Source organism: Juglans regia, chromosome 1, assembly GCF_001411555.2.
Source record: "Juglans regia cultivar Chandler chromosome 1, Walnut 2.0, whole genome shotgun sequence".
Classification (NCBI taxonomy): Eukaryota; Viridiplantae; Streptophyta; class Magnoliopsida; order Fagales; family Juglandaceae; genus Juglans; species Juglans regia.
This window is the reverse complement of record NC_049901.1, coordinates 39,342,015-39,414,103: the sequence shown is the minus strand read 5'-3', so window position 1 is coordinate 39,414,103 and position 72,089 is coordinate 39,342,015. Positions and strand designations below refer to the sequence as shown.

Below are 72,089 nucleotides of genomic sequence, written 5' to 3'. Positions count from 1 at the left end.
AGTCTGAGAGAGGATAGAGGTGTTGGTCGTGACACAGTCGTCGTGGGACGTGGGGGTCCTCGACAATGAGAGAGGAGAGAGTCTAAGTGAGAGAAGACAATGTCACGAGAGGGATAGGGAGAAAGAATTGTGAAAAGTGAAATGTTGAAGGGGGAAATGGGGCAGAATCAAACGATTTTTAACCCTAGCCAAAAATCAATGCCGTTGTTTGGTGAGGTTTCATTTAATTATTTTTTACAAGATTAAAAATAAAAATATTTGAAACGGCGTTGTATTGTATAAAAAATATATATTATATCAGTTAGTTAAGCAGTTTGAATCGAGACCAAACCAACCGACGTCGATTTTATTAATTTTTTCCCGCCGGCCGTCCAGTTCTCCACCGATTTTGGCCGATTCTTAAATTTGGCAGCTTGTCTCCATTGGTGATGGTCGGTCCGACTGATTCTTGTAAACTCCTAATTTCTACCGTTAATATTAATAACTCCTGATTTTTTTCATTTCGGTTAGTGATCAAACTAGTGGAAACTGGAAATTCAACACACGTCAAAGATGCTTTGGCTGCCATTTCCCTTTTCCCAAATTTACAAATTCAGGTTAAAAAATAAAATCTTATCGGATGTTGATACTTACAGACTCTACTTATAAATGCCATGCGATCCATATGAGCTCTTTAGCTCATGCCACAAGCAAAACAGCGTATCAAAAGCATCACTGTCGTCAAAATTACAATCTCCGGTTTGAGAAACACCCATCAGCATCTTCAACCACTCTTCATGTAGGGTCGAGAACTCTGATCTCCGCTCACATGACCTGAAACTTTCGCCAAGTGATTTTCTCATCACTTGGCCAGCCTTTGATGCAGCTTCAACCACCTGTTCCGGAATTCCAGCCATCGTTGCCACTTGCAATCCATAGCTCTCTGGGCATGCTCCAGAGGTTAGCCGGTACAGAAAAACCAACTCCTGGTCACCTTTAGAATTGCAGTCCGATTTTGACTTGAAAGTGCAGGCCATGTGTTGCAGGGTGACATGAGGATGAGAAGCAAATTCCTTTGTAAGTGGGTGGTAATGTGTAGCAAATAGCAGTCGACAGTTAACCTTTTCGATCAAATTGCGAAATACCTGGACGATATTCATGGTTGGTTTCATTGAAATGGACAACACGTGTTAAAAATAAAACATAGTGAACAATGGCACATACAATACTTCTGAACAAAAAGGTTAATAACTTGATAGTATGTAATTACCCTAAATTATAAGTGGCCTAGATCATTCTTTTGTGCATTTTTTTTTTTTTGGTTTATTCTTTCAGATCATTCTCAATGCTGCCTCCAAAAGTACCATATTCCTTATGCGGGATATAAGAGTATACGTGTGCTATTGTCCATGCCTATTTCAAAAGAAACAGCTACGTGACAGTAGTGATCAATTCACCCGAATACATGCTCGCCAATCATCAATGTGCAACATGTTTTTAAGCACTAAACTGGCTATTATCTACAAAGCAAAAAGTTTAATTATATCAATAATGCAAAATTTTAGTACTTAAAAATTGTTTTTCTTTCAAAGTAGGTCATATTTATGTTTTTTTTTTCCAGAGTAGCCACCACTAGTTTAGAATAAACCAGTACAGAAAGATTTTACATGTCAATATGTCCAATGCGTTGGACCCCATGGATCAGGAAGTACACAATCAAAGTGTGACAGTACATGTGAGGTGAGCAGATAGATATATATATATATAAATATATATACATACTGCTGCAGTGCAATATCTATAAAATAGGATAAAAAATAAATATGAGAATATCGTTATTAGAATTTTGAAATTTATACACTAGCTGCAGTGAGCGGATGAAAGGAAGAACAAAGGCAGCAAAAACTAGTTAAAAAGCAAAAGCCTCACCGCATATGCAATGGCGTATCCATCAAAAGTGCTTGTTCCTCGACCCAGTTCATCAAGAATAACCAAAGAATCTTGAGTGGCATTTTGAAGAACTGATGCTGTTTCCATGCACTCAACGAAGAAGGTACCTACAAAAGATTGACATTCAAAGTCCATCACATGCAAACTAAGTAGATGTGTCTGAGACTGAGTTTCAATCCATGTCAGATTGTGTTTGCTAGAAAACGAGATTTAGCTTTAACATCCAATACTGTAATTAGTAATACAGTAAAAGGAAGCAAGCATACATTTTACTTGGTGTAAGAAGACTGTCAAGTGATGGCCCATTTATATGTACAAGCCACTTCACTTGAGTTCAGCAATTGAATAAGTTTTCCAGCATGAATTATTGTGAAGCACAAATATCAAATTAGCCAGTAGAAGTTATCTTCTTATTTTAATAGTGTTGGATGGTCATACTAGAAAGGGTCATTCAAAATATTACTGAGAGTAATTAATTAAGCTTCCATCAGTTTTTTCAATTAAACCTAGCAAAAACCACCACTGTAACACCACCGCATACAACTACTGAAGGACATGACAGGATCTACTGGAACACCTACCACCATGACTGCAGTGGCTTTATGACCACTGTACCATCAAAACCCACATCCCCTCGCATTCCACTGGTGGCATTACTATATTATGAAGTACTGCATGCACTTTTTTCATTTCCCCTTTTATTTTCTAATTCTGAATTTGCATAGATATGCAGAACTAACACTGTTTTCTTTGTTCTCTCATTTTATTTTTTTCTTCCGTTATTACTTGGCTGTTAAATGGTTCAGCATGCCAACTTCTCAGTTCTCGCACAAAACAAGGGGGATTCAGATAACAGAGAGTGAAGCAACCAGTAAATTAAATTATTTTTTAAAAAAAAAAAAACAAAAATTGATGGGTACTTTGTTACCATTAAATTTTCCTTTTTGGTGCTAGAGAAAACTTACTCTCCCCGGTCATGATTCGATCAGTAGCACCAAGCCGTGTGAAGATAATATCCACGAGTGAGAGAACACACAACTCACAGGGCACATAGCAGCCCAGCTGTAAGTCATTGCAGATTAACAAATGTAAATAAGATGAACGCAAACAGAACATCAAGGGGTTTAAAATATAAGAGGTTAATTCATTTGTAGGCCTTAAACAACAAAATAAATTACCCAGAGGGAGAAAAAGAACCTGTGCCAGTATGACAGCTAGACATGTTGCACGCAAGAGAGTTGATTTCCCACCCATATTAGGTCCGGTCAATAGCAAAGTTCGAGCATGATAACCATCTATATCCTTACCAAGGATAATGTCATTTGGGACAGGCAATCCTCCATTCTCTCCAAGGGCAAATGGATGCCATAGCCCTTTAACTTTAAGCGTGGGTCCCGTTTCTTCCCCCACAGTCATATTTTCAGATTGAGGCAAAAAAACAGGTCTAGACATCGCCCCGCATGATAAAGTAGCAGTGACTCCAAAAGATCTTAGTACATCGATACAGTTGATGGCATAAATGACTTCAACCCATTGAGTAGCTTTTTCAATAAATAACTCAATAAGAATGGAGAGTGTTTCAGCATCTGAATCTATTATATTGTGATTCTGGCACCAAAGAAAACAGTGTGAGCCACAACACTAGAAACTAAAATCACCACTCAAAGATAATAAATTAAGAGAACATGCACTCGTGCTGATTATAATGCTTTAGAAAATACCGAATAGATTTGATGCACAACTGACTAAACAGATCAGAAATCAAGCCAATTCATAAGACAGTAAGGTGGTTTGAACGAAGAAATGTATTGGATCAAAGATACAAGACCTGGTAATTCGGGAACTCGCTATCTACAGCTGCTTCAAATTGGGCAAGGAATTGGTCCAGCCCATCACTACCACTTAGCATTGGAATTCTACATACTTTTGCTAAAGACTTGATTATATGCCCCTCATTCTGTAATAGTGTTAAGAGATCAAATCCAACACGCAGGCCTTTCACAAGTGACCCAAACAGTTTAACCTGTACCATGCTAAAAACATCAGATATTTTCAAATATAAAAATAGAAGTGATCAAACTAGATAATTCTATTAACTTTCAAACAGGAAATATTATTATTACTAGAGAAAAAGGTAGAAAAGACTTACTCGCTGTTTCAATACTTTTTTTCCAAATGAGGGCAGTAACAGAGAAGCTGATGACTGAACACTAGCTTTAATCCGTCCAAGCAACCTTTCTAAATCAGGAAGCTTGTGAAGATATTGAGCAACAAGTGACATAATTTCTGAACGTGCAACTAAATCTTCAACCACATTAAGCCTATTATCAATGTCTTCAATAGCTTTTAGCGGATGGCAGATCCAATTCCTTAAAAGCCGCTTACCAGATGATGTCATACAATTATCAAGATATTTGTACAAAGTACCTGAAATTCAATCAGCATTAAGCTTTTAAGGGGTTACATAACTAAGAATGAAACCAAAATATAGAACACATTTTCCAGAGTATTTTTCTTAAAGATAAGGAGATTAATGAACTTGCCTGATGGACCACCATCAGCATTATTACTGAAAATCTCAAGATTGACCAGTGTCTGTCCATCCATTTTGAGGCAACCCCTATAAACTTGATATGGCAGTATGTCTCCATTCCGTATGACATCATCTAACTGCAATTTTTTTTATAAGTCAGGTCAATTACTATAAACAACAGACACCCTTGCAGCAGATTTTCCTTACTCTTAATGCTTTAAGAAAAGATAAGCTTACCATCAACCTGGATAGATGACTTATTAGTCCACCAAGAGCAGATAAGGCAATATCATGGTGCATCACATTATCAAGGACATGATTCCATAAAGTAGAAGACCCTTTAAAGTATCCCTTCAATTGCACCAAATTTCTAACTTCAGAAGCTTCCATGAAATCTGTAATCAGCTGCACCGGACTCAATTCCAGTGTAACAGGACCTGCAAGATAAACAAAACTTGATGATTTGAACCTACTTATTGGGAGATTCTAAACTCATGATAAGGTAACTATTTGGTTTCTTATCATATAAACATGCATGTATATAATAAGAAAAATGATACTTACAGTCGTGAATGCCCAAACGTCATGCAGTCGCTTTGAAAAAAGTGAATAAATATGGAACCCACATGAAAAGAAATTAATTTTTTAATAGTGGACCCCACTCTTTTTCAAAGCGATTGCACGGCGTTTGCGCATTCCACGACTATATGTAGCATTACTCATATAATAAAATCTTAAATAACTGAATACAAACTCCCAGCCAAAACTGTGCTCTGCAATAACTGAATATAAAAACTCTGGTTTGAAATCCGTGCTCTGATTCCACTTTTGTCACTCCAAATTGCAATCTCTCCTATTTAGAAATTGCACGTACACAATTCATGATTCTCTCTAGGTTTTAGAGCACAGTAGCCAAAGCATCTGCCATGCTGAAGTCAAAGCTCAACCTTTTTTTCATACATAAAGTCAGAATAAATCCACCGAGATACATAATCTAACCTAATTTCAAATTCAGCATGTTGAAATCAATGTCAATTATATTGCAGAACTCTGGCTAAAAATGTTGTTCTTCCCAAGTTGTATTTGTATTGCACACAGTGGTTGAACTGATATGGTTATACATAACATGTGAAAAACCAATGCAATACTTGTAAAGTATGTGTAGGTTCTGAGCATTTAATGTAAACTTTTTGTTTATAATCTTCCATTCAGAAAAGTTATCAGTATTCTGACCTGTTAATGAGTACTTTCTGAGGGCTTTATGAGCTTCCTTGGACAGCCCTGCAGGAGTTGAATATTTAAGTGTCAAAGTATGAAATTCTTGTCACATAAAAGTTCAGAAATGGAACTCTACTCAAACCACAAATGTTGGAGTTGGGGAAGAATGCTCACCTCTACTCTCATATATAACTTCTTTCGGCGACACCTAAAATCAAATCCCCAACAAGAGAATTAAGCTTTATTTTTCAAATTTGATGGTTATCCACAAAAACAAATTGCAAAAAGCAAACTATACATTAACCCATACCTGCATCAGCAAAGCCCCAAGAGCAGCACAGGACGCATCATCCTTGATTGAACCAACCCAAATTTTTAAAGCAGCACAATCCACAAAAGCAAAGCCATATACAATCGAACCGTTATCCAAGCCAGAATGCTCCTACAGACAAAATTCAACAAAAAATAGTGTTAAAATATCAGAACAGATTTTTCTGGTTGGTAATAGCCATAAGATAAGTACATAGAACCATTACTGGTTCGTGCAGCAGAACCCTTTTCAGGAAATGATGTAGGAGCATGCTTAAAGTTAACTACCTCATTAAATACAATAAACAGTGCTGGTGAAAAAAAATGTTACTTCAAGGTGCTCATAAAGGTGAAAAAAGCGACAAATAAGGAGAAAATCACAGTGCATTGTTCTAAGGTAATAATAAACCAAGCCTTCATAATCTACAAAAATTTTCCCGAAGCATAGAGATAAAAAAACAGAAACAATTCTTGAGATCGAATCTTTTTCCCACTGGCAGACCATCTTTAATGATGAGATCATAAGATGAGCTTGAACTAAGACAACAATTTCAGAAATGTGTACTGAAAGATAAATGACAAGCTTATTCTGTCATGCAAACAGCAAATAAATTCAGGACATATCCCAAAGGTTGACATTGGGCAAGTATATAAGGGAACATAATTAAGTAGTGACAGTGAAGACCTCTTTTATTGCAAGAAGATGAACAGCATCAGGCCCAATATTACCATCAGTTGCGGTTGATGGGGTGACTACCTGAACCAATTTTCTTGAAATTACCTGAATCAATTTTTTTAGTCAAACCAAGAAACTTAATGTTAACTCAAGCACTGATATAAAATTATAAACCCAGAAAGACAAGATGCAAAAGAACCCAAAGGTACTACTGACACATTAAAGTTTCAGAGTACAACAAGTATAAATATAAAATTCATATTATGTGCATGCATAAAACAAGAGAAAAACTGATGGTAACAAAATAACAGTCTTTAGGTGTGGCTTACAGCTTTTATCATAGAAACTTACCATTCATTAGCAGATACCTAAATTTTTGGCACCAGATGAGGAAATAGATAACAATCAACGTTAAGGCTAGAAAGCCAAACACTATGTTCAATTGTAACAAGCGGCAAACACAAGATAGATATCATGCGTCAAGCATAGACCCAATAAAGAAAACTCTATGAATTCATTTGAAGTGCCCATCATTCAGCATGGATAACTCACAGAATTTGAACCTCTGGCTTTTGCTTGATCAGATGTCTCCAACTGCTCTATTCGTCCAACTTTATATCTTCAGAAAGAACAAAGCAAAAGCAACAACTCAGAAATAGCAACAGTTGTGGCTAGATCAAGCAAGTGTTTGTGATAAACTCCTATGTGTGTGCGGTAAAATTAGCAGATGCAGTGGATGAAAACACAGAACATGCCCAGTAAAAGATTTTCATTTCAGCAAACATGCTGAGCTTTACCCTTTACAGAAATCCTTAACAGGAGTTTTTGCATACCAGGCTGCCTTCTACCAGAGAAGAACTTAACTACAAAATGTAGTTAAAAAGTAGAGACAATTGCAATTTCCTTACTCTTCCGTTTTTTTCTAATAAGTGATCAAATATTTTACTAAAAAATGCAAAAGGAGCAGCGCAAGTACATAGGAAATATACAAGAGGAACACCTAAATTGCAACAAAGAATTTCCTCACTCTTCCTTAAAAGGCATAATTCAACAAAGAATACACAGATAGGGTAAGACTAATGCAAGTCTGGTCACCCTCTTACCCACGAGCAACAAGCTTTTGAACAGCATCATCTATCCCACTTTCAGATATACCGACCTGATAGAAAGGAGAGATTTATCGAGTACAAAATCAAGCTTCAATAGATGAAAAACTAGCTCAAGTGAGCTATTGAAAAAGGAAACAAGAACCAAAACTATGTCAACGTGTAGTCACCTGCCGACATTTCCCCACACCACTAAATGTCATTTTCCAGTCAAGCTCCTTATGGCCAATTTCAGCATCTAGTTCATAAAGCTCGTAAAACTTTCCCTGTATCACAATTTGTGACACTAGGTAAATATATTCCAAAACCATAAATTATAATTTAAAAAATCACTGCAGCAAACAATTCAGCACATCTAAATCAAGTTTTTTAGTGTAATTCTCAAACGTAGAAAGATAAAACATGGATAGCTTCCAATGACCCAAACTAGGATGAGAATATTTCTCCTTTTAGACAATTGGAGGCCGCTTGAGCCTAAGGGCAGGAGGAGGATTTCATCCCATAACCCATAAATCTTACCCAGAGAGTTATATAACATATCTTGCAGTCACCTTCATGTAGGAAGCATCAAGACAACAAGCCCACCTAATGGCCTCCGTGTAAAAAAAAAACCAAATAGAACAAAAGAAAGAGGTATTTTTTTCCTATGATCAGAATGGATTGCTTTGCTCGTGGTGCATCTGTCATGTTGTAGCATTCAATCTTTCTACCAAGTCTCCAACAGAAGAAGGTTTGCATCTTCTTAGTAGCCATTGATTAGAAATCGATTGACATCAGTAAATTAAATATAAAATGACTTTCAGGCCTATTCTTGCTCTAATGCACAAGGACGGGTAGAAACATATCCTGTCAATGAAATTATCAAGATTTGATGCAACATTGACTAACCACTTTAAAGAAAAGCACAACATCCATATATTGACATTTGACACTCCAATATTGTTTCTGAGATGCTGACATTTTCTTCAGAGCATCTGGTGGTATATAAAGTGTCTTCTTGTCATAAAGAGGATCACCAGGCCTTCGCCCATTGGCATCTTTGATTCGAGCAGGGTCAAGCCACTCAAACTTGCTCGTTGTATCAGATACTTCTGTATGATTCTTATTTAAAACTGTTGAATCATGGAGTAGTTTCAGCCTTTTGCTCGAATCCATCAAGGAAGTGTCATTCTTAACCCCACAACTTGGAATATCCTCTTGAAATCGCTTCAAACAAGAAGCAAGAGGTCTCATACCAGGCGTTTCAGGCCCAAGAATATCGTCATCAATTTCGATATGCAAGGCGCATTGTTGATCAACTATCCCACTAGAATTGACTACATCACCCTTTTTGGGACGTTGGGAAGCCACATCTTGTTTATGCAATCCTTCCGGCTCAACATATCTACCAGATATTGTAGAAACATTAGAGAAACCACCATCACCCAACTTCCTGCAAATTTCACACGAAGCATACAACAAGATGTGACACAAGCATATAAGTGCAAAGTTAGTCAGCTATAACATCAGATACTTTGTAGTCAGGTATAAACCTCAGACTGACAGTTGTTTATACTAGTCATGACATATGCCATCCATGCCGTAATTTGTGTATGTGACAACATCATAAAGCTACAGGTATCATTAACAACTATAAGCTTGAATTTCAAAACTTGAGAGTGACTAGATTTGTGAATAAAGTTGTATGAGACAAGCGCCATTCAACTATGTCTCAAGATATTTCAAAATGTACTCCTTCATAAGTTGCTGCAGGCTCGAAATGATCATTGATTTACTTTTGACATAAACTTCTAATCAGTGCCATCATTTTGCAGTTGACTAAACAATGAATAATCAATTAATATCTTCAAAAGGCAAATGCCTGAGTTAATCTATTCTCTACAATTCTCAAGCAACACCATGAAGTGTAAGCCATAATATTTACATATGCTTTTCATTTCTCTCAGCAGCCTGATGGTAGGTAGTATTTCACAGTAAAAGAGGTTGACAATTCAAACTCCACTATACTCGGATACTAGAGATATAAATAATTACAGTACTCTTTCAAACATGGCAACATGCAGCCAAATAAAACTTAAAATTTCAAAATAACAACTACTAGCAAGTTAAAACAGTACCTCTCGCTAGCCTTTTCTCCATCGTCAACCTTCACAAACTTATGCATTATACTCGAGAACAGGGAAGAATCTCTGTCGTTCTCGTTTGTGGCGAACTTCACAGGCAAAACCTGCCGCGGCACCTTCTCCGGCGGTGTGTCGGTTCCTCTGATTTCAAAAGACGAGTCCATGGCAGCATCATTCGTGGCCCGATTGAGAGCGGAACCTTTCTGCTTCTCCTGCTTAGAAGGAAACTGAGGAACTCGCCGGCTTCCGATCACATTTCCAGCACCGGAGCCATTGGTCTCCGACGAGGGTTTCTGAAAAAATGAGAGTATCGATTTTTGGCGCTGCATTTTTCAGATCTTCGGAGAGAGAGAGAGAGAGGGAGGAGGAGGGGGAGAGGGATAGGTCAGGGAAGCGGTATTTATAAGAATGTGAAAAAATGGCGCCAAAGTTTTGCCCCTACCACTTGGGCAAAGAACATGCGTTGTGAACATTCTCTCCTTGATGAAAAAGCACAGTTAGGTCGTGCTCGCTTCTTAAACCAAACTGATCAACTATCTTAAATTAATTATCGAAGAGATTTATTATTTTTTTAATTTTTTATAAAAGAATTAAACTCATCCAAATCTATTTTATACATTTTAATTTAAAAAGTTAAACTCATCTCAATAAGATCTATAAGATATTACTATTCACGACTAATTTAACTGATCATCTAAACATTCAAATGTACCATTGCCCTTTTGTAAAAGGGAATTTTAGAGTTGGTGGCAGTTAGGGGGTGGAATTAGTTCAGTTGAATTGGTTTTGAACAAATTTTAGAATCAAAGGGATATAAATCAGTTTTGAAAATCTGAAAATCAATACCGACCTATTCATCCAAGAAACGGAACATATAATTTTTTTTAGTCTAACTCGGTTCGATTTACATGTATGATTCGGTTTGATTATTAATAATTACTAACTTACCAACATCTAATATATAGCAGTATAGTATACTTGGTAGTGTCTAACTTATTAGCTATTATATTAATTTAGTATAGTATAATTAGTGAGATTAACTTATTATACTAGATTTATTTCTATACTTGTAAGTAATATCTAATTTATTTATATATTAAATTTATATTAGTGTCTAATTACATGTTATTATACTAACGTTTAACTTATTTCTATACTTAATTATGTATAGTAATAATGCTATAATGTTTACATATACTAAATTATTAATCTATTTATATTATATTATAAGTGCGTTGTTTTATAGTAATTAGCATATACTAATATAATATTGAATTTGACTATAGCCTATAAAGTTCTAGATTTTTTATATGAATATATATGATCAAATGTGTAAAAATTATTTAGTAAAAAATATATATTATAATTTATTATACCAAAAATGTATTTATCCTTAATATATATATATATATCAAAAGTAAGTTTATCTGTTAAAAAAAAGTAAGTTTATATTAATAACTTAATATTAATATTCACATTTAATATTAAAATTTAATATTATATTAATTTTCTGTTATAAAATTATAATTGATATGTTATGTCAAATGTTTTATTAAAATTTATAATATTAACTTTATGTAATAAGATTAATATTATGTTAAAAGATTAATTTTATTTTATAAGATTAATATGCAAGAATAATAAGATTACAGTTTGATGTTATATTAATTAGCGAGAAATAATATAATAACAACTATATCACAATCTGTTTACAACTAAGGATAAAATAATTATTTTTTTATGTACTTTAAATTGTTGATAGGTCAATAATTTTAAATTAGAGTGAAAAAGATAAATTTTTAATATGAAGTTGAAGATAAATTGCAGAGTAATTGGTGTTGTATCATTGTCTTTAATTAGCATAATATATATATATATATATATAATAATATAAAAAAACTCTATATAATATAAAAAATTAAAAAATATATATTTCGGTTCGTCCAAACTAGTTTTCATGTTTTAAAAATGGGTACCAAACCTGTTTCGATTCAATTTCAGTTCTTAATATTCAAAACTAACCGAACATGTTACAAAACGGACCGAACTTACCAATTCGGTCGGTTCAACGGGTTTTCTAGTTTTTTTCTTTCACCCCTAAGTGGCAGCCAAATCAGCAAAACATGAACCAACTTACCGTTGTATGCATCGTCAGATAAATATAAACATTTCATAATCTGGCACAGAATATAAAACTACTTTAATTTATAAATTTAGTTTGCGTTTAGATATTGAACTGAGTTGAGTTAAAATGATAAAATATTATTAAAATATTATTTTTTAATATTAATATTATTATAAAATTAAAAAAATTAAATTATTTATTATTTTTTTATTAAAATTTAAAAAAAAAATAATAATAAATTAAAATTAGTTGATATAAATTTGTTAACCAAACACAAATTTTGTGTGCATATTAAAAATTGTATATTGGTAGTATGCATAACATTGCTATATTCAATCAAAGTAGTTCTATAATTTAACGTACTACATCAAGATATATTTATTTGTAGATTTATTTTTATAGAATCTATTTATAGTTAAATTATCTTTTTTTTTAATTCAATTTCCTACTCTTTTTACTAAATCGAATAAGTACACTCTATGTGGAACAAATGTAATGTCAGATTAAAAATTATATAGGAACAAAAAGACAATCGTTTGTATTTTTATATTGTCCAAATTTAATACAAAATTGAAAATCTGACATTACATTTTTATTAATCACCAAATCTGACAGTACAATCTCGAGCGTCGCGCACTACCGCATCGGCTCGGTGACAAAAAAAAAAAAAAAAAAACACTTATAGTAATAAGAACATGATTTACTCTTATATTTTGAGATATTTAAAATATTATCATGATTATAAAGTTACTAGTAAAAACTTAAAAGATAATAAATATAAAATTAATCATAATTTTTTGATAATGAACACTTCATTTGACAAATGTAGTTAGCCACATTAATCTCGAATGACTTTGTCAAAAAGTTTTATTTATTTATCACCCTATATACGTATACGTGTCTATATATATATCATAAATTTTATACACAACACATTGTAATCTATCAACTTAAAAATACATTTTATAATTAAATAAATATTATAATTCATGTAAAATCTAATTTTCCGCCATAATTTAGAAACAAAAGGAGCGACAAATATTGTATGATATATATAAACTTAATTAATGTATAGATAGATAAACTTGATTAATATGATAAGAAAATAAACTTAATTAATGTGATAAAAAACTTAATTAATATTGTTCACTAATCATTTTATACTTGTCGTATCCAATTATGTTTTCCTCAAGTCGGATTTGTTCGATCCAATATATTAAGTTAAAATGAATGAATAATTATATTTAAAAGTATTTACACTACATACTATACACGCAATATAATTTGATTTAGAAGATAAATTTTAAATTTTATCACATAAATAGTGTATCGATATGATGTTGAGGCCAGTCTTCAAATAATACTACTCAAAAAGAGACCGCATAAACACTATAGAGATTACGGCTATTAATCTTTGGCACAACTCATGAATCAACCATGAAAATCACATGAAATGAGAGAGCTTGTGATGAGTGTAATTAGACCCAAGTTACTTTAACACAAACCCGGCAATTTGATTTAATTATTTTTTTTTAGGTCACCGTGAGATTTGTGTATTGACCCAACTACCACCATTGATTTGATACATTATTTTCCTTTAGGTAAATCTTCCAAGAAGCCCAGCACACCTAACGTGCTGGGGTGAAAAAAAAGAAAAAAAAAATTATGAAGGGTGTGCTGCGGCTTCCGGCTGATGCGCAGCACAACCCTTTTCCTTTTCATAAACCCACAATTTTATTCCATATAATCACGTAATATTAGGGTTGGCACCCAAGTCCCAATCTGGGTATCTAGTAATTCGAATTGAATTCGGGTGTCAAATCCAAACTGAATACCGACACAAGTTAATTCGAATCATGACCCGAGTTGTATCTAGAATAAGTTTCAAAAATCTAGATTGTACCAAAATTTCGTATTTTTTTTAAAGCATTATAACATGAGATTCAAGTCTCGGATAAGATATAATATAGTATGGCTAGGCTTACACATATTTGAGATACTTTCGCTTATAATTTGTATTAGCTCTTTTAAATTATACTGTACATGATATACAGCTAGCTAGTGCATTCCTCAACTTGTTATAAATGGTATTAAGGTTTTTTCAAAAGAAAAATATTGTTACCAACTATGTTGAACCTTGTCCATAATAATAAAAATATATCAAAATGAAAGATTAAAAATAACTAAAGTTATAAACAATTAATTATTTTTTTAACTAAATGCATGTAAAACAAAAAAACAAAATCCAATATTTATCATGTAAAATGCATTCAACACACAATGCATTCCATTACATATTATATTGTTTAGAATTTATATATTATATTACAAAATACAAAATTACAATATGTGAGTTACAAGATTTGAATTACTATATATAATCGGTTGCTTCCAAGTTTCCAACACTGTTTTGCTATATGCATATATACTTGAAGTCCAGCCTGTCCTTACATCACTGTTCCACTTAGTTGATGAAGAAAGACGGGGGGTTAAAAGTTATCTATTGCAAATTGATAGCACAAAGTTATCTAAAAAGTAATGGGTGCAAACTCTTACGGCCATAAATTCATGCGTATCAAAAAGCAATTCTACACACACACACATGGTGTACACATCTTTTTTATATACCTTTACTGATATAAAGGTCATGAAATGTACAGCCAATTGAGAAGAAAGAGAAGAGGTCATGAGCAAACACTATTGGAGGGACCAAAGTTCTCCCTCGCCTACGGTCCTACTCACATACTACAAAGGCCAATGGGCCCAATAGAGCAAGCCCATAATAGTTGGCCACAGTTAGGTAACCCGAATTGATAACTGTAAGATCGAAACCATTTAGCACAACCAGTAGATAAGGTGATCACACAGCCGTTCCCAAATAGCACGGAAACTCAAATGCTCTCCCAGATAACCGTCTGGGATCAAATGAGTAGTTCAAACAGTAACAAACTCGGACCCAATTTGAATGAAGAGATTAGGTTGTTGTGCTAACCTGAACAAGTCCTCTCTTAATCTATCTATATATTAGAGAAAATTCACAATCAAACGTACATTGATTTAAGCCTAGAATTCACAAATATATTATACAGACGGTCTGACTTAGGCATCAGAGACGTTTAATACCCTTCAAGCCTTCTCTAATTCTTCTAATGTAGGTTTGATGAAGGTGTTCAAAGGGGTGCGAAACAAGTTTATAACAATTGGCGCCATTTGTGAGATCTTTGCATCTCAATGTGCCTTTCGCATGCTTACGACAACACGCTCTCGAGCAACCTGAGACTAGGAAGCCACTTCTACAAACATGGAGGAAAGACTAAGAAGAATGACAGCGGAAATGGAGGCTCTCTAGTGCGAGAACGTGGCCCTGAAGCATAGGAACGTCACCTTGGGGGAAGATGCCATATGCCAAGCCATGTTAGTTCGGCGGAGGTGGATTCGCAGAGTACGGGCAAACAACACGATAACAATGAGGAGAAGAGGAAAATCAACCACGATTTACGCAGTCTCATGGAAAAATATGAGGAAATGGCCTGTAAAATAGGACCATCTTCGTTTGTCAACTAGCTACTCGCCAAAACTAACCTACCATACAGCGTAGAGATCATGACAATACCACTCCCACTAAAGTTCAAGGTTCCACAGATAGAGATGTACGACGGATCCAAGGATCCTGCCAAACATCTGAAAACATTCAAAGCCCATATGACATTCCACGGTTTTCCTAGGGAGATCGCGTGCTAGGCATTCCTTTCAATCCTGAAAGTAATCGCATGGGGATGGTTCAGAGCGTTACAACCAGACTCAATAGATAGCTTTGAAGAGTTGGGTAGGTAATTCTTGACCCAATTTATGGCGAGTTGAAGGAGAAGGAGGCCCGCTACATATCTCCTTACTATAAAGTAAAGGGAGGACGAGAGCTTGAAGTCTTACCTTGCTCGTTTCAATAGATTCAACATAGAACACTTGATGGCAGACAACCAAGCTGAAAAATCAAAGCCTTATTGGGAGGCATCTAGCTCAGAACCCATTCATGGTGAACTTAGCGAGGAAGACCCTAACCACTCTGCGTGAATTCATGAATAGAGCAGACGACTTTGTCAATATTGATGACACCTTAAGGGCTCTGACCGCATCAAGAAAGTAAGATATGGGGCAGTCGGAGGACCAAGCAAAGAAAGGCACCTAGGAAGGAGACTGAAAGAAGGATTCGAGGGCAAAAGGAACCCATACGAGGGAAGGTGAGAAACGGGCGTTCCAGCACGAACGATGATTCTCAGGATCCAGTACTCCAACATGAATGTCCAAGACAGGACCAAGGAGCCAATTCAAGGCAACAATAGATTTGCTAAAAAGTTGGCCCCCTAAAAAGAATTGTTGGTTCCTCCATTGAATCCACTCCTGAGGGCTCATCACGAAGAGACTTCGAAAAAGTAAAGGGGATCTCGAGGGTTGCCCCACCAGAAACAGTGGAAGGAAAAGAGGGACAGTTGTCACCTACCACATCCAAAGGCGCCTCACCAACATCGTTAAAAGGGGCAGCAAAACCCAACGGGAGTGTGGGCGCCGCACCCTAGAATGCAGAGTGAAGGGCCACCTCAATGTTTGTCTTTGTCCGAGCCAGAAACGACACCCTGACCTCCTATAGCAGGAAAGGCCAATTAAACATCCTCTTAACAAAGCGCCATATGCGACTCAACCTCCAACACTAAGGCTAGGCCAACCTTAGCCTATCCCATGATTTCTTCCAGAAGTCAAAAAGAGGAAAAGCTGACCAAGCAAAGCTATTTCCCTCGATAAGCATAGCAACACATACTAGTCTCTTCCCAATTGAGCTTGATTAATCCAAAAGCATAGCCTCACCATGAATAGGGCCATGTTCCAAGCATAGTTTCTTTCCCATATGGCCTAAAGCAGGTGAGGACCTTCTCTTTTGCTCTTGAACCAGGGAAGGTGAAGAGAGTACGAAAGTACACTCTAAATATTTTATTATTGGACTAGAATGTTAAAATGTGAATAGAAATCATAAGAATTAATTTATATTCTTGAATTTAGTTTTTATTTACTTTGATATATTCATAAGTATAATTTTATGTTTAATTTCAGAATCTATAAAAGAAGAGGCCAAAGCCCAGTCAAATGAGAGTTAAAGCCCATTAAAAGAAAGATGCAAAATCATTAACAACCTCTGAATTTTAAAGGACAAAATGCAAGTTCAGATCAAGAATTTGATAAATACATGACTTTCAAGGCAACAATTTTAACTAGTTATAATATTTTTCTTGGACTAAAATGGAGCATGGCAACCCATGTTGGAAGACTTAAGCTGTGTTTGGGTAACCAAGTATCCTCAACACTTTTCAAGTATTCTCGTACTTTTGAAAATACTTTACATACCAAACAACTTCAAATACTCTCAATGGGACCCACAAACTCACTTCAATCTCTACTCATAACTATTCACAAATATTCTATAATACTTATCACCATTATATATAAATAAAAAATAAAATCACTATAATATTTATTACTATTAAATATATAAAAAAATCATTATAATATATAAATAAAAAATAAATCACTATAATATATAAATAAAAAATAAAATCGCTATAATATATAAATAAAAAATAAAATCATTATAATATATAAATAAAAAATAAATCACTATAATATATAAATAAAAAATAAAATCGCTATAATATATAAATAAAAAATAACATCATTATAATATACAAATAAAAATAAAATCATTATAATATATAAATAAAAAATAAAATCACTATAATATATAAATAAAAAATAAATCACTATAATATATAAATAAAAAATATTTATCACCATTATATATAAATAAAAAATAAAATCATTATAATATATAAATAAAAAATAAAATCACTATAATATATAAATAAAAAATAAAATCACTATAATATATAAATAAAAAATATTTATCACTATTATATATAAATAAAAATAAAATCACTATAATATATAAATAAAAAATAAAATCACTATAATATATAAATAAAAAATAAAATCACTATAATATATAAATAAAAAATAAAATCACTATAATATATAAATAAAAAATAAAATAACTATAATATATAAATAAAAAATATTTATCACTATTATATATAAATAAAATATAAAATCGCTATAATATATAAATAAAAAATAAAATCACTATAATATATAAATAAAAAATAAAATCACTATAATATATAATAAATAAAAAATAAAATTACTATAATATTTATCACTATTAAATATAAATAAAAAATAAAATCATTATAATATATAAATAAAAAATAAAATCACTATAATATATAAATAAAAAATAAAATCATTATAATATTTATCTCTATTATATATAAATAAAAAATAAAAACACTAAAATATATAAATAAAAATAAAATCACTATTATATATAAATAAAAAATAAAATACTATAATATTTATCACTATTATATATAAATTAAAAATAAAATCATTATAATATTTATCACTATTATATATAAATTAAAAATAAAATCATAATAATATTTATCATTATTATATATAAATTAAAAATAAAATCATTATAATATTTATCATTATTATATATGAAAGTAAAATAAAATCACTACAATATTTATTAATATTAAAAAATCACTATAATAAAATTATTATAATATTTATTATTAAAAATCAAATCACTATAATATTTATGGGACCTACACATTTTTCAACTACCTACTCAAAAGTCAACAATTCAACATACTTCACACATCCAAGCAACTCAAAATACTCTCAATGGGACCCACAAACTCACTCCAATCTCTACTCATAACTATTCAAAAATATCCTCAACACTTCTCAACACCCAAACGTACCCTTAAAAGGCCAATTACAAACACATCTCATAAGCCCATGTAGGAGAGCAAAGTCGAAAATAGACAAAGAGAGATATTTTAATCTCTTGCCAGTTGTTATGCCTGCTAGCCACATGAAAGAAATACAGATGGTTTTACTTAGGCATCGGAGATGTTTGATACCCTTTAAGCCTTCTTTGGTTATTCTGGTGCAGGTTTAATGAGGGTGTTCATGGGGTGTGAAACACGTCCATAACAACTATCATAATCGATGTGTCAAAATACGTCGAAAATAAACAAATGCATCATCAAATCCCCACACCAAAATGGAAATAAAACTCAAGTTATAAACAACCATTCTAACCTGTAATTTTTCCTCAAGTATGTGAACTCCCTTCAGTACTTAAAAAAAAAAAATATCTAATCAAAATTTCATCAAGCCCGCATAAACTCTGGCATAGATCTACAACCTAAACTACTACAAGATATGAACTGAAGATAACCACATTAGGATGAGCTCAATAAACCAAACTGGGTTAAAACAAATGGGCAACGAAAATCTTTTCAATGCAAAGTGGGTTAAACTCAGGCTTTAGTTGCTCCAATGCCTCTAACCTTCTAAGCGATCAAACAAATTTCAAACAAATTCTAAACTTGGGCTTGCTTCAAACATCCTAACAGGAGAGAGAGACACGTACTGAGATGCCGACAACGAGAGAGAGAGGGCGGTGAGAGAGAGATAGTGGAAGAAATTTCGGCATCGCAAGGGAGAGAGAGAGACAGAGAGAGAGAGATCCATCTTGGGGTACTGGGTTTTTAACTCGATACCCGGGTCTCATACTCATATTTGGGCCACGTGATGCTGCTCTGAAACCCAGACCGAGAGGAAACCCAGCCTGGGTGCCCAAGCCTAATAATATCCATACTATTCGAAAAGTTTTAATAATTTATTAACAAATATTTAATACTATTTTACTTATAAAAATTAAGACAACTAAAAATATCTCTTGCATTTATTATGATGATTAAGACCTCATTTAGTTATACAGATAAGATGAAAATTAAACGTTAAATAAAATATTGTTATAATATAATTTAAAGTTGAATTATATATTATATTTTATTTAAAAATTTGAAAAAATTATAATGATTAGATAAGATGATATGAGATGCTTTGTCAAAACAAATGATGTTACTTTCAAGAAATTCACAATTGTTAAAAGAGTAGTGATAGGCTAACAACTCATTCATAACTTATAGAAACTTTAAATATAATAATATTTTTTATTATATTTAAAGACATCAAATAAAAAATAAAAGTCAAAATCAAATTTAAAATAATATTATTTTATTATATAATTTTATACAAATTATTATTTACTAGTAACTTTATCATTTTCATTGTTGAAAAATGAAAACATCTTAAATGTGAGTAATCATTTGACATTTGTCCTACAAGAAATCTCTGACCAAAGATCCTCTAAAATCGAAATTGCAAATGTTGAGATTTTAAAAAGTCTAAAATCTCCATTTATGAGGACTTCAATTCTCTTTTAGTTTCTTTGTAAAAATTTCTAATTTTCTTAATTTATTAAAGAACTGATTGATTTTAAATATCCAATCTATTGAATTCTAAAAGCTTATACCTCTTGGATTTTTAATACATTCTTAATTTTATGAATATTACTTTTGTATTGAGGTATGTAGCTAGATGAGTGGCGGAGCAAATTAGTAAATGGTTTGTGAAAAATAGAAAATACTGATGTAATTGAAGTATTATGATAGAAAGAAAGTTAATAGAACATGAAATTCAGTGACGCATTTAGTCATGTAAGTTGGATGCATGCCTCGACATTTTGCGCTATGGATTTGGTAGAGCCCACAATCCTATGGCGGTGGAAAGTCACCGTGGATCTCCTTGGTTAAATTTTATTTTCATTTTTTAATTTGTGAAAAATATTTATTTTATTTTATTTTATTTTTTAGAGTTGATACGGATGAAATACTTGATGTGAAAAGAAATTTTATTAAAAAAATAATTAATACAGTTTGATATGGTAGTATGGTATTTTAAACTATAAATTATTTTTTTGTAATATAAATATGATATTTCTCATCAAATCATGGTAATTTATAAATTTATTTTTATAAAATATTAAATAAATATTAAAAAAATATAAAAATATTGATGAGAAAAATGATAAATGATACATGCAATTTTTTTATAATTATATTTTAAAATATGATATTTATATAAATAATCTTATTTTTATAAATTATTTTATAAAAATATCATTCATTTAAAATATTATATAATAAAAATAATTATACGCCTGTCATTTTTCGCCAAAGAAAAGAAAGCCGACAAACAACTAGTTACCACGTCAGCAACGAGGACCAGATACAAGGAAACCATACTGCCCAATAACTTTCAAGAGATAAAGTTTGATCAAGAAGGCCTGAGAACTTTCCAGATCTTCATCTCCAGTATAAAATCCCCTATCTCTATGGCCTCCATTCTAATTTCTACGCAACAATTAAGTTCTCTGTTCTCTCTCTCTCTCTCTCCCCTCCCTCATCGCTTGTGTTTGTTAAGATGCCGAGCCGATATCCAGGATCCATTACCCAGGACTGGGAGCCCGTGGTGCTCAACAAGTCGAGGGCCAAGGCCCAGGACCTCCGCAACCCGAAGGCGGTGAACCAGGCCCTGCGTTCCGGGGCTCCGATACAGACAGTCAGGAAGGCCGACGCTGGTTCCAACAAGAAGGCTGCTCCGGTCGTCAACGCGAGAAAACTGGACGAGGCGGCCGAGCCGGCGGCCCTGGATCGAGTGTCAACCGAGGTGAGGCAGGCGATTCAGAAGGCGCGGCTGCAGAAGAAGATGAGCCAGGCAGACCTGGCGAAGCAGATAAACGAGCGGACGCAGGTGGTCCAGGAGTACGAGAACGGGAAGGCCGTGCCGAACCAGGCGGTGTTGGGGAAGATGGAGAAGGTTCTCGGCGTGAAGCTCAGAGGAAAGGCTGTAAAGTGATCACGTTGCATGGCTGTGGAAGGTCCCGGTGTGTTTGGTGGTGTTAGTTTTGGACATATATGTGTGTTGGTTCTTGGGTCTTGGGGTTGTTTAGCCCTTTCTTGTTTGTAATAGAACGGTAGCTAGGGTTTCCATTTTGCCTACAGAGAGGCTGGTGAAGACTGATAGTGGAAGAAACTAAAACGCTTGTACAAATATATGAAAATGACATACGGAACTTCAAATTATCAATTGTTGATCTTCTCTCTTGGCTTTTAGATCATTCTAATTTCTTGAAGATGTGTGAACTGCGATGAAATCTTTAAGCCTTTGTATTCTATAAAAATAAATTCACATGGCTTTATATCGTGGTGCGTTGAATTTATACTAATTTTGTTAAAAATTAGATGTTTTGTGTTTGGATTTAAATTTCTAGAACTAAAGAATGTGAAGAGGAATTCTTAGGAAACTTTGGGAAAATTATAGTGTCAAAGTCAGACTATCCTTTTTAATTTGTTGGAAATTATTTTTGTAAATGATGTAAATATATTAAGGATGAGACTTTTTAAAGATTCTGGAAAAGCAATTGAGTAACATCATCAATTTCTTTTTTTGTTTCTTTTTTTTTTTTAAAAAAGACTGGCAATCTCAATCAGAGGTGGCATAAAGATAGAAGGAATAGCACGATAAAAGTGGAAAATGTGAATCCTTTAAAAAGCATAAAACGATAAAACATGGGAATCGTTTTAGTAGTAATCGTTTTAGCCAGTCCCAAAGGCTTTCTTATTTTTATGTTATTCTGTTTATTTTTTTTCCTAAGTTTTTCCTCCTTAGCGATCTACTATTTTTTGGCAACCTCCGACCAACACGCAATGCCGGTTCAGCCTCCCTAGTCGTCGATCTTTAAGTTTGAGGAAGAAAAACGCGTTTCTCCTTAGAGAGTTTGGCGCACGTGCGGCTTCTGTAGTGCGGGTTTTTCAGTCGCAGCCGCGTCCTACAGCGATATTGGTGGTCACGCACGGCTCCACCAGCTTTAGAGGCCTCAGATCATTCAGATCTGCTCGTTCGTCCACCTCCTTAGGTGGCGCATGATCTACACGCGCCGCCACTGCCTGTGTTGACTCGTTGCCGATGACTCGGCTTAGATTCCGGCTACTACTCTATGTTACTGCTTTCCATAACTAGTGATCTTGTAAGAGGGATGAAGGACCTCTCCAAAAATCATCTCCAACCAATATGTGATGGTGCATCCACCACATTTACCGCTTCCAGCAGAGGTTCCACCGTCTTCAGCGGTGGTTTCATCGTTCGCATTTTTGCGAACATATTTTCGTCTTTTGATAAGACGGCGTCCTTTTGTAGGACATGGGTAGAGACCAAGAAATTGGTCCCAAATAAACCTGCTCACCACATTGCACTGTTTTCTATTGCTTTTTGGGGCGATTGTTGGGGAACTCCACCCCCTCTTTATGTATTACTTTTTCAGTTTAATGAAATTAACTTACTTAGAAAAAAAATAATTAGATTATGTATTGTGAGTAGAGTAAATCTTGATATATTTATTTATTTTTCTTTTTTACTTTTAAAAATATGATGGTATCTTAATTTTATTGATAGCCTTTATTTGTGATGCAAGAAAATTGTGGCTACAGCAAGATACCTGGGGGATACATTATAATCAAAAAAGCAAATCCAAACATCAAAATTACTAAGACATCCGATTACTTAACAAAGGTTCAATGAAAAACATAGTAGGCCAAACTAGACAAAACAATTAAAACCAGAGAAGTGCTCGCTCCTAGAAACCAATGAGAACTTTTTGTGTGGGGTTTCTCTATTGTATCTCTTGTCTTCTTCATTTGGGTAGTGAGAAATGTTGAGAAGTATTGAGAAGAGTTATGAATAATAATAATAAAATGAAAAAGTAATAATAGAATATTGAACAGTAATAAAAAGTAACTAAAAATTAATAATAAAGTATTGAATAGTAGTAGAGTATTTTTGGTACCCAAGGCTATGGCTAAGCTCTGAGTCAACAAAACCATGGCATAAAACCCATCCAACGGCTAGGTCCAAGATCATAATTAGCTTTCGAAATGTACTAGAAGACTTCAACAACATTTTTTAGTTTTCTAAATATAGGGAAATTCCCCCTGTCCAGCTGAATGCTACCCCTAATGCTAGAAGGCAACGTAGATAAAGAATATCATGAGCCAGTTCGACCTTTAGCACCCATTTATCAAAACCATCAATAATCAAATTATTTTCTCTATAGCAATGGACTAAAGAAACATTACTAAAGAAACATTAAGCCTAGCTAGTCGACTTTGTATTTCATCCCAATAATCTTCCATATACCAAAAGCCACATCTATGAGATCTCAATCAGTTAATTACTAACATTGAATCTAGTTCAATCTCCACAAATAATAGTCCCAACATATCAATATGCCGAAGTCTATGAAGTAAACCCATCAACTCTGCATAATTGTTAGAATTATGCCTTGTAGCTGCTGCAAAACCGCATACCAGGTCACCTTTTTCATATCTCTAATAATACCTCCTGCACCTGTAAGACTGTTCATCCGAGCCGGTACCCAGATGACCAAACCCGGATATAGCCGAGCCGGGTACTGGGTTTAAAACCCGGAACCTGGATTTTAAACCCGGTACTTGGGTTTTGTTTTTATCTCATAACCCACGGTTTTCAATTCCACTCGCATCTCACTTATAAAAAAAAACTCCACTTGTATCTCTCTCTCTCTCTCTCTCTCTCTCTCTCTCTCTCTCTCTCTCTCTCTTTCAATCCGAAGAAACCCTAGCCTCCCTCCCCCATTGCCGACGAAGAAATGCTAGCCTCCCTCCTTCAGTGCCGACGAAGAAACCCCGTCATCCTAGTGACCCCATCATCGTCGTTGTCGACTCGCCTCATCCTCATGACCCAAGGTTTGTTCTCTGCGATTTGGGTCCGTTTTATTCTGATTTGGGTCTCTTTTGTTACGATAAGACAATGCTATCTGCTGATGTTTCTTCTCACCCTCGATCTTTCTCTCTTCTCATCCTCTCTATCTTGTGTCGTCAGATACCTTGGAATGATGACAATAAAATGCTATGGCTTGTGTAACTTTTGTTCAGGTAAGATCGATGCTACGACATTCTATGCTAGATCTGGGTTTTTTTTATTATTTTGTTAAATATGGATATAAAATATATGCTTTTAGTTTGATAGGTCTGGTTTTTTTTTTGTTATTTTGCTAGTAAAATGGCCTCTCTGTGACTGGATTTTTGTTCTCTCTGTTGATTTTGGGTTTATTTTGAAGTGAATGTTTGAATGGAGTAATCTTGGTGTAGTGTTTTTATGGGTTAGATCTGAATTTGTGAGACCTAGAAGGGGAGAAGAGTGAAAATATCTATAACCATAGAGTCTCCTAATAAGATCTGGATTTGGGTTTGTGAGATCTAGATCGTGGACATAAGTTTTAGATGATGTTTTATATCTAGGGATTCTTTATGTTAATACATTAATTGAAAAGGCATTAAGGAATGAGCCATTGACTGTCTATGGAGATGGGAAGCAAACCAGGAGCTTCCAATACGTTTTGGATATGGCAAGTGGTAACGCTTTTTTGTAAAAAAATAATAAATTACTGAAAAATTTGAATATGCACCATAAATTACAAAACTGAAAATATTGCAACTTTTTATAGTTTAGGATCAGGATGTGTTTTGCAAAAGGCAATCTTAAGTGATACGGCTTCATTGAACTGGAAATTATCCTTTCTCTCATGCCTGCCCATGAGACAATCTTCTTTGCACGGATAGATTACCAGATTTAGAATTTGCAAATTAAAGATGTTCTTCTTTTGATAGAAACAATAATGATGACACTTCTCACCTGTATGACATTTTTTATTTTTTATTTTTGTACTTTTGATTTTTGATTTCATTATGTTTGTAATTAGGTAACATTTAAGGATCCAAATTCAGCCAAGAGAGCTTGTCAAGACTCAAAACCACTGTCCTGTGGTTGTTGGAAGAAGAGTTAATTGATGAAAAAATTTTTGATTTTTTGCATACAATTTGTTGTGTATTAGAGTTTTGATTAAAACAATATGTGTTTTGTAATATTTTTAGCAAATTAGTTCAAATAATGTAATATGTAGTAGACTGCATCGTGTATGTCGCATGTATTTTACAAGATGAATATTGATTTTTTTTATACATGCATTTAGTTATAAAATTAATTAATTTTTATAGGCTTATGCTGTATTAAGAGTTGAGTTTTCTCTATTCCTTTAAAGGCCATTAACTGATTTTAATTCTCAGCCAAATGCAGACAAATTCTTTGAAGTCTAACTAATAATAAATTAGCTTTTACAACAACAAAAAAAAATCTAGGTACAACCTGGGACCCAGATTTTCGGTTTTCAAAAATTCGGATCCATCCTGGTTCCGGTTCGGGTCTGACCTGGACCAACCCGGTCCGGGTTCAGACCTGGGTTCGAAACCAAGGTCCCGGTCCTGGTATACCCGGCTTTTAACCCAGATGAACGCCCCTACGCACCCGAAGGACTTGGATTACCAAGAGAACAACCATCCACATTCAACTTTACCCAACCTTGTTTCGAATGCTTCCACTTGACTGGAGTTGCAACCTATTTCATTGTAGCTTTTAATGGCAGATTAAAACATTGGGAAATAACTACATCACGCCGAGTAAGCATATTTATATCCTTAAGTTTTAAAGCAAGTCAAGACACCTAATATTTAATGGAAGACCAAACCAGTTGAATCGACTCCATCAAGCCTTCTATCCTAGCCTTGCAATGACGCCCCCATAAGCAGCAAGTTATGATAGCCAGAAGGAGACTCAGCAATTGACCAGGACGAATTGAATTTCATGCCCGCCTATGCCAATAATCAACCCTTTGTCTCCATGAGCAACCTTCCATCCAAGGTATTTCAAGAACCACCGAACAAATTATCCATATTTTTTCAGCAAATTCCCCTCTCGCTAGTACATGATTAAGATCTTCAAAATCATAATTTGATCAACAATCACATCGAGAAACAATAGGTATACCAATTTTTCAGACTCTGTCATCCAACGGAAAACATTCATGTATGACCTTCCACATGGTGATTGAAATTTTTTTTGGAAGAGCTGTATGCCAAACCCATTTCTCCCAAGGGAAATCTGAACCTCTCGTACATATACAATTCCATGTGCTTCTTGTAGAGAATTTCCTATTAGCATTTGAGAGCCATATCAGCACATCATGCCTAGTTTTTATCCTGCCCAGTTGCAAAATTATTTCCTCAGCTTTTTGATGTCCCACCAACCGAATAAATAGCTCCATATTCCAACCCAAACCAGTTTTACATTCATCCAATTTTAGATTCGGCAACTCAGAGATCTGAATATTGTCACATGATGACGCATTGTCAGCCCAGTGATCACACCAGAAATAGAGATGTCTCTCCCGAACTTTCCATTTAGAATGAGTTTGCACTAAGGGAATACTCTTCAAAATCATTTTCCAACAGCTAGACATATTTCTTTGGTGTAGAACCTTTCTTTGGATCCACCAAAGAAATATGTCTATCACCAACATGTTTAGCATGGAAAAAGTTGGACCAAAGAGACGTATCTTGCAACAAATTCCAAGCTAGTTTCTTGTGGAAAGGTGACTACACTTGTTGTAGACTACGGATACCCAACCCACCTTTTGAAACTGACTTACAAAGATCCTCCCAAGAGCGTCATTTTCTCTTCGCCTTACCATCTTTCACTCCCCAGAAAAAGTGCTTGTGATTCTTCGAATTTTCTCAAGAACAACTATAGGTGTCCTTAAGATTGAAAGGCTATGGACAAGTATACTTTGAAGCACATGTTTAATGAAAAGCAGCCACGCCCCACTAGATAACAACAGTCTAGCTTGCCATCCCTCCAATTTAGATTGGACTTTTGCAATCAAGTCATCAAAATGAACAATCTTCAATCTTTCTGAAATAATCGGTACTCTCAAATATTTGAAAGGAAAAGAATCTTCCTGAAGAAGTTCACGACGTCTAGACACTGAAACTTGCGAAGAAAAAAATATAGAGGATTTCCTTTTGCTTACTACTTGTCCTGACCATTGTTTATAAGTCTTCAACACATCAGTAATAGCTTTCAAATATGCCTTTCTCCCATTACAAAATAACACCACATCATCAGCGTAAAACAAGTGAGAAATAATAGAGGTTTCCCTCGGATGATAAAACAAAATGATCTTGCCTAGTTCAACCTGTTTTTTTATCATCCTTGAAAATATTTCCTCTGCTAAAATGAACAAATAAGATGAAATAGGATCACCTTGCCGCAATCCTCTACCACCTTTGAAAAAACCTTTTGGGATGCCATTCATGACCACAGAGAACCAAGGATTAGTAATATACTATCTAATCAGCATGCAAAAAAATTCTGAGAACCCGAAAGCTTTTAGAACATGCAAAAGAAATGATCAATCGACACTATCATAGGCCTTCTCCATGTCAATTTCCAAAGCCACATTTTCACCATAAGAAGGTTTATTAATAGCATGCATCATCTCTTGAGTCATACTAATGTTTTAAAAAATGCTGTGACCTGGGAGAAAGACTCCCTGTTTAGGTGAAATAATTTTAGCAAGCAATGGGGAGAGACGATTAACCATAATCTTTGAGCATATTTTGTAGAACACAGTACACAGGCTTATCGGCCTAAACTTATCAAAACTTACCAGATTTTCCACTTTCGGAATTAATACTAAGAAAGTTGTATTAAAAAATTGTGGAAGAGTCATACCTCGAAAAAACTCCACCACAACATTGACCACATCAATACCCACTATGTGCCAACAAGATCGATAGAAACCCGACCGAAACCAGTCAGGTCTCGGGCTACTATCTTGCGGGATAGAGCAAAGTGCATCATAAACTTTCTGTGAAGTAGGAACACGAGATATCAACAAGAAATTACCTGTTGGACCAATCTGTCTAGAATTGGCTCTTCACGTCAATTGCCAGCCTCCAAGAACTGTGAAAAATAAGTGATAACCCCTTCGTGAATCTGCTTAGGTGAGGAAAGAATAGTGACATCCTCAAGCTTCATCTCTTTCACCTCTTTATGATTTCGATGACTGACAGCACGGAAAAAAGTTGAGTCTTCTTCACCCTTTTGTATCCAACCTTATTTATCTTGTTGAGCTAAATGCTTCTCTTCCTTATTCAACCAAACTGAGAGCCCCAATTGGGAGGCAACTAAATCATCCTCCACATCTTCTGAAAATTTAGATTGCAAATTGCCCTCCAATCCCTTTATACGTTCCTCAAGTGCTATTATGTTAGTTTCAGTCATTCCAAAGATTTGCTTGTTCCATGATCTCAGAACAATCTTTAATCTTTTAAATTTTGTCACAAGCATATACAACCTTGAGCCCCCAACTACTTCTCCATTCCAAGAGTCAGAAACACAATAAAAAAACTAAGGATGAGAAACCCACATTTGCTGAAATTTGAAGGAAGGATAGGCATAGAGTACTAATTGTTTCTCTAGCGATACCTGCATCAATGCATGATCAGAAGAAGTTCTTGCCAAATATTTCGTATGAGCATAAGGAAATACATAAAAAGCCGCCATATTAAGAAAGTAACGATCAAGTCAAGCCCAGTGTCTAGATAGTCCAGAATGACCATTACACCAAGAAAAATAATTCCCACTAAATTGCATATCTAGCAATCTGCACGAATCCACCTAGCCATTAAATTCCTCCATAGCCAAAGCCAATCTCGGCCTACCCTCCTTTTCGCTCCAAGTCATTCCTAATAATATTTAAATCACCCATCACCATCCATGGTAAATTATGAATATTGGCATCTATCAAAGCATCCCAAAGCCTTCTACGCTCCAAGTAGGAGCATTTCGCATAAACAAAGGTAAAAGGGAATTCTTTTAGTTTTTTATTGATCCGAATTGTCAAAAATTGATCTCCCATACACTCAACAACAAGCTTTTGAGCATTTCTTATTGTATTCACATAGTTGAAGTTACAAACTTAATTAATTTATAACAAATTTAACTAACCACTTCCATAAGGCGAGTATAAAAAAAATGAGTCTTATGTATGTTTAGGGGTACTGTAACGGGTCCAATTGGATTTAGTTTTATATATTTTTTAAAATCAAACTGATATATACTAGTTTTGAAAACTTAAGAACCGATATTGGATTGATTCACTATCAAACTAGAACTTCCAATTTTTTTGGTTTCCGTTCGGTCCGGTATGGTTTTTCTGGTCTTACAGATTACTTATGTTAGTTATAATAATATGATGATTATATATATATATATATATATTAAACTATTAGTCTATTTATATTTTAGTATAAGTACATTATTTTATAATAATTAGCACATATTAGTATAATATTGAATTTAGCTATAGTCTATATAATTTTTAGACTTTTTGTATGAGTATATTATATATATGATTAAATATGTAAAAATGTATTTACAAAAAGAATATATATTATAATCTATTATGCCAAAAACATATTTATCCTTTATATATATATAATAAGTTTATATTAATAACTTAATATTAATGTTTATGCTTAAAACTAAAATTTATACGTTATATAAAATGTTATATATTAAAAATTATAAGATTAATTTTGTCTTATATCACATGTTATATTAATTTTATGTTATAAGATTAATAGACTTGAATAATGAGATTATAATTTCATATTATATCAATTAACAATTTAACATATAATATAAAAAATTATAAATATATATACTGATCCGGTTTGATTTAATCTGATTTTCAAAATATGAAAATCAGTACCGTATTGGACCACTTAAAAACTGGACCGAATCTAATAATTTCAACCTGTTTTCCTTTTTTTTTTTTTTAACACCCCTACATATGTTTATGTGTGACAAAAGTACTTGAACATACAAGTAAAGATCTCTAATCTCTTTCTACAATTTGTTAGAGCAATCATCTTAACTCCTTGATGCTCAAGTGCAGAATTATTTTGAAAAATTCTAGTAGCCTCATAAGCGATCGATGTAGAAGTGCAATTACAATAATTTAACATAGGGTGTAAGGTGAACAAAAATCCAAACTTATAAAGATTTGCTTAAGATAATTCAAATTAATTTTATTTAACAACCTCAAAAATACTCTCTGATCTCTCAGGGGATTGTCCCTCCAAAAGCATTTTCAGCATTCGAGCCTCCCATGCTATCACAATTAAGGTTAGTTTGGACATTGAGGCGTTCTTAAATATTCTCATATATTTTATTTTTAAATATTATTTAAATATAAAATATTTTTTAATTTCAGATTTATAATTTTTTTATTTAATCATTATAATTTTCTTAAACTTTCAAACAAAACACAAAAAAATAATACAAATTTTCAAATTTAAAACAAAAATAATATTCAAACAATTTTTAACTTTATAATATTTTTATTTCAATTTTAACTCTCATTTTCCAAAAACTAATAAAAATTTTTAACTCAAACTATTTCACTCTATTCATAAATCATTTCATTACTATTCATAGATATTATGAGGTATTTGATGAGGTATTTGGATTTATTTGGAGAGTGAAATGAAATGAGAAATTATTAGCCACTCATTGAGGGCGGGTTTGGTCCTGAAAGAGAGTGTTAAGATATAAATTAAATAATAAAATCTACTTCTTCTTATAAATTTAAACTTTTGAGATGAGTAGTATTTCTACAAGATGAGATCACCCGGCCATCTTCAAATATACAATATAGAGTTCACAAGCTTCCCACAACCTTATGGAATAAATAGCGCACACTACTTTCTTGCGGTGGTATCTTACTATAGTAGACTAATTAAAGTAGTCTAACAATATTTTAGACTATTTCAATGAGGGAAGTGCTACACTCATAAAAGAATTATATAAAAATAATCTCACAAATTAGCGTAGTTTCATGTGAGTCGTCGAATATGGATTACAATAAAAATAATTTTATAATTTGATAAATCATATAAAGATGCAGCAGTTTATGAAATTATTTTGATGTAATGTTAGAATATTTCTCTTTCAACAAAGTACCAAGAAAATAGGACCATAGCAAATTCCAACTAGCAAGCTAGCTAGATATAAAGAAAGAATAAAGTTAGCTTTTCTGAAAGGAGGATAATAACAGCTGATTGACAAAGTACGTAGAACCAGTTCGATGTGCAATCGGGTCCATTAAGGAATATCAACTCACTCTGGCATAATACTTCAGGCAGAAGTTTTTTTGAAAGCGCCAACTTTTTTCTACCGTATAATAAATTTATGTAAAATAAAAAAAGATTACAAAATTATAAAAATTTAATTATATATAAAATTAGATCTCAATAATTTATTATATATAAAAAATAAAATTCTAAAAACATAACTTAATACATGTTTTGCATTTCTGATGATAATATTTCATAGATCAATAATAATCATCTATTATTATTTTTATAATGAAATATTTAGAATTTATTTTCTTCCTAAAAACCATCAAATAATGTTTTAGAAAGTCATCTTTTATTCTTTTAAGTTAGTTTATTAAGTTTGATGCATAATCTAAATATTTTCGTATTGCATTAATTAAATATATAATGCTATATATAATTGAGATCTTAAATAATTTTTTTCTTGTTTAATGAAGTCTAAAGGACAAAACATCTTAATTATTTTTCATATAGATCATCAACCTTAAATTATTTTTTTTTTGTATTTTCACTTTGGTGATGCACATCCTTAAAAATAGATAATATATAGAAATTATATAAAATTTTGAGACTATTGGCCGAAAAAAATTGGAGAGACATTTTAATTAGATATATATTGAGATTTTAAAAAATTTCAGAGAGCATATAAAAATTAGAATAATGATATACACATAACAGATTATATAACATATTATACAACAATATTATAAGATAAAAGTATTTTTATAAAATGATGTTATTTTTAATATTACATAATAATACAATAATATTATTATGTAATATGTTGCGTAATGCGTTATGCGTAAATTATTTTCCTTAAAAAAACTTGCCCGGTAAGTACGTCGTGGGTCTGCCACTGATACTTGATCTGTACGTCTCTCCACGTGACATGTGTACGAAACATATGCATGAACCAATATGGTAATGCACAAACACGACACCATAAAAAAAGAAAAAGCAAACGAATTAAACAGTACTAATTCTGCTATATATATATATGCAAACACGTATATATAATTAATAGCTGAGTGAGAGTTTATAATGGGGTCGATTTATTAAAAGAATACGTACAGACCACCTTAAATAAGATACTTAGCAAAACAAATACACGCAAACAATTAATTCAAGCCCCAAAAATAAGAATAAGTACTGATTTGGTAAAACGTATAATGATCTAGCTTCCATATCATGCATGTTTGAGGTGCAATTAGAAGGGGATATTCATGATCTTGATGATCATGAATTCGATTCTTCAAAGCCAGGGAGTATTATAAAGGGGAGTAACAACCGATTTAACTTGAAGATACTTGTGAAGGGCTTCCAATCCAAGATCTCTTCCAAATCCACTCATCTTATACCCTCCAAAAGGGCAGTCATTGTCGAAAGCGAAATAACAATTGATCCAAATGGTGCCTGCACGGATTGATCTTGAGACAGTGTTAGCAACGTTTATGTCCTTGGTTAAGATGCCCGCTGCTAGGCCATATCTAGTGCTGTTGGCCCTCTCTATCGCCTCCTCCATTGTTCTGTAGTACTCGTTATATATTAATGTTCATGAGATATATAATTAGTATAAATAGTGAGCATTTCTATCTATCTGCAAGTAGTAGTACTAGAATATTGCACGTACGTGCTGCTAAACATGATCATGACTGATGGACCAATTAACAAAACTGATGGACTAATTTTTCATAGAATGTACAAAAAAGTAGTATTAGAGCTTTTGTACTCACTTGAACTTCGCAAGAGCCATTACAGGCCCAAATATTTCATCTTTTGCTATAAGCATTTCTTCCTGTACGTGCATGTCATGGACCGGAGATCAATAATATAATAGATGAAGGGAAAACGACTTTAGCCTTTAATTCCACTAAAAAAAAAAAGGATCGATTTGATCAAGCTGTACACGTACGTTGTAAAGTAAAAATAAAATAAATATATACATACATACACACACACATGACTTGCCTTGACTTCAGAGAAAATTGTAGGCTCAATGTAATATCCCTTCCCACCCAATGGCTTGCCCCCTGTTAAAAGGGTGGCTCCTTCTCTCTTTCCATGCTCAATGTATGAGAGAATTTTCTCAAACTGCTTCTTGTCGACCTGCACATGATACCAAAACTCAATCAAGTTAAATAAACCGGTTGTACTTTACAATAAATAATGCCATGCCATGTCTTTTTGTTGTTATTTTGGACCATTATATGTAGCTTTAATGGGATTATGGGACCAATACACTTCCTTGTTCATGAGTACTTCTTGGATTTCCTTGATTAATTATTCATCTTCTCCCAGCAGCTTGTTCGTGTCTGTTAGTTAATTGCTTGGTACCCCACGTCGATCCCAGAGAAAAAAACATGGGAAATTAATGATATATATATACACAATGAGGTGCATGCAGTTTGGATATATAATGAGTTGAGATGAGATGATTTTAGATGAGTTGAATAAAATATTATTAGAATATTATTTTTTAATATTATTATTATTTTGAGATTTGAAAAAGTTAAATTATATATTGGAAAATTCTATACACCATACTACTATCCCACTTTCATCCCACTAAGTATGATGTGACACATTTATCACTATTAAATGATCATTTATTGCAAGCTTCTTTATCATCTAATGGTTATAAATGTACTACATACCATTTAGTATGATTAAAATATGATGAGTGTGGTGTATATCATCACTCTTATATATTATATTTTGTATGAAAATTTAGAAAAATTTTAATGATGAGATGAGATGAATTGAGATCACTTCTCAATCCAAACGGGGCTATTAATGTATAGATCATGAAAGCTAGCCTCAATTCATACCTGCGGTCCTTGTTGAACTTTAGGATCAAAAGGATCCCCAACTACCCAGGCTTTTGCCTTCTCAACTAATTTCTTCACAAGTTCGTCATATATCCCTTCTTGAACATAAACACGAGAACTTGCCACACATATTTCTCCCTGATAAAAGTACCAATATTAGTAAAGAAAAATTTCATTTTAAGGTACAATTTTTTAGCTAAATTAGTTTTCTAAAATGAACTTTATTTAAAAGAAAAAAAGAAAGAAAGAAAACATGGAATTTACCTTGTTATGTAGGATGCCGAAAATGGCTAGCTCAGCAGCCATATCTACATCGACATCGTCAAAGATTATGAGGGGTGACTTGCCACCTAATTCAAGTGAAACCACTTTCAAATTACTTGCTGCTGCGGCCTGCATTACCTTGCGTCCAATTTCTGGAGAGCCAGTAAAACTAACCTGAAAAGACCATCACTCTAGATTCAAAAGCACAGTACTACCCCAAAGCAATGAACTCATTGACCAAGACATTTTTGAAAAAGGAACATAAACAAGGGATCGAAACACTCAATTAAAAGTCAGAAATTACAGCATCAATATCCATGTGAGAGCTAATTGCAGCACCAGCAGTTGGTCCAAATCCGGTTACAACATTGAGCACTCCATCAGGGATACCGGCCTTGAACAAGAAAAGATAAATGGGAAAAATATCAGGAGGAACTCGTGCGTATATATGAAAGCTAGAAAAGGCAACTATTGTATTGAATATGGATAAGGATAATGTATGTATGCAAAATGACTTCACTACACTACTAGTTAAGGACTGGATTTGAGCCAGTTGAGGAGTCACTCAACAAACCAGAAGAAGATGCAGGGTCTATGAAACGTCATACTATGATCATGCATATGATCAGATTTTCCTTTCTCAAAGTCTTGATTTTAAGACCCTTAATTCATGATACAAGATGTGAGAAAATATGAAAAATCAAGAATTGCATAATTCATAGATAGCTATGACTTTGCCAATGATCAGTTTTGTATTTGAGAGAAAAAAAGACTATGAGTACTTTACCTTATGAAATATGACTTCTAAGTAATAATAGCATGGCAATTTGAATTGTATATAAGGATCGATACAAACTTACTAGCTTAGCAAGATGAGCATAGTAAAGAGCCGATAGAGGAGTTTGTTCCGCGGGCTTGACAACCATAGTGCACCCTGCGGCTAAAGCGGGGCTAATCTTCAGTAAGAACATCGTCGTAGGGAAGTTCCAGGGGATGATGTGTCCCACGACACCAATAGGTTCGAGCAATGTGTATCCATGAAACTCACGTGACATCTTCAATACCTCCCCATGAATTTTGTCAGCTGCACCTGCATAGTATCGGAGAGTACTTGATGCATGAGGAATGTCTACGGCCTTCCCCATAGTGAACAATTTCCCAGCATCAATTGTATCCAAGGAAGCCAATTCTTCTACATTTTCATCAATCAAGTCTGCGAATTTCATCATTATCCTTGCTCTCTCCTGCAACGTACAATTTCCCTTTAGCTGTTGCAAATTAAATCTTGGTCTTGCACAAGGGGGTTGAGAATTAAAGCAATAATCTGATCATCAAATGGCACTTGTCATCCAATTCTGATCGTTGAGTTGGATAAAAGTATGTACATTGATACAGTAATCTCGATAAAAAAAAAAAAAAAAAAACAAACTCGTTATAACTTTTTTGAGTTTTCATGATCATATCCTATATAGATCTTTCCAGTATATATATATGCTGTTTATAAGATATAAAATAAATAATAAAATCTACTTCTTCCCATCAGCTTAAACTTTTAAGACAAGTGGTGATTTCACATGGTATCAGGGCAGAGGTTCTGAGTTCGAACCCTGACTCTACACTCTATCCCATTTAATTAAATATTTCACGTGTTGGGCCATCCATTAAGGGAGAGTCTAGCCCACACGTGAGGGGGAGTGTTAAGATATAAAATAAATAATAAAATCTACATCTTCCCATCAGTTTAAACTTTTGGAACAAGTGGTGATTTCACATATGCAATAAGACTCATGTTCGATTATGGGATTGATATCATTTAATCTTAAATACTATAAGAAAACAATTATATATCTCTCAGTATGTGTAATGTTATCTCTATCATTTTTTCCTTCAATGAAGCCTTATTGACATAAGCTAGCGAGGCGAAGAGGCTGCCGCCCAGCACTCTATTAAGTTAATTTTCTTTAATTTGAGTGAAAATACATTATTTATTTATTTATATAATGGCTTAAGTTTTAAAAGGGTTCTGATCATGATGAGTCATTATAATTGACTCCATATTAATTCGGTTGTGGGTGTGACTATAAAATGGACTTTCATATTAAAATAAATAAAAAGTTTCTAATAAGATTTCATATATTTGCATAAAATTTTCCAAATTTCAGTAGGGGTGCATATATTCAATGTGACTGTGCTGTTGAGACCTTTGACTTCCGCTTTCTCTTCGGTGTGTGGTACATAATAAATATTTCTCCGCTTAAGCTCAAATACTGGTGCATGTACTTTACCTCGTCACGGAATCTCAATGAAAAGGCTACCTCCCGAACAGTCGAATTAATTAGCATTTTCTTGAAGGTATCACCCAAGTCATACAAATTAAGTTTTTTTAAATAAATAAAAAAAAAGTTAATAACCAACGTACGTACAAGAAAAAAATAATCAAGGATATTTATTATAAGCATATATAGAGAGATCGAGTACATACAGAGCCAGGCAAGCGAGGCCATGGACCATGGTCGAAAGCCTGTAGGGCAGCTTTCACCGCCAAATCGACATCTTCTTTGTCTCCTTCTGCAATTCTCGCTATAGTTTCCATTGTTCTTGGATCTATGGTCTCGAACGTCTTTCCTGATTATTCCCAAAGAACAAAATTAATGATACGAAAGTACATACAGCAAAAAACTTTATTGTTGGACCCGGCCGGTGGTGGTACTGTAATCAATGATATAAAGTTGATAAGTGGCTTTCATGCATGCATTACCTCATACGTCGTCACAGGCACCAGACATAATGGCCGATCGAAATGCAGTACTTATAGATCATACATCATGCACCTCGCGACAACATCCTCAATTCCATGTACGAAAACTTGATAATTATAAGGTATTGTACTAGTTTTTGTAAACTACTACGTCGTACTTGATTTTAATTTACGATGGGCCGACAGACTTATTTGATCATGAATTAAGAAGAGGTTAGACGTCACTGGAACTTACTTATACGTTCAGTACTTTCGGTGCTTAATATTTTCGTACGTAATTAACAGCCAGAACCCTCGGCTGTTCTATATATGTACTTTGTTGGTCGGCTGCAATATATATATATATATATATATATATATATATGCTTTAACTAAATTAAATTCATGAAAGAAACAATCGAAGTAGCTAGTGGCATGCGTATGATGTATTTGTATGTGAATATAGATCATGAACAAACGATGATTAATTCTTCTTCTCTCTCAGCTTGTAGTTTGTTTAGATCCTTTCGGGCCACCGGCCTTTTGGCTTTAGCATAAACTGCTTGTCATAATATATATATATATATATATATATATAAATATATCTATCTATCTATATATATATATATATATATATATATCTCTCTGTCTCTCTCTCTGTCTCTCAAGTGATAAACTAACTAAAACGTTGGGAAACGAAGGGGAAGTCCTGAATATATAATCCGGAAAATTTACAAACGTACGTAGTAATTAGTTTGATAGAGAGAGATCTAGATCATGGATAGTAATGAAAACCTGAAATGGAATCAATGAATTCTCCATTGATGAACAACTTGGTGAACTTGATGGTCGGGTTCTTGACAAAAGACGCTGGGCTATCATCAGTATCGCAATGACCCCCCATCTCTCTGATCTCTCTCTTTCTCACTTAATTTTCTCTTTCACGTTTGAGAAGGTTGAGCTCTTCCAGTACTGATCTGGTGTTCTTTGTTAAATATGCGACACACACGTCCACACACACACACACACACAGATATATATATATATATATATATATATACTCTCTCTCTCTCTCTCTCTCCCTATATATATATATATATATATATATTTAGAAGCAGCACTGACTCGTTCCCCTCTTCCCCTGGCCGGCACGATTGGGGTCTGGTGTCAACCTCCTAATTAAAGGCACCCATGGGTCTGGTGCCAGCTTAATGCGCCCAACTGGGTCACAATATGAAAGTCTCGTGCACTATATTAAATTGTTCTTGTAATCCGGGCTGTTCTTGTGGAGCTTTAAAGACAGTAATTGATCAACATCAACAAGAATATGTTGTTCAATTTTTGATGGGTCTAAATGACTCTTTTACACACATTCGAGGGCAAATTCTCTTAATGGATCCAATGCCATCCATTGACAGAGTTTTATCCCTTACTTTACAAGAAGAGAAGCAAAGAAAGGTGGTGGGATCATCTTTGATGACTGAAACTGCTGCTTTGTTCAGCAAGAATGTTAATCTTCCTGGCACAATGATCAAGAATTATCAGAAGCAACGTTCTAAGCCAATTTGTACTCATTGTGGTCTTGTTGGGCATACAGTTGATAGATGCTACAAGTTACATGGATATCCACCTGGATATCGCCAGAATCCAAGAACCAAAACATCTTCTGTACATCAAGTTTCATTATCTTCCACTGATTTTGATGAAGCATCCATGGCTTCAGATTCAACTCCTCATTTTCCTTTCACCAAAGAACAATGTCAACAACTTCTTTCCTTTCTACAACCTTCCTCAACTCAGCCTACAGCAATGAATGCTATGAGCAACTTACCTTCTGTTTCAAACTCTTTGAGTCTATCAGGTATGATTAATTCACCTGATTTTGTTTCTAAGCAATCAAATTCCTGGATAATTGATAGTGGTGCTACTGATCATATGGTCAGTTCTATTTCGCATTTCACTACAATTACCTCTGTTATAAACACTTCAGTAAAGTTACCAAATGGAACATGTGTCCCTGTCACACACGTTGGAAATGTAAAACTTTCAGACTCATTAGTCCTTCATAATGTTTTATATGTTCCATCTTTTTCTTTTAACCTCATCTTAGTCAAAAGGCTCACAGAAAATTCTTGTTGTTTTCTGTTTCTTTCTCATTCTTGTTTCATACAGGACCTACACTCATGGAAGACGATTGGAGTGGCTAAACAAGTAGCTGGGTTATATTTGTTGCAACCATTTGTTATGAATTCTAGTGTATTTTCTGCTGTAAATCTTTCTTCCTTTGATCTTTGGCATTTTAGGCTAGGCCATCCCTCTCTCAACAAAATTCAAACACTACAAAAGTTGCTGCCTGATATACATACTCCTTCAAATTTCAATTGTAATATCTGTCCATTGGCAAAACATAAAAGATTGCCATTCAATACTAGTCATTCCTTCAGAAATAAAATCTTTGACTTGATACATTGTGATATTTGGGGTCCTTTCTCTGTTGAGTCAATCACTGGTTTTAGATATTTTCTTACAATTGTGGATGATCATTCACGTTGTACTTGGGTATATCTAATGAAAAATAAATCTGACACTCGCTCTCTAATTCAGTCATTTTTTAAGCTCATAGAGACACAATTTGATATTCATATCAAAACTATAAGGACTGATAGAGGGGCTGAGTTTGATATGCCAGATTTTTATTCTTCTAAAGGGGTCCTACATCAACAAACATGTGTTGCTACACCTCAACAAAATGGTGTAGTTGAGCGTAAACACCAACATCTCTTAAATGTGACAAGATCTCTTAGATTCCATGCAAATTTACCTCTTGTATTCTGGAGTGAATGTGTTCTCACAGCAACCTACTTAATAAATAGAACACCTTCTCCTCTACTAGCCAATAAAACACCATATGAGGTTTTATTCTCAAAATCACCAAATTATTCTCATCTTAGAGTATTTGGTTGTCTTTGTTTTGCATCAACTTTATCTCATAATCGTTCTAAATTTGCACCTAGAGCTCATCCCTGTGTTTTTCTTGGATATCCATATGGCACCAAGGGATACAAACTCTATGATTTAGAAACAAATGCCATCTTCTTATCTAGAGATGTCATTTTTCGAGAATCTGTTTTTCCTTTCAAAACTGGACATGATCTCTCTACTCAGTCAATAGTCATACCAGTTCCTCAAACAGATGATCTGATTCCTATTGATACATTCACATTTCCTACAAATCAGATTGTTCCCAATTCCATGAATGAACCCACAAATGATACAGTTCAAAATCAAGTACCAGTTCCAATTGTTTCTCAGCAAAATTCAGTAACTCCACAGCCTAAAATTAGAAAATCCACTAGAGTTCACAAAAATCCTTCATATCTTGCAGATTATCATTGTAACCTAGCTAATGCTGCAGAGGCCACTTCATCATCTAATTCTTTGAGTAAAGGTTCTATCTCAGGTATTCAATATCCAATATCTTCTTTTTTATCATATTCTAATCTTTCCTCTACTCATAAAGCATTTACACTCTCCATTTCTTCTCAAAAAGAACCAACATCTTTTAGACAAGCCATTCAACATACTCAGTGGTGTGATGCCATGGCTGATGAAATTAAAGCCTTGGAAGATAATAAAACTTGGACTATAACTCACTTACCTCCAAATAAGCAAGCTGTTGGATGTAAGTGGGTTTACAAGATCAAATATAAATCTGATGGTTCTGTGGAAAGATACAAAGCCCGATTAGTGGCTAAGGGCTATACACAGCAAGAAGGATTGGACTACTTAGAAACATTTTCCCCAGTTGCCAAGTTAGTCACTGTACGGGTTCTTTTAGCCATAGCTGCATCCAAAAATTGGTCTTTACACCAATTGGATGTCAACAATGCTTTTTTGCATGGAGACTTAGAAGAAGAGGTGTACATGTCTTTACCTCCTGGTTTTCATTGTCATTCGAAGGGATCATCTGCTCAGGGGGAGTTTATGCCTTCTGCTCAAGCTAATTCCACTAGCTCTCAGCTTGTGTGCAGACTAAATAAGTCTTTATATGGCCTGAAGCAAGCATCAAGACAGTGGTTCTCAAAGTTTTCATCTGCTTTGATAGCTCATGGTTTTATCCAATCTTCAGCTGATCATACTTTGTTCACTCGACAGCAAAATAATTCATTCATTGCATTACTAGTTTATGTAGATGATATAATCATCACCAGTAATGATGATGCTGCTGTAGATGATTTAAAGAGATTTCTTCATTCCCAATTTAAGCTCAAAGATCTTGGGCCTTTGAAATACTTCCTTGGCCTTGAGATTGCCCGTTCCACAAAAGGCATTACAGTTTCACAAAGAAAATATGCTCTTGAAATATTGTCTGATTCAGGTTATTTGGCATGTAAACCAGCCTCATTTCCTATGGACCAAAATTTGAGATTATCCAAAACAAAAGGAATGCCTCTTCCAGATCCACTTTGTTATAGGAGATTAGTGGGTAGACTTCTCTACTTAACCATTACAAGGCCTGATTTATCATTTTCTGTTCAAATATTAAGTCAGTATGTTGCAAATCCCACTGAAGTTCATTTGGCAGCTGCTCATCGTGTCTTGAGATACATCAAAAGTAATCCTGGCCAAGGCTTATTCTTCCCATCAACAAATGATCTACAACTAAAGGCATTCTGCGATGCAGATTGGGCTGCATGCAGAGATACTAGAAAATCTATTACTGGTTTTTATGTATTTCTTGGACAATCACTCATTTCATGGAAGTCCAAGAAGCAAAATACAGTATCTAGGTCTACAGCAGAGGCTGAATACCGTGCTATTGCAACAACAACATGTGAAATTACTTGGCTGCAACACTTGTTGAAAGACTTATTTGCACCACAGTCCAAGCCAGCTGTGCTTTTTTGTGATAATCAGGCTGCCATGCACATAGCAGCCAACCCAGTTTTTCATGAACGTACAAAACATATAGATATAGATTGTCATATTGTTAGAGAAAAACTGTTGGCAGGAACTATGAAGACACTGCATGTTTCCTCAATTGGGCAGCTAGCAGATATTTTGACTAAGCCTCTTGGCTGCAATCTATTTTCTAATATTCTTTCCAAGATGGGTGTTATTAACATTTACACTCCATCTTGAGGGGGAGTATTAAATTCTGTTAGTTAGTTATGTTAGTTAGCTAATCAGTCTGTTAGTCAGTTATGTTAGTTAGCTAGTCTCTTAGTCTGATATATGTGTATAAATAGAAGTCTGATTCATGTAAAATAAATCAATAATACGATGCAAGTTCTTCATCTTTCTCTCCAATATTTTCTCTCTGTTTTCCTGCAATTCTTTTCTTTATATTCTGTTACACTAGGTCTGGCTTTATTTTCAAAAACATTTACGCAAGTCTCGTACACGGTACAACCGAAACCGTATGTCAATGTGTAGGCATTGTAGCTGTAATCTGGGTTACTGTGGGCTCTTTGAATCCGTGCAGATAATATAATATCTCTTGTTTCTCTCTTGGGGGTAATCGTGATGGACTGTATCAAAGATCAGTTCACACACGAGTAAAGAATATATAATATATAATATAATATAATATAATATATATGCAAGTTAATTAATGCTGTCGTCAAGGATGACGATTTTATTTAATTAAATAAATACCAATTTGCTTATGTATAAGAGTCCAATATCGGATTCCGATAACGATTTAGAAAGTCATGAGCAATAAGTCATAATTGTTAAAAAAAATGATCTGCTCGATATTCTTCATTTATTTATTTGCCTCTTCTTTTATTTATATATCCATTCAAATGATTTTCAAATACAAAAAGAAGGTTACTGGCCTCTGAAATTAACAACAACATGAAAACGATTAATAGGGCAAAAAAAAAAAAAAAAAAAAAAAACGAAGTCATTGATATTTTTTTGGATATATAGAAAGAGGATTTATATTATCATAATTAAAAGATATATATATCATTATAGACTAAAAAACAAGAAAAATGATGCAATTATATATACCATGTATATATATTTTTTCCTTTGTTGACTACATTGATAATCGGTCGTACGTTGATAATTCTAGAGATCCACGAAAACGGAGTTATTGACTTAATTGTGTGAGATGAGGACATGCATGATGCATATATATATGAATATGTGGGAACATGGGAGGATTATATTATATATATAGATCAGGCCAACCGGAAAAAGAAAATAAATAAGATAAGAAAATATGGTACCCTGGCCTTCGCCGGTACAGGTGCCAAAATTGGTGAGGATTAGCACTAGCGAATGAGCTTTGTTGATTGCCTGGTTGGCTATAAATTAATATTAATTATTCATGATATAATATATGTTTATTATGATAAAATAACATTTTGTTGACTGATTAGCTTTGAATTCTTCGTTAACTTGTCAATTACCACGAAATGTAGGCCAATTAGATCGATATATGGGACTAGCTACGCAATCTTTGAATATGTGAGAGATATATAATTATATATATGGACATTTTTTTTTGTATAGGATTAGCGAATTAGTCAAATTAACCGATTGATTTAGATGTTAGTAAAGGAGCTGGAAAAGTACTTAACATTTGACTAAATATTAAAAATTACCATGTATATGTCGCGTACATAAATAACACGTGACAATATTTTAAGAGATTGAATTGGAGGAATTATATATCTTGATCTATCTATCCGGCCTATATAATACGGAGGAATAATACTTTAATTATCTTCTAGGTATTATATATACGTTACACATGAGTACCCCCCTAAACATTGTTAATTATCTCATAATCGGGTTTGGAATTTAGAATTATAAACATTTTAGGCCAATTACAATTGAATAAAGATAGCCGGTAAAGTTCAGGCCGATAATAACAATTAAGATGAAGAAAACTATAGTTTCTCATATATATATATATATATATATATATATATATGTGTGTGTGTGTGTGTGTGTGTGTGTGTGTGTTAACGAGTGAGGCAAGCACCTTCCTTCTTCTCCCTAATTCTCTTTGATTCACCTCCCTTAATCTCTTCTTCCATCCATTCTCTAACACTTCCACCTATTCTTCTGTAAGTAAACTTGTAATTTTAAACTTGTAATTTTATTAAGCTTATATTTCAATACAAGTTGTTATTTTTGTATCTATTTATTTTTCATATTTTGCATACATGCATATGGTCGGTATATATATATAGGTTTGTTCTAAAGGTATTTTTCCTCTTTGGCTCTAGGGTTGCGTAGAGCATTTTTTTTTCACTGTTTCATGTAGTTTCTATGCTTGAGGATGGATGATTAGCTGGAGGATCTATATCAATGGTTCTCGTTGACGTCTAATGAGGAAGAGGAAGTGATTGTGGATGCTGGATTTCTGGAAGATATCTCTTTATATGGAGGGAAGGGTTTGATTGCAACCCTACTCACTGAGAAACACTATAACAGAGAGGTTTTTAAGGTGACTATGCATCGTGCATGGCATCCACTACAAGGTGTTTGTTTCCACGATTTGAATTCTACATTGACTTTAGTTGAATTTGATAATATGAGCGATAAGGAATGTGTGGTAAGAGAGGGACCATGTGCTTTTGATAAGCAACTGGTGTTGGTTCAGGAAGTGGATGGTAGTAAACAAGTTAATCAGATTCATGACCTTCATGAAGCCAATTTTTGGGTCAGAATTCATGATCTTCCTTTGAGAGCCATGAATGAATTTGTGGGGAATCTGGTTGGGAGAAAAACTGGGAGAGTTAAAGAGGTGGATTTAGAGAAGGGGGAGTTGGCTTTGGGGAGGAGGGGGGGGGGGGGGGTTGGGGGGTTACGTTCAACATTGATACTCCTCTATTACGAGGTACAATGTTTTCTATGGGTGATGGCAATGCTGTGTGGGTAAGGGTCTCTTATGAGAAATTGCCCAACTTCTGCTACTGGTCTGGGTGTTTGGGTCATGGGGCTAAGGAGTGTAAACTGAAGAAGCAATCTGATTGTGTAGATGACGCAGAGGTGCTTCCATATGGTAGCTGATTGCGAGCTACTAGTTACGGTGATTGTTTCAGAGATGGTTGTTCATGGGAAAGGAAAGAACTGACTAGGATGGCAACACGAGTGCCTCCGGGGAAGCATATAGATCTGGTGGTTGCTATGGTGCCTGTGGATGAGATAACTGCTCCTGATGTCGCGGCGTCATCTAAGCGGAAAGCCGTAATGGATCACGAGAATTTAGCATCACTTTCTGTCGATCCTATGAAGGAAAGCTCAATTCAGTTAGTTGAGGGGGGTAAGAAGTCAGTATTGAGGAAGTTCAAATGCATGGAGATGAGAACGCTTATGCAGGAATTATGGAAATTAATATGAAGTTTTTGATGAGCATATGCATAATGGGCCGAAGGGGTTTTCTGGGCCAACATAGAAATAGAAGACAAGTTTGGAAAATGGGCTCAAGTATGGGGAGCTCTCGATGGACCAATCTGCTATGGGTGGGCCTGATGGGGTTAGTAGTCGTAAGTGGAAAGGACTGTCGTTTCTCTCTTCTTCTACAACTTCTAATACTGAAGTCACCCAATGGCTTTCCATTTCTAAAAAGAGAAAGGGACTGATTCGGGTAGATGATGGAGCTAGTAAGGTTGTCAAACCAAGGGTTTCAGAGGAGATTGAGGTGCTTGATGTGTTTGAAACAAACATTGTTGAATCGGCGGTAGTTGTTGATCAGCACTGTCGAAACCCATGAAGATCATATCTTGGAACGCCCATGGGCTTGGGTACCCATGAGGCGTTCGTGCCCTCTGCGATTTGGTGAAGAGGGAAGCTCCAGACGCGTCTTGTTTCTCCGGGAGACAAGGCTTAAAGCTCGAGAATTCGAGGTATGCAAATTTAAATTAGGTTTTGAGGAAGAGCTAGAAGGTTTTACACAGCAACCCAAACCTCTAAAATATCCTAAACATTGACCCAGAACTTGTGTAAAAATTTCAACATCACTTGTTGAAGAATTTTGATTTGATGCAAATTCAGCACTTAGGACAACCATTTTATCCTACACACAAGAGAAACAATTAATATTATCACAAATATTTAAATATGTTTAATTAAAACAGATTATAATACTTACATAATTTTCATGAATATAGTGATGAGTTCACTCTCCATTACAATTAGTATGTGATGCAGTATATAATTTTATCAGATCAGAATTGGTATTTGACTTAGGGCTCAGAAACCGAAGCCATCGGCCGCCACCGTCGTGAACCGACCGGTCGCTCAGGAACCGGTGGAGAATCGGTTTGTGTGCGGTGGAAATTTAAAGAAACCGACATTCAGCAGTTTGGTCCCGGTTTGAAGCTGGACCGGACTGCTACACCGACCGATATAATAAAACCTTTATTTTTTTAATATACCCTTATCGAAACGACGTCGTTCCACTTAAGTTAGTGGAACGACGTCGTTTTAGTTAATAAGCATTACAACAAATAATGGAAACGACGCCATTTGGCATTAAACCAAACGGCGTCGTTTTATTATGGATGTAAGAAAAAATAAATAAGTCTGAAACGACGCCATTCCACTTAAACTTAAGTGGAACGGCGTCATTTCGAGACGAGTCTTCTTCTTCTCCAACTTCTTCTCGAATCCCATCTCTGCAACTCTCTCTCTTTCTCTCATTATTCTCTTAGTAAAACCGCCAGAGAACCGATGCCGACCGAGAACCGCCTTAATCGGTGTCCTCCTCCCCATTGATCGGTAATAGTCAGTGTCTCCCCTATTTTTTTAGACATCGGTTGGCGTCGGTTTTGCCCAAAAACCGCACTAACGACGTCGGTTTTCACCCCTAATTTGACTCTTGCTATAATAGACATTTGTTGAAATACAAAGTCATTAAAATACCTCCAAATAACAAACTATATGCAATAAGAAAAAATAAAATGGTATTACCAATTTCTTAGAGAGGCGATGGAAAGATATTGAGCTTGTATGATGATGAATTTTCAACTTTGATCTATTTGTTTTATTTATAGAATCTCGCTCCTGCATAGAAGTTGTAAATATTAAGAAGCAAAAATTATAAATAGGATACGTGAAAAAATTCATTTAATTTACCTTATATAATGGATTCTCAAATATGTCACAAAATATTTCTCAATCGGAAGGTCGGACATCCTGAAAATGATACTGGCACGTATCTTCTTTGTTCTTAAATTTATTGTCATGACACATTGTCTTATATTTGCGGAATGCATTACACATAAATTCATCAATAGTCTTACGTTCAGTCTCTTTCCAACCAAAATTTAGTTCGAAGTCTTCATTGAAAAAATATATACACAAAGATATTATCATCCAGAATATTCTAAATTTTGCATATATATTAAATAATATTAATATAAATCAATTATTTAAATCTTACCAAAAAATGCTTCTTGATAAGTTATTTCACTTGTTTGGAAACTTTATGTCATGAACTCGTAGCCAAAAGTGCATAAGTTCATGTAATAGCCCCAACATGCGATGCAATCCAAGTTGTTTGTTGTCCTTTGCCTTCTGTATGTTCGTCAGGAATGTTAATCTTAATTTTACCCACTTTACGATATTTTTCCAACGTCATATCTCTAGTAGTGCCTTGACCGTCATACATCTAGTAGTGCCTTGACCTTGACGAGATTATACTGTTAACTCTATAAAATATTTAGCTCGTAGTAGAAATAGAGTAAATCATGGTTAGAAACGATGTAATATGTATGAATGACTTTAATTGAAACAAAATGACTATTAGATTTTTATGTTGTTCTGTAGAGTCAATCTTTAGTGGTGAGTCAGACGGAGAGTAAGGAACATGTGGAGAAGAGATGCGAACTTCCTTCCTCTTCAGTGACATAATTTTGAAATACTAATACATTTATTACTTAAAAGATTTGTAATAATGTGTAATGTGAACACAAAACTGGTAAATCATCTATATCAGTTCCATTTGTAGATTCGCTCTCATCATCTATAGATCTTTCAGATGACTCTACATTTTGCTCAACTGTCACATCAACAATTTCAGTTTCAATATCTTCCTTATGTACTATATCATCTCATTCTGATTCAAATCTACAAACAAGTTGAAGATGAGTTGACTCTCATCGTATGCTTCTTGAGTAGAGGGATCATATTCTTCTTCATCTTGTCCATCTGCCTCAGAGATAACATCATATATATTTATTGATTAAAACTTTTGTACTACTTGTTATTGATTTCCTAACTCAGGATTATCTAAGTAGAATACTTGAAATGCTTGAGGGGTCAAAATAAAATAATCATCTTTAAACCATTTTTTTTATGTATTAATACTCAAAAAAATATTCATTATCGCGTTTTTTCTTTTGAGGATTGTTTAAATCCCCCCAATCACACTTAAACAGATACACCACAAGCTCTCCCAAATATCTCATTCCAATTATATCAACAATAACCCCATAGAAATCAATGTTTTCTCTGTCATGACTTTCTTCGACTAGAACACCACTATTTTGTGTTTTCCTCCAGCGTTCTCGATCCATTGTGTGATACATAGTTCTTCGAGAAATATATGCAGAATATCGAGCAGCGCGTCTCGAGGGGTCACGTGTCAATGCATACAGTTCATCCGATATATCATTTGGATTATTCGCATGCATTTGTACAACCTACATATTGAATAAAGCATAAACACACAAAAGTAAACAACCAATGTATTTTTTTGGTAATTTAGACTCGCATCTGTATTCTGTAATGTCATTACCCATTATTCAAATCATTTCGAGAACTCTTCTTCATGTTTCTGGTCTATATCATTTATTCCCTGTTCTTTGAGTATGTTCATATGATCACTGAAATTAAATATTACAAAATAGTTTATAATCTTATAATTTTGTAAATAAATTACAATATTAATTAACAAATAATGATAACTTATTTTAAGTGGCTTTCTATCTCAGGGCAATTGTTTAGCGTGTACCATTGAACTTTTTCGAACTCTGTTCCACACAAATCATAAGCATGTGTTGCACCAGGTGGATGTATTTGTTGGGAAAACATATAAAACTCATTTCTTTGTCTTGCTTGGTCAACATCAAAGTTTCTTTTCGGCCGATCAAACCTCGTGTCAACTCCGTGGAAGTATTTGAAACAAAATGTATATCACTCATCGTCAATATGTGTTTTTGCAATTGATCCTTTTGGGCGGGCTTGTTACCCACTGTGTGTTTCAATTTCTCAAGGAATCGTTCAATGGAATACATCCATTTATATTGGACTAGTCTTGCAAGTCGAGCCTCACGTGGCAAATGAACGGTCAGGTGAACCATGATGTCGAAACTAATAACTGACAGCTGAAAAGTCACAAGTTAAAAGTTGTGATATTTCACAAGGTGCTACTTCACGAATATGATTAATTCTATTCTCCCATATTTTCAATATATCTTATAGACAATTTTGTAGAGAAACTCTGAAGAAAAAACTTCATAATTGCTATTTGCAATTGGTGAGTTTGTTGTATTCTGGAAGTGAATTACTTGTAACCCAGTAACAAATTCTTTCAAGTGGAGGCAATTATTACTTTAAAAATAATGTTCTACACGTCTCAAAATAACATTTATTTTTTCAGATTGCTATATTCGCTCATCTTTCTTCAACATTCTAACCACCTCTATTGCCCTTAGAGCACTCTCATTGGATTAACCAAAGTTAAAGGACAGTTTTGATGAATGTAAGAGAAAATTAACTTTTGACTATTCCATTCACATAAATCTCTACATTGGAATAGCTATTTTTTCATTATATAATAATAAAATAATATAAGATGAATTTGGTTTTGATTATTCACATCAAATCTCCACATTAGATTATATATTTATTCATTATATGGTAATGAATAACTAATAATTTCAAAAATATATAATTTTTTTAATTATTAATTTTTTTAATTTTATCATATTTTACTATTCTACTTATTATATGTTAATTAATAATCATGTTCTTATTAAATTAATATATTAATTGTGATAAAATATGTGATAGAAAGAAAAGGAGAGAGAAATAATTAATAAAATATGTATTTGATGTATGTACAATAACGTTTAAATTTGGAAAAACTTTTGAAAATCACTTTAGCTAAATTCTAAATATTTGAAATTTGACTAATCCAATGTGAGCATATTTTACTTTTTAATAGTTAAATACTCATTAAATTTAACTTTTAACTAATCTAATAAAAGTGCTCTAAAGTGGCTAGGCCACCCAAAAAACCAAAGAAATAATAGCACCACCTAGAAAGATTGTACGGAATTGGTGCGGCCACTCCCTTGACTTTTAGAGGCGGTCTAGCCATTCTTAACGGAAGTGGAGGTAGTCTTATAAGCTTAATTTTGTGGAGGCTAGCCACCCAAAACTATTTTTTAAATATTTTGTTTTTAATAATTTTCATTTATTATTTTTGAAAAAAATATTCTAAGACTTGTAAAAATTGATTCAAATGGTGCCCGCACAAATTGATGTTAACACCGGGTTTGCCACATTCAAATTCCCTATAATTGATAAACACCTACTGATGATCAGAAATCAAAGTGGGATAAAAAAAGAAAAAAGAAAAACAAACAAAAAAATAATAGATCAGAGAAGAAGAAAATTAAAATGGACTAGTGCGACTGCAAACAAACCCTGCTAATTCTATGAGCAATTTTCTTTAAAACTAATAATTAATTAAGGGTACTGCAAGCTGGGTAGTACATTTCTAATCAATAAAGCACTGTAATTTATTTGACATTGTTTGCATTATTAATTCAGAGATATAATACAATATCCTACCCATGCATCAAGTTTCACAACTGATGATTCAAAGCCAAGGAGAGTTGTAAATGGGTGTCACAACTGATTTAACTTGAAGATACTTTTGAAGGGCTTCTAAACCATTATCTCTCCCAAACCCACTCATCTTGTACCCTCCAAAAGGGCAGTCGCTGTCGAAAGCAAAATAGCAATTGATCCAAACAATCCCGGCACGGATTGATCTTGACACTGTGTTAGCCACGTCTAAGTTATTGGTCACGATACCTGCTGCAAGTCCATATTTTGTGTTGTTCGCCATTTTAATCGCTTCATCAATTGTTCTGCATGTATACTTAGATCACATGAGCACTAGTAGTACTTATAGTTGTTCTAGTCAGTTTCTCGAAAAGCATAAGTAAATGCTTAATAGATATTTTAGAACTCCTTTCGTACTGTATGATCTATCTCTCTCATAGTATATATAGAATATATATTATAGAGAGAGAGAGAGATGGGAAATCTAATCTATTTATCCCAAGTACTAATTATTTGATAAAATGATCCTAGAGACAATTAAAAATGTCAATGTGTTAATGTTTTACACAGTAGAAATATAGAAAATGAAGACTGAGGAGTGATTTGGATTCATCGAGTTGAGATGGTTTGTAAATAGTAGAGTAAAAATTGAATTATTAATTATATTTTGTGTAAAAATTTGGGAAAGTTGTTTTGAGATTTGAAAAAATTAAATTGTTTATTATATTTTATATGAGAATTTGAAAAATTATAATGATGGAGATGAGTTGAGAATGCAAACAATGCCGAAATACTATTAATAATACTCACTTGAACTTCATGAGCGCCATCACAGGTCCAAATATTTCATCTTTCACTATTAGCATGTCTTCCTGAGCAAGTTTCAAAGGATATAATTAAAGAATTAAATCAAACGTCCTCATGATTCTTTTTATTATTTTTTGGCACGTACGACGTCCAGAAATGAGAGAGATTTTGAAGTCGAATACACATTCACCTTAACATCTGCGAAAATTGTTGGCTCAATATAGTAGCCCTTGTCCCCCACAGGCTTACCACCGGTTAACAAGGATGCTCCTTCTCTCTTTCCATGATCTATGTAGAAAAGGATCTTTTCAAACTGCTTCTTGTCAACCTGCACATAGAAAGATGCATATATGGCCTCGAATTACATACTCTATATATACAAGTCGAGCGGTGCTACTCTGCCGCCAGCAGGTGCCTGCTCATTGTGCCGCCTAGTTAGTGCAAATTACATTTTTTTTTCTTTTTTGTTTTTTATTTCAAATATTTTTTAAATATGTTTAAATATTTTTAAAAAATAAAAAAATATAAATATACTAATAGTCACTTTTTTAATCATAAAAAAAAAATATGTAAACGGTCAAAATAAGATGGCAAATTAAGGAGACACAATAGCATTATTCATACAAATCGCACGCCTGCGCAATGCGTTTAAATGATTCTTAATTACCTGGGGTCCTTGATTTACTTTAGGATCAAAAGGATCCCCAACTACCCAATCTTTTGCCTTTCCCACTAACTTCTTCACAAATTCATCATAAATTCCTTCTTGAACAAAAACGCGAGAACTTGCTACGCATATTTCTCCCTGAAAAAAACATATATAGGAAAAGAAAAAACAATCATGCAAGCCACATTTTTCTAGCCTTATTAGTTTTCTAATTAAAAATGCAATAAATATAAAATGAAGATAAAATTATAAAAAGATTAAAGGAAATCCATTTCACCTTGTTATATAGAATGCCCAACAGAGCAAGTTGAACAGCTTTATCTACATCAGCATCGTCAAAAATTACAAGGGGTGACTTGCCTCCTAATTCAAGTGAAACCACTTTCAAATTGCTTTTTGCTGCAGCCTGCATTATTTCACGTCCTATGTTCGTGGAACCAGTGAAACTGACCTAAATATTGAGAACAAGTACTAGATTAATATATATTGAAGATGCAACTGAAGTAATATAGAAGTGGCCCTAGAGTTTTCCAAAATATTTAATAATTAAAAAAGATATATCAAAGTAATTAAATACTAAAAAACTACCCCATCAATGTCCATATGAGAGCTAATGGCAGCACCAGCAGTCGGTCCAAATCCAGTGACAACATTTAGAACTCCATTTGGGATACCAGCCTTGCTTAACCATTAAGAAAGTTATTACAAAATGTAGAAGGAGAAAAATGAAGAAGAAATAAGGAATATATGCATGGCATATTAGTTACAACCATGCATGCATATATAGATTGATTCTTCTAAATGGGAACATACCAGCTTAGCAAGATGAGCACAGTAAAGAGCTGAAAGGGGTGTTTGCTCGGCGGGCTTGACGACCATAGTGCAGCCAGTGGCTAAGGCAGGGCTAACCTTGCTAAATAATATGGTGGTTGGGAAATTCCAGGGAATGATGAGTCCTACGACACCAATTGGCTCACGCAATGTATAAGCATGAAACTCTCGAGACATTTTCAACACCTCCCCATGAATTTTATCGGCTGCACCCGCATAGTATCGTAGGGAATTTGCTGCCGAAGGAATGTCACGTAACTTAGCTAGACCAAACAATTTCCCAGCATCAATAGCCTCCAAGGCAGCTAATTCTTCTACATGTTCATCAATCAAATCTGCAAATTTCATCATAATCCTTCCTCTCTCCTAAAATTCATTAAAATATATAAAAAAAAGCCCCAATTATTATTTTCCTTTTCTTTGAACAAATAAAAACAAATTAAAAAGAAAGGTTTACATGATAACTGCACGTGACATTCTTACATGTAATTATGAGCCGGCCATGAATATGAGCCAGTAGTGATGTACTACCATATTATATATATATATATATATATACACACACTACTAGTTATATATAAGTACGTATATATATAACGCATGAGCGTTTATAAAGACTAGAGTTATGCTATATATATAATTAAATGAAAACGGGACACCCACATGATGATGATGATGATGATGATCATGATGTATATTTCCAAAATAATCTTCATATATATAGAATATTACAATGACTATTGGTTTACGAGATCTAAACCGGACGGCTTATATATGATACTAATAATTAATTAAGATCATGCTCAAGAACAGGTCAGGAATAAATAAATTACCATTTAAGTGTAGGAGGGCATGCAGTGGTCTGGCGGTAGACGATAGACGACTAGCTCAAAACATCTTTATATGATATATATATATATATATATATATCCAGTATGACATGAGGAAATTAGTTTTTTCGTCACATGCATTCACGAGGAAAAGTGCAGGAGAGAAACGATGGAGGGTATACTAGCTTATGGGGCGTTACACCGTCCCTATGTCCTTGGTTTATACGCAACAATTGCATGTTGCATGCCAGAAAGGAAATGCCGCCTCTGTTCATTACTGTTCTTTATCTAAGTCAAGTTGACTTCAGATGCGTCATTCGGTGGGCAGAGGAAAAATGCAATTGTGGAAAATAAATGTAAAAGTAAACCCCCATGGAGGGGTTATAAGTTGGACGAGGACTTTACGCAATAGACTGGGGACTACACAATTAAGCCACCGGCCCACTAATATTTAGGTGCGGTAAAATACTTTTAGACGATAATAATGAGATGAGATGTTATATTTTTATTATCTAAAATTTGATCATTTGATTATAAGAATTACAATAAATATAAAGAGATTATATAAAAATAAATTTATAAATTGATATAATTTTATGTGATGCGTTAGATTTACTTTACATAAAAAATAATTTTACAATCTAACGTATTGTATTAAATCACGTTAATGTGTAGATTTTTTTTTGATAATTCTTTTATAATTAGAGTATGACTATATATAATTTCTCTATCTACACGGCCATGACACCTTAAGACAACTTTCCGAAAAATTAATCAATATCAACCAAATTATATATGTAAAGAAAATCGACAGACAATCTTGGAGAACTCCAAACGTTTAACGAGTAATCCAAACAGAAAATAGTCTACAGTAAAGTACTAAACGAGAAATATTGATCCATCAAAGAAGCTGAGATAAACGTACAGAGCCGGGCAAGCGGGGCCATGGACCATGATCGAAAGCTTGACGCGCAGCCTCCACGGCCAAATTGACATCCTCCTTGTCCCCTTCCGCCACCCTCGCAATCACCTCCTCGGTTCTTGGATCTATAGTCTCGAACGTCTTTCCTGTTTGTTTTGTTTTTGGTTTTGGAAAAGTTTCCCACAGATAAATTCAGTTACTATAGTACTCTAGGCTCTAGCTAACATGTTCCTCCATGAAAACACAACTAAATGGAGTAAGTTTCATGCCCCAGTACTGTGTAATATTGTAAAGTGAAATGAAATGACAATGAAACATGATGAGCTACTCTGGTAATTTTGCTGCCAACTGGTTTTTCAATCGGTTGGGTTGGGTGGTTTGTCATATTATATCGAACGCCCTATTAATCCTTCAAAAAGAAAGGGGCTCTTAAGTACCGTCCAGAAAATTGGATCATCTTTCTTTTCTTTTTAAAGGCAAGATTGGCTGAGATTATCTTAACAAAAAACCAAACTTCTCAGATCTCAGCATTATAACAACTCTTTCTACGCATACACACACAAGGGTATGCATTCGGATCGGGTTTTTTTTGGTTCAGAACTCGAAAATTCAAGTGAATCTAGACGGTTATCCAAAAAGTGGAGTTAAAAAAAAAAAAAAAGTGGAGTTAAAATCGAAAATCAGTTACAATCCGAGTATCCGTAAAACCGGATACCGCTTGAAATCGGTTTTACTCAAACGGGTATCCGCTCGGTTTTAAAAATCTGGATACGCATCCGGATATTTTCAGATAAATCTATATCCGGATGGACGGCCCTACACACATAAATATTCAGGAATAGCTCAGTTCAAGAAGTATTTATCCAAGACTAACTAAGATCGATGCTGAAACAGTTGAGGAAAAGAGATGAAACGAATTTGGTTTGCCCGGTGCAGAGGAGTACTGACAACAAATAAAGTTGGGGAATCCGCGAATAAGATCGAAGTAAACACAAGACAAGAGTATACGGATTAGAGAAACTGAGTTCGTTGGAACTAGCCAGGAGATAGAGAATTGAGAAACCTGAAACGGAGTCAACAAATTCTCCATTGATGAACAGCTTCGTGAACTTTATGGTTGGCATCTTGACAAAAGAGTCCGAGCTGCCATTGCTGGGAGTTTCCATCTCTCTCCTTCTCTCTCGGTCAGGCTGCATCTTTGTTGTTTGCACCGCTTATATATATATATATATCGATTTAATTATATCATATATCTTATATGTATTAAGCGGCTATAAGCAGGTGTCGTCCACTGTATTCTTCCCATTTTGTCCCTATTTTTCAGTTCATTTTGCCACGACGTCCTGAGTTCGGTTTTTTTTTTCTTTCTTTTTTATCCTTCCATTTCTATTTGTTTTCCTCTTATATCATTGGCTTTTGCAGTCATCTACCCATATTTTTCATTTTTGCACTTCTTATTTATTTCTTTTCCGTTCATATCCTTAGCTTGCTGCCTTAGTCTATTTTTTTTTACCGATTTTATCCCTATTTTTTAATTTAATTTCCCTAACGTTTTGTGTTAGGTTTTTTTTTCCTATTTTTATTAAATTACGGTTTACTTAGGTTCGCTTGCAAAACTATTTGCATTGAATAGTTTTTTTTTTTTGTAAAACCACTTTTTTTTTTTAACGAAAATACACCAGCGAGGTTCTAGAATATATTTTAACCTTCGGATAAGTTTGTTCTCCCCCCGTCTCGCACCACTTCCACCTTTTGTTTTTTGTTGTTTTCAGATTAGCAGGAATTAGATAATAAATTTTCCCATCCTCGTCAACAGTCGCCTCTTGGAACGTTTGGCATTTGTCATTCTCGGATTTGTAGACATTGGATAAATTTATTTTTTTTCACTCTCATCTACCACCGCTTGGACCGATTGCAATTTGGATAAGAAAAATCAGGTAATTTTAATTTTTTCTTTACTCTTCTATCACTTGCACCGCTTTGCGTTTCCTATAAGAGTAATTCTCCTCATCTTTACTTCCATTTGCTCTTACATTCTTCTTCCTACTAATTCTCTCACGTTTAAAATCAACATTCTCTCATTCACATCGCACAAACATTTGGTGGCTCAGGGTTGTTAGATTTGTTCCTTGAATTGAAATTTCAAAGATAACTAGGTATGTAGTTCTCTTTCTTCTCTTCAGTTAATTTTTCCTTTGTTTTTATGTATAATGAAACTGATGTGGTCTGTATGTTTTTGCTTTCAATTATGTCATATACCATATCTGCTCTTATGGCATGTTTATATACATAAATTAGAAAAAATTACAAACTGCAGACCATTTATCACATGGTTGGTAGACAAGAAAGTTCAAAAACTAAACTAAACTGAAAGAATAAAATTACCATCTGAACATATATGATGGATGTTTTTTTAGTTACGAAAATTAACAGCATATGTAATTCTTTGACTTTTCTTATCAGTTAATTTTTCATTGGCTTTAAATTATATTGAAACTGATACATCTCTATTCATTTTGTTTTCAATTACATCATATATTCTATCTATTTTTATCATGTGGTTCTTGCACATCCAAATTAAAAAATTACAAACTACAAACTAGCTAAACCGTGTAAAAGTTATAAAATAAACTACATATGATCAATCCTTAAAAGCTGTAAAATAAGCTTATTATCTAAACATATATGCTAATGTTTATCAGATAGTTCCTACACATGAACGTTAAAAAACTACAGACTAAGAAGTAGAAGAATTAAAATTCATATGGTCATCCCTAAAAGTTGTAAAATAAAATTCTCATCTAAACACATGCTAAAATGAAAACTGCAAAGTGTTTATGAGATAGTTGCTACATATGCAAGTTAAAAAATTAGACTAAAAACTAGAACAACAAACTACATATTGTCATCCCTAAAAGCTGTAAAATAAAATTCTCATATAAACAGATATGGTAAAATCCAAACTACAAACTACTAATCACATGATTGATTTCTTATTAGTTTCTTACGTGTTTGTATGTGATTATTTTTATAATCAATGAGAAAATTAAAATATAGACAAAATTATTACATTTTATAATTATACATATTAACCTATTTCTTATTATTACATATTTTTAGATTTCATAAATGTTATTTTTAAAAATATTTTTTATATTTTCACAATTGGGCACACGTGCAATGCACGTGTTTGCCCTTTACTAGTGTATATATATTCTAGTTGAACGATAAAAATATCGATTTAATTTTTAATTTTTTTATTTAATAATTAAGGAAGTGAATAATAAATATTAGTGAATTGATAATTTTCTTTTTAATTTTTTAAAAAAATTAAAACTGTGTAAAAAATGATTAAAAAAAGGAAAAAAATAAAAACAAAAAAAAAATAAAAAAGTGCATTTGAACTTATTGGTCCACTTCTTCGGTTAAATCATCAGTCCTAGTAGCATGGTCTATATATATATATATATATATATATATACTAGCGGTGGCTAACGTGCACGTTTGCCATGTCTGCCTAATTGAAAAAATAAATAAATTATGATTTTCAATATTAAAATAGTCTAATACATATGAGTAAAATTATTAAAAATTTAAATTAATTAGATAGTTTTTTTCTATTAAAAATGTTCAGTTCAGTAAAATTTCATCATTTATTTAATGATGAAAAAATAATATTTTATAAATTAAAGTTGATTTAGTGTATAATATAATATTATTCTCTTAAAAATGTTCAGTAAAACTTTATCTTTTACTTAATGATGAAAAATTAATATTTTATAAATTAAAGTTAATTTTAAGTGTATGGTAGAATATTTATATTTTAATTATTTGTTTTATGTTAGTTTAAATCAATATTTAAACTTCTATCGTTAGATTAAATCTGAAGATTAAAAATGAAGGGTTGGAATTTAAAACCTAAAAACTAACATTTTCTCCCACTTTTCCTTTCTCACTCTCTCTCCTTCCCCACGTACGTTTGCCTAATTTAGTTAATTAAGAATATTATCATATTTAAATTATGTTAAAACTCTAATTATTTATATGATTTTAATTTCTTAAAAATATTTAGTAAAATTTTATCATTTATTTAATGATGGAAGATTAGTATTTAATAAATTAAATTTGATAGTTTATGTATAATATGATATTTATATATTAATTATTTAAATTTTAAATTAGTTTAAATCAATGTTTAAATTTCTATTATTAGATCAAATCTAAGAATTTAAAATGAATGATTGAGATTAATTTCTTAAAAATATTTAATAAAATTTTATCGTTTATTTAATTTATTTCAATATTTTTAATTAAATTAATATTTATGTATATTTAAATTACTATTTTAATCTTTTATTGTTAAATCATTTTGAAGAACCCAAGACGAAGGAACTAGATAAACACCTATAACTTTTTCCTTCTCCCTCCCTTTTCCCTCCCCTCTCTCTCTCCTCCCTCAGCTCACGCGTACGCGGTACGCTGCCCCTCTCCCAGCCGAATCTTCCTATGCCCAGCCCGACGCCGCCGTGCATCGGTGAGCCTCACCACCTCTTCCACCGGCACCACCTCACTTCGGCGAGTCCTCCCACACCGGTCTCCCTCTCTCATGCTCTCTCTTCCTCTCTCTCGGTTGTGCACAGCCCGAATGGGTTTGATGTTGCTGCGTCGCCGTGCGCCATCCTCCGGCGCCACCACCTCCACAGTAGCCTCCTCTCCCACCAGCCATCCCCCTCCAGCGAGCTCGGCCTCCATCTCCCTGCCGTTTGCTCCCACGAAATCCACCTCTCTCTTGCACGGGTTCTCCACACCCACGGCGGAACTCCACCTCCTCTGGCCACAGCACCACCACCGGGACCTCCTTTCGCCACCGACCACCTCTCGTAGCCGTCCTCACGCCCAGCCGAGCCACCATGCATGCTCACCTTCCCTCACGGACGCCCACTTCCCCTTAGGCCACCTCCACCACCGTAATTTGTGGTGATTTTTTTTATTTTATGGTATTTTTGTTGTGATTTTATAGTGATTTTCTGGTGATTTTGTTAATTTGTGATATTTTTGTGATGATTTTATGATGATTGTGCCGTGGTTTTGCTTCGAGGATGTAGAGAGGGACGCAGAGATATATAGTTTTGCCTTGGTTTTGTGATTTTGTCGTGTATTTTTGTGATGATTTTATGATATTTTGTCATGGTTTTGCTTCGAGGATGCAGAGAGGGACGCGGAGATTTGTCTTGATTTTGTGATTTTGCCGTGTTTATCACTGTTCACGATTACTGTTTATTACTGTTGATGTCACTGTTCATGGAGCGATAGCCTCTTTTAAGTATAAGGAGATATATATATATATATATATATATATATATGTATGCATGCAGTACTGCATTTATTTGAGATTAATCAAAGCATCAGACGGTCTTGTAAGAACGGCAATCTTTCATGAAGTGGTCCTCTGATTCCTTGGCTCTGATTAGAACACATGCATAATCAAGTTAATATGGTAATTAATGGATTTTTTTTTTGTTTATTCCTAAACAATATAATATTTAAAACCAAAGCGTCTGATACTGCTTGTAGGTAGTGGAAAATCACGAGGTAAGCATGCATGCTTCTAATTAATTCCATGATGAGAAACAATTTAGATCTATTAATATTGGCTTGATCTCATTTTAACATATTGGTATCTATCTATCTATATATATATATATATATTTATTTAATATGATAAGATCAATTTAATATTTTTTATTATAAAATAAATATGACGCATCACATTTAATTAAATTTATTTATAAAATAATTTACTTAATTTGCTTACCCACAAGAACTGTTGCATCAAAGAAGAGTCCTTTTTAATGGCAAAGCAAATTGTGTACAGCCAATGAATATAACAACCAAATGAGAAGCCCGTGGTTTTTCACATTTGGTAAATGACAATAAAAATAAATAAATAAATAAATAATAATTGCCAACGAACCAACCCGGCAACTCCTGAGAGTCATATCCCCTTTCAGCACTTTATAATATTAAACAAGTCCCACGCACTGTAACTAAAAAGGACACTTTTTGTGCCATAAGCAGATAGATAATTAGAGGTGAGGGAGGGTATTTCGATGATGGAGCTCTTTCTTTTGGGGTATTTATTTTGAATGGGAAGGGTATTTCATTAAATAGCAACAACAGTGAACAGATAGATATTTTGAATGTGTACACGTCCAAATATGGCCTAAATAATTGGGGACAGGGATGTGATGTTCTCTGAATTTTGATAATGTTTGCAGCATTGAATGATTTGAACTCTTGAGCAGACAGTAGCCGACACCGAGGTATCCTAAAAGCTGCCTCGTATTGGGAAGAACATGGATGGACAGATTTCTCTCTTTTACACGTTTGTTCGATGATCATCTAGGCTCTCCTTCGTTTTGTTGTAAATAGCATGAACAGATTGAGAATTGTTGCTTGATGGTTAGATTGAGGATTAATGATGACATTGTTCAATAAAAGATGCATGCAGCATATCTCCGGTAAATGGGAACAATCATTTGGGTAAAATCCCTACAGCTCGATCTCAATGCAAAATGAGTCCAAGCAAACCCACCGACCGGTATTCGCCATTCAGCACCTACCTTTCAACCGAACTGGAAATGTTCAATTTCACCGGGAAAGTATGGCAAATAAATCACCTCCGAGGAAAAAAAAAAAATATCCACAAAAATCTGTGGACTCATGATAATCAAATCCACCTTTACTTCATTTAAGGTATATAATCCATGGGGAGCCTTGAGTTATTCCCGGTCAAACCACCAAGGAGGGCAGCCAAAAACAAAGGAAACAAAAGAAGATAAAACAGCATTCTCAAACGAGGAGCCCCTCTGCAACTAACAAACAAAAAAAGAAAAACAATCTCTAATATCTAGCTATTCCTGCTTCTGAATTATTGTGTATATGATGAAGGTTGGTAAGTGGGTGGGGCAGCATTACCGTAATCATAACCACCATAGCTAGTCTGGGCTCCATAAGAACCACCAGCCCGATACCCAGAAGCGCTTATACTGTCAACAGGAAGTGAGTAGTGTTGTCTTGGAATTGCAGGACTTTGACTGTGGGGCACACCGTAGCTGGAAGCATATGGGGTTGCACTGGGACCCTCATACACACTATGGCTAGGATAGTTATATGGCCCAGTATATCTTGCGGTCGGGCTTTGTGCAGGAGGAGCTGGGTTCCTCCTGCTGAAAGAGGAAGGGTAGGTATTACTAAATTTGGCTGCTTTGGATGGACGGAAAGAAGGTGGTCCGCTGCCCCGGCCACCACTGGCACCATAAGCTCGCTTATTTTGAGGCTTACCAGCTGCTGACGAACTCTTCTTACGTTCTGCCTTGGCTTTCTCCAGATGAGTAACCCGCTTCCTCAAGCTATCGAGGGAAAACTCTGATTCAAGCTTGTGGTCTTCAACACATTTGATGATTGCTCTAATGGAATTCAACTCCAGAGTGCTCGACTCCTCCTAAAAGGTTGATTTATAGTAAGGAATCATGTAACAAGTACATAAACTCTAATGTGACAACATAAATTATTGGCAAACTTAAATTTGCAGCTGTTACACATACTGTTGCAGCCATGCTATTATTGCCATTCTTCAATATGGTGCTAGCATTCTTTTTGGAGTTCTTGAGGTGCAACTTGATCAGAGAAACCGGAGGAAATCTTTCAGTCAAACCAGCCTCATAAGCAAAATACACAGCCTCTATCTCTTTACCACTCTTCACCAGTTCATCAATAATCTCTGCAGTGATAAGAAATTTCTTTAACAAAGAGGATGCAACAGAAATAATTATTGAAAGTTGGGCATCCAAGAAAAATGAATTAGGAAGGAAGCAAGCAATTCGTATTTAAAGGTCCAATCAAACCTACTCTTATATATTCATTTTTTATTTAATTAAAAGCCTTGTTTCAACATTGTAACTTCACTAAATATAATTTTATATTTTAGAAGAGAACTAGGGACTTAGCACACCACAAGATTCACAACAATGTACAATGATAGTATATTTCTTCCAGACTCCATGAAGGATTACATTTCGTTTTCACCTAAAAATTTTAAAAGAGAGCTCATCTGAAACCATACGAGCCAAATTATTTCCACAGTAAGTGATTCTCATATCAACTTGATATTTCAATGTATAATGAAATCTATTAGAATTGACATGATAATACTCATTTGTAACAATATAATTCTCCCAGTAACTTCATAATGGTTAGATGATTATCTTTATCGTAATGGGAATAAGACATTTAGAGCTGTTTCATTTAACTATTCAAGTACAGTAAAGCACACGTTGGTCAACTCACAAATATATAGTTTGATTGCATCTTACATTTTTTTTTTTTTTATAAGTATGAAATTTATTGAAATCAAGTAATTAGGCAGAACCCAAGTATATAGAAGTATACAAGAGAAAACACCAAATTACAAGCTAAAGCTGAAAAACAGCACGAAAGTCATTGGGACTGAACCCATCCATTACAATAACCGAAGCCCAAAGCAACAAAGTATGAAAAAAGAAGCTCTGATCCCATCCACTGAGCGTTCTCTATTGTCAAAACAGCAACTATTCCTCTCATTCCAAATACACCACATGAGACAAAGAGGAACCATCTTCCAAACAGCCGCTATTTGATGATTTCCTTAAATCCCTCTCCAACAGGCCAAAAGATTCACCACACTCTTGGCATCACCCAAGCAATGCCAAGCTTGGCGAAAACCTCATCCCACGAAGCCTTCGACACATCACAATGAAGAAGAAGGTGATCCGCAGATTCTCTACACTGAGAAGCCCAAGATAAAGCCCTTATCCACCGCCGCCTTCAACATTCTACTCAGCACATCCATAACTAAAACAAAGAGAAAAGAGGACAAAGGATCCCCCTTATCTTAGTCCCCGAGAGCTGTTAAAAAAACCAGCTGGGGTGCAATTAACCATTACTGAAAATCTAGCTGAAGATATGCAATGCTTCATCCACTTACACCATTTATTCCCAAAACCAGACCTACCAAGGATATATATCAAAAAATCCCAATTGATGTGGAAAAATATCTTCTCCATATCCAATTTGCAAAGGATGCCTGGAACACTGCCTCTAATTCCACTCTCCAAGTATTCATTAGCAATGAGAACAGAGTCAAGTATTTATCTTCCCTTGACAAATGCATTTTGGGACTTTGTGATGATCTTCCCCATAACCACACTCAAACGTTTAGTGAGCACCTTTGAGATAATCTTGTACACACCACTAACAAGACTGATGGGTCGAAAATCCTTCACCTCCACATACCCAACTTTTTTAGGGATAAGCGTAATGAACTTAGCATTAAGGCTTTTCTCAAATTTCACAAATGAGTGAAATTCAATTAAAACCTTCATGACGTCCTCCCTAACTATGTCCCAACATGCCTGAAAAAATGTCATGGAAAAGCTGTCTGAACCCGGTGCTTTATCTTTGTCCATTCCTCTTATCACATTGCATCTTACATAGCATTTGTCAGGCAAGATTGTGGGACATTAGTCATCTCGCATTGTCGCCATAACTACCATAACCCAACATAGGTTTTCCAAGAAGGAAATTAAGCCATCCACATAAAACAATGGTTATAGTGATTCAAGATTTCGCTACATTAATTATGAAGCAAAAAATGGGAGTGGTGGAAGGCACAGATTGAAAGGGAGGGGTGCTCTTTTTGTTAATGAAACCTAAGATCCTTTCTTGGAACGTGTGGGGGCTTAATTATCGCAACAAGCGCCTTTGCATAAAATCTTTATTGTGGACGTGGAAGATTGATGTTTTGTGTTTTCAAGAAACAAAATTGCGTGTTATTAATCGAAGAATCATTCTAAGTTTGCGGGGGTGTCATTTTGTGGGTTGGTCTTATTTGGCTTCTCAGTGGGCTTTAGGCGGCGTTCTTTTAACATGGGATAAAAGAGTGGTGAAGACGGTTGAGGAGTGTATTGGGAATTTCTCGGTCGCTAGTTTATTTAAAAATGTTGAAGATGGATGGGAGTGTGCTTTTGTAGGCACCTATGGGCCAAACATGGATAGAGATAGGAGAAGGCTATGGGAGGAGTTTGCGGGTTTATACTATTTATGGGATGTGCCGTGGTGTATGGCTAAGGACTTCAATATTACCATTTTCCTGGCGAGCAATCGGGGATTTATTGCAACTCCATGGCCATGGAGGAGTTTTTGGAGTTCATATTTGATTTGGATGTCATGGATCTGCCTCTTGTCGGGGGGCGAGTTCACGTGGTCCAATAGTCGGGTTTGGTCGAGGCTAGATAGGTTTCTTGTTTCTCCTTCATGGGAGGCCCACTTTTCGGATCACTTTCCTATTCTATTATATTGTGGAGGCATTCATGGGGGACGCCGATATTTCAGGTTTGAAAATATGTGGCTAGCTGCTGATGGCTTTACAGAGAATGTGAGATCTTGATGGTCTTCTTATCAGTTCACAGGCACTCCTAGTTTCATTCTTGCAGGAAAACTTAAAACTTTGAAGCAAGACTTAAAGAAGTGGAATCTAGAAGTTTTTGGAAATGTTGACAATCAGAAGACTTCCCTTATAAAGGAGCTGCATGCTTCAAAGGAAAGGGAGTTGATGGGAGAAACCTCGGAGGAGGTATTGTTAAGGAAAAGCGTGGTTATGACTGAACTGGAGAGGGTGTTGTTAATGGAGGAGACTTCGTGGCGACAAAAATCCATGGCCCTTGGGCTAAAAGAAGACAAAAAAAAAGTACGAAGTTTTTCCATAAAATGGCTAATTCACATCAACGCAACAATGCTATTGAGTTACTTCATTCAGATAATCAAGTGCTCTCTACCCCCTCGAAGATCGAGAACCATATAGTGCATCATTATGAGAACATCCTCACGGAACCGGCGAATTGGAGGCCAAACGTTGATGGTTTGTTGTTTGACTCTATTGATCCGCAGAGTGCACACTGATTGGAAAGACCCTTTGAAGAAGATGAGATTTATAAAGTCATTGGTGGTATGGCCAAAGACAAAGCACGGGGTCCAGATGCCTTCTCGATGGGATTTTTCACACTTGTTGGAACATTGTGAAATGTGATGTTATGCGAGTGTTCCTTGAATTCCACTCCTTTAAGAAGTTTGAGAAAGACCTCAATGTGACTTCATTGCTCTCATATCGAAGAAACATGGGGCAACGGAAATTGAGGATTATTGTCCTATAAGTCTTGTGAGTTGGGTATACAAGATTATTTCGAAGGTTCTTGCTAATCGATTAAGCTTGGTCATGGAAAAAATTATTCTAAGCCTCAAAATGGCATTTATTTCGGGGGAGGCAAATTCTTGATTCGGTTCTCATAGCCAATGAGTACTTGGATATTAGGTTGAGGGAAGGAGTTCCAGGTTTTGTGCAAACTTGACATGGAAAAGCCATATGAACATGTGAACTGTGAATTTCTTTTCTACTTGCTTGGGAGGTGTGGATTTGTAGATAGGTGGATCTCATGGATTCGGCATTGTGTTACTACCACTTGCATCTCGGTGCTAGTTAATGGCACCCCTGCTGGTTTTTTTAACAGTTCCCGTGGTTTGAGGCAATGGGATCCATTATCTCCTTTTCTCTTTGTTATTGTCAGAGGCACTTGGTCGGATGGTGAAAGCTGTTGTTGGAGGAGATTACTTATCTGGATTCTCAGTGAGAAATGGTACCAATGGCTCCATTATAATTTCCTATCTCCTTTTCGCAGATGATACTCTTCTCTTTTGTGAGGTCGATCGTGGCCAGATTCAAGCCTTATGGGCAATCTTATTATGCTTTGAAGCCGTGTCGGGTCTTAAGGTGAACCTTGGTAAGTCCGAGATGGTTTCCGTGGGGCCCGTGCCTAGCATCACTAACTTGGCGAGTCTCCTAGGTTGTAAAGTGTCTTCTTTGCCTATGAAATATTTGGGACTCCCATTGGGGGTGACATTTAAGGCTAGAGATATTTGGGATAGGGTTATAGAGAAAGTTAATAACAGGTTGGTTGGCTAGAAACGGATGTATTTATCGAAATGGGGTAGACTCACATTAATTACGAGTACTTTATCTAATCTCCCTACCTATTTTTTATCTCTATTTCCTTTGTCTGCAGGGGTGGCTAATAGGATTGAGAAGCTACTCAAGGCTTTTTTGTGGGGTGGAGTGGGGGAAGAAGCAAAATTTCGTTTTGTTAATTGGAATAAAATTTGCTCTCCTATCTCGAATGGTGGCTTGGGGGTGCGCAATTTGAGGACATTCAATAAAGCTCTATTGAGAAAATGGTTGTGGAGATATCACTTGGAGGGGGATGCGCTTTGGAAGGAAGACTCAAATCTGTTTTGTGGGAGGGCTTATGGAAATTTATTAGGAGGGGCTGGCAAAGTTTTGAAACTCAAATCTATTTTGTGGCAGCGAGGGTTCCATAATCAAGTTTTGTCATGATGTTTGGTGTGGTGATAGCACTCTTGATAGGGTTTTTCCAGCTCTCTATCGCATTGCAGTTAACAATGATGCTTTTGTGGCAGATCTGATTGCATTTTCTCATGGTTCTCACCAGTGGAATGTCCTCTTTAATAGGGATATTCATGATTGGGAATTGAATATTGTTTCAGAATTCTTCAGCTTGATATACTCCATGGGAGATATAAAGGCACAAGAAGATAGGATGCAGTGGAGGCTTAATGGTAGCAAGAAATTTACAGTGAGGTCGTATTACAAATTATTGGCACCAGAAGATAATTTTCCTTTTCCGTGGAAGAGTATTTGGAGGTCACGTGTGCCTCCCAAAGTAGCTTTTTTTGTATGGATTGCTTCTCTTGGGCATATTTTGACCATGGATAATTTGAGGAAGAGGGGGCTCATTGTGATGGATTGGTGCTATTTGTGTAAAAAGCATGGCGAATCAGTGGATCATTTATTATTGCATTGCAAAGTGACAAGAATGCTATCGGATGAGATACTTAGAAGAGTTGGTTTAGCTTGGGTAATGCCATTGAGGGTAGTGGATTTACTAGCTTGTTGGAAAGGGATTTAAGGATGTCCCCAAGGGCGGCTGTGTGGAAGATGATTCCGTTGTGTATTATGTGGTGTACTTGGTTGGAAAAGAATGCACGATGCTTCGAAGATAAGGAATGTACAACGGCAGAGCTTCAGAATTTTTTCCTACACACTTTATTGCTTTGATTTTCAGCTATTGTGCTTAATAAAAACAATGTCCATGACTTTCTGGTTTTAATTTCTGGCTCTTAGAATGTATTTATGTGTTCTCTTGTATGTTGCCTGTGTACACGGGCTTTGTCTATTTCATTCATATCAATAAAATTTCTCTTACTTATCAAAAAAAGATTTTGCTACATTGCTGATTCTAATTTTCATCGTTTGTTATATCACCCAGTGCAAGTTTGCAACAATGTTTGTGACAGCTCCATTTAGGTCATATATGACATAGAAAATGAAACACAAAAAAGCAATAAAGTGTTCAAATGCACTATAATGCTATCACGTTATAAGATGCAAACACCCATTCTAAAGCAATGGCTTCTGAATTAAAGGTTCATCTTATGCACGAATTAGTCTTCACCCAATAAGGACTTTGAAATAAAAAGTGGAAGTAAATGGTAAATCACGAATAAAGTAAGATATCATGTAGTTCTAACTTCTATTATAAAACAAACAATTGGAAATTTAAAAAGAACAATTAGCCATAAGCAAGCCAATACCAACCTCCCAATTTCTCTCCAAATCCTAACGCAGCCGCGAGCTTTGCCATATCCCTCCTGGCGGCAAACTCCAGCACCAGCTTTTTCAAATACTCCTCATCGAAAGTCGACCTCAACCCGAACCCAACAATCATTTGCAAAAGCATGACAGCCTCGGCCGCGCCCAATGCCCCACCTTCTTCGTCCATTTGTCCCTTCCACAGCTCCAAAATCCCCGCCACCCTCTCCACCACACTGCTCGAAAACTCCGGGCCGTTATTCTTTTTCCCCTTCCAAAAACTGTCCGGAAACAGAGCCTGAACCAGCATTCCACAAGCCCATCGCCTATCCGCCGATTTCTTACTCAGAAACTCTTCCATGGCATCCAAAACCAGCGTCGGTGGGTCCACTGCCTCAGCTATCGCCTTCGAAATCTCCGCCCGCAACGACACCGACTCTTTCCGCTTCGACACAATGAACCTCAACAGCCCCGAGGAATCCATTTTCCGGGAAAGGGATTTCAGGGTTTCGGACAACTCAGCGGTCCCGGAAACAGTTTTATCGAATTCTGCCAGGGCGGCCTCCCGCTGCTCCTCAACGCGGGCGGCTGCCGAGGACTCGCGCTCGAGAATTGAATCCTCGCGGTGGGAGAGGGATTCGAGCGTTTCCCGAGAAGTGGAATCCAGGGCTTGGATTTTGGATTCCAAGGACTGGGATTTCAGAGATAGGGAATCTTTGAGGGAGGTGAAGCGATTGGACAGGGTTGTGAATAGCTGGGTGCAGGAGGACAGAATAGTCTTTTGGGCTTCTAGGTCATCGAAGAACTTCTGGACTCCGTCTGTGCTGATAACTAGCTCCGTCGCCATTGAAGAGAAATTTAGGTAAAACCGTGACTTCGTGGAGGGTATAGATATTAGATTTGGGAAAATCTAGAGGGCACGAAGTCACGAACCCTAAAGTCCTAGTTGGTAGGAAGAAGAGCAGGGTGCGTCAGGAAACCACAACTCATTTTAAATTATTATTATAATTTTTTTAAATTTTAATATAAAATATAATAAATAATTTTAATATTTAAAAATAATAATAATATTTAAAAAAAAATATTCTAACGAAATTTTTTCATTTCAATTCAATTAATTTAATTCAATTTAACATCGAAACGCATACTCATATATGTTTTTGAGGAAGAAGGTTACTAGTTTTGGCTGATTTGCATAATCGTTCTTTAAATATATATTATAACTTTACCTCGAAACTTCTTCTTTTCTGCCCTTTATCGAAGACTTCTGCGCAAGTGTTGCTTAATTTAAAAAAGAAAAAAAGAGTAAATATGAATTCATATAAAATTAAGAAAAAATCTTATTTGCAGCCTACTGTTGAGAGAAGTCCAAGCACACTCAACATGCTGGGTTGAAAAAAAAAAAATCTTATGTGAGGTGTGTGGAGAGTGCAATGTACAGTAGACTGATGAGTAGCATTTCTCTAAAATTAAATAAATAAATAATAAATTTTTCATAATAAATTTTACTTTTTTTAAAAAATTAATATTTCACAATTATATATAATATTAATAGTAATTACGTACGGATGTATTGAGAGAATCAAATCCCAAGATTTTAATTAAAGCTTTGAATCCTCAACCATTCATCCATTGCTGAGCTATACTTGTCAAAATTAAATAAAATTTTTAAATTTAATATTTCCTTAGTTATTAGTTAAATGATTAATCTTAAATATTAGATTTGTCTATTTTTTTTTAAATGAATATGCATGTTAGAAATATTAGATCAGAATACATAACGGAAGCGATATTACCTCGTTGGTAAATCATAGATCTAGTGCGATTATTTTATAAATTCTCCAGCGTCGTTGTTCATCCACGATCTTCACATCGATAATTGAGTGTGTTATATGTTAATACCAGAATAACACTCACAAATTCTACAGCCTAAATGTCATAACTAAAGATAATCATTTGAGAGATATCGTTTTTTGATACAAGTGTATCATCCAAAGGGGAATGGGCTATGTAAATAGCTCATCTAAGTGTAACTCCCGAGTGGCCATTAAGGGTCAGCCATCAAAGCTCATGAAGTGGTTTAAAAGTCATTTTATAATGTCCAAGAGAAGTTGAAGGGGTGCTCACTAAGAGTGCCCCTTTCTTACATCTCTCACTCACACATAGTGGGCAAGATCTCAGGTCTATATCTCTCAATATGTTATCAATCTTGTTTATACTGGCAAACAAGTTGTGCGACCATTGAGCACAACTGTAAAAGAAAAAGGGAAGCACTATACCAAATCTCTCCGAGAGAAGACCAGCATAATAATATCCTTAAAAGTGTTTCGTTACGCCCCGAATCATTTAGTCATATCAAACTAAGCATCTTTAATCCCTCTCAAGTCTGAATGACTCAAAGCAATGCTCAAATTTCATAAAGTATGATGTACTCACAGTTATGTCGCAACTTGCAAG

The 72,089-nt window shown here is 34.5% G+C and overlaps 5 protein-coding genes across 5 annotated transcripts; 1 reads left to right on the top strand and 4 right to left on the bottom strand.

The window, feature by feature from the left end:
• Positions 1-542: 542 nt before the first annotated feature.
• On the bottom strand, positions 543-10,337 carry LOC108992655 (DNA mismatch repair protein MSH7). The gene is made up of 17 exons (XM_018967258.2): positions 9,889-10,337; positions 8,660-9,203; positions 7,942-8,037; positions 7,769-7,824; positions 7,218-7,284; positions 6,675-6,770; positions 5,991-6,122; positions 5,855-5,888; positions 5,696-5,743; positions 4,700-4,899; positions 4,473-4,599; positions 4,079-4,356; positions 3,758-3,952; positions 3,127-3,537; positions 2,895-2,991; positions 1,909-2,036; positions 543-1,124 (listed from the first exon to the last, which is right to left on the bottom strand). Exons 1-17 carry the CDS (start codon positions 10,221-10,223, stop codon positions 639-641), a joined length of 3,330 nt encoding a protein of 1,109 aa, XP_018822803.1. The 5' UTR covers positions 10,224-10,337; the 3' UTR covers positions 543-638.
• A 10,945-nt stretch (positions 10,338-21,282) lies between these two features.
• On the top strand, positions 21,283-22,147 carry LOC108992693 (multiprotein-bridging factor 1c). The gene has a single exon (XM_018967325.2). It carries the CDS (start codon positions 21,470-21,472, stop codon positions 21,902-21,904), a length of 435 nt encoding a protein of 144 aa, XP_018822870.1. The 5' UTR covers positions 21,283-21,469; the 3' UTR covers positions 21,905-22,147.
• An 11,136-nt stretch (positions 22,148-33,283) lies between these two features.
• LOC108992688 (aldehyde dehydrogenase family 2 member C4-like) lies at positions 33,284-38,974 on the bottom strand. Its single transcript, XM_018967314.2, has 9 exons — positions 38,788-38,974; positions 37,738-37,880; positions 36,116-36,499; positions 35,560-35,649; positions 35,256-35,429; positions 34,992-35,129; positions 34,132-34,269; positions 33,897-33,958; positions 33,284-33,689 (listed from the first exon to the last, which is right to left on the bottom strand). The coding sequence occupies exons 1-9, from the start codon at positions 38,894-38,896 to the stop codon at positions 33,416-33,418; spliced, it is 1,512 nt and encodes a 503-aa protein (XP_018822859.1). The 5' UTR covers positions 38,897-38,974; the 3' UTR covers positions 33,284-33,415.
• A 12,705-nt stretch (positions 38,975-51,679) lies between these two features.
• LOC108992687 (aldehyde dehydrogenase family 2 member C4-like) lies at positions 51,680-57,076 on the bottom strand. Its single transcript, XM_018967312.2, has 9 exons — positions 56,937-57,076; positions 55,877-56,019; positions 54,104-54,487; positions 53,879-53,968; positions 53,568-53,741; positions 53,291-53,428; positions 52,814-52,951; positions 52,627-52,688; positions 51,680-52,121 (listed from the first exon to the last, which is right to left on the bottom strand). Exons 1-9 carry the CDS (start codon positions 57,067-57,069, stop codon positions 51,848-51,850), a joined length of 1,536 nt encoding a protein of 511 aa, XP_018822857.1. The 5' UTR covers positions 57,070-57,076; the 3' UTR covers positions 51,680-51,847.
• Positions 57,077-62,597: 5,521 nt separating this feature from the next.
• Positions 62,598-70,608, bottom strand: LOC108992678 (FRIGIDA-like protein 4a). The gene is made up of 3 exons (XM_018967292.2): positions 69,639-70,608; positions 63,481-63,656; positions 62,598-63,377 (listed from the first exon to the last, which is right to left on the bottom strand). Exons 1-3 carry the CDS (start codon positions 70,477-70,479, stop codon positions 62,805-62,807), a joined length of 1,590 nt encoding a protein of 529 aa, XP_018822837.1. The 5' UTR covers positions 70,480-70,608; the 3' UTR covers positions 62,598-62,804.
• Positions 70,609-72,089: the final 1,481 nt, after the last annotated feature.

Excerpts from the sequence above, each read along its gene's own strand:
- LOC108992688 (XM_018967314.2), bottom strand. The coding sequence starts at position 38,896 with ATGGGGGGTCATTGCGATACTGATGATAGCCCAGCGTCTTTTGTCAAG. Across the intron at positions 37,881-38,787 it reads ATTCATTGATTCCATTTCAG|GAAAGACGTTCGAGACCATA; the intron begins GTTTTCATTACT and ends GGGAATAATCAG. Across the intron at positions 35,130-35,255 it reads TCGGCATCCTACATAACAAG|GGAGAAATATGTGTGGCAAG; the intron begins GTAAATTCCATG and ends TACTTTTATCAG.
- LOC108992655 (XM_018967258.2), bottom strand. The coding sequence starts at position 10,223 with ATGCAGCGCCAAAAATCGATACTCTCATTTTTTCAGAAACCCTCGTCG. Across the intron at positions 3,953-4,078 it reads AAAAAGTATTGAAACAGCGA|GTTAAACTGTTTGGGTCACT; the intron begins GTAAGTCTTTTC and ends AGCATGGTACAG. Across the intron at positions 3,538-3,757 it reads GCGAGTTCCCGAATTACCAG|AATCACAATATAATAGATTC; the intron begins GTCTTGTATCTT and ends CTTTGGTGCCAG.
- LOC108992693 (XM_018967325.2), top strand. The coding sequence starts at position 21,470 with ATGCCGAGCCGATATCCAGGATCCATTACCCAGGACTGGGAGCCCGTG.
- LOC108992687 (XM_018967312.2), bottom strand. The coding sequence starts at position 57,069 with ATGCAGCCTGACCGAGAGAGAAGGAGAGAGATGGAAACTCCCAGCAAT. Across the intron at positions 56,020-56,936 it reads ATTTGTTGACTCCGTTTCAG|GAAAGACGTTCGAGACTATA; the intron begins GTTTCTCAATTC and ends CAAAACAAACAG. Across the intron at positions 53,969-54,103 it reads GTGCTCATCTTGCTAAGCTG|GCTGGTATCCCAAATGGAGT; the intron begins GTATGTTCCCAT and ends TGGTTAAGCAAG.
- LOC108992678 (XM_018967292.2), bottom strand. The coding sequence starts at position 70,479 with ATGGCGACGGAGCTAGTTATCAGCACAGACGGAGTCCAGAAGTTCTTC. Across the intron at positions 63,657-69,638 it reads ATTTGGAGAGAAATTGGGAG|AGATTATTGATGAACTGGTG; the intron begins GTTGGTATTGGC and ends TTATCACTGCAG. Across the intron at positions 63,378-63,480 it reads ATAATAGCATGGCTGCAACA|GAGGAGTCGAGCACTCTGGA; the intron begins GTATGTGTAACA and ends TCAACCTTTTAG.